This window comes from Carex rostrata, chromosome 4 (genome assembly GCF_964058835.1).
Source record: "Carex rostrata chromosome 4, lpCarRost1.2, whole genome shotgun sequence".
Classification (NCBI taxonomy): domain Eukaryota; kingdom Viridiplantae; phylum Streptophyta; class Magnoliopsida; order Poales; family Cyperaceae; genus Carex; species Carex rostrata.
The window spans coordinates 12,461,654-12,533,742 of NC_135921.1; the positions used below are offsets into that span (position 1 = coordinate 12,461,654).

The following is a 72,089-nucleotide window of genomic DNA, read 5'->3' on the forward strand; positions in this document are numbered from 1 at the left end:
GCCATGTTGCATGTTGTGCACTTCGTGTGAGGTGTTTGCATACTCCTGATAAGCATAAATTATATACACATTCGATCTAGTTTTTATCATAAAATAATATCAAATATCTTGTATTTTGAATATAAAGTGAATATAATACACCTAGGATGAAGTTACTGCGTTTGTTTGGTTTTAATTTGCAGAGAATGAAGAAAAATGCTCAGTGCGGACGCACGGTTTGTGTTATGGCCACACTAAGTACTTAGATGAATTTTTGAATGCGTGCCAATTTTAAAAAGGTATAATAAGCTATGCATCAAAATCCGTGCGGACACACTGTAGCTAGCAAGAACGCATAACTGGAGCCTGAACTTAAAATAGCCATAACTTTTGACTCGTAACTCCATTTTGGCATATGACCACTTTTCAGAAAGTTAGCAAGAAGATCTACAACATGAGAAACTAAAAAAAGAAATTTGGGATTAGTGCGGACGCACTGGACCCGAAGACAGCCAAAATTACACGTTTTCAACACGGTTTCTATTTTTAGCGCACCAAGGACATGTTTTGACAGTCAAATGTGGACAAGACAATCTGGGAAACAATTCAAATATAGTACCCACTAACTCCACTTCCTAGCCTCTTAATTGGGCATAGCCCTTGGCTATAAAAGATGAGGTTCATTCCCATTCAAACAGACAACTCTCATCTCTCTCTCACCCTTGGTGCATGTCCATTTCCATAAAATATAGCGATATATCTACAACAATTTTTGGAGTTCCAGAGGCATTTCAAGGAGGGAGAAGAAGAAGATCCGAGCAAGAAGTTGGCAAGATTGAGAGTTTTGATCCAAAAAAGGGTGTAATCATTTCTTTATTTTATTTCTTCTTATTTTTGTTAATTTTTGTAATGGATCTCTCCAAGAGAGAGTAGATATCTCTCTAGGGGTCTAGGTCAATGCATGAACTTGTTTAATTATATTTTATTTGGATATTTGTTTTTGTTATGATTGTTAATTTCTGTGATTTATCATTTGTGTTAATTACATAATTAGTGCTTGAATTGTAGTTATCCCGTTTTGGATTCGAAAGAACCAAAATTGACTAGGATCAATAGGATAGTACCAAATTATGAATACAAATACCCTAGGTTTGGATTAGGATCTAACCAATTTGTAATCTAAGCCGGAACTACAGAAATTAAGGTTAGGGACTTGGTGAAGGACCTAACCGTGAAGTCAAACCCTAATTAGGACACCTCAAATTGAATCAGATATTGGTATGATGGACTTTATCGTGAAATATCAATATTTGAGGAGAGGAGAGACTAACAAGAGCTTATGGTCTAGGTAGCTAGGGGGAAGGACCTAATCGTGAAGTCCGAATTACTTAGACACGTTATTAATTCACGAAAGTGACCCTTAATAACATATTAGGTTAGAAACCTCATCAAATCATACATGAACTTAAACAAACACCGAATAGATGGAATTATTAAGGGATTGTAGACCGAATACCCCTAGATCTCCTCAACTAGAAAGCAACCAACCTTTATTTTATTTGTTTTTATTGTTTTAAATTCCTTTCTTTGGGTATTGAACCCAACTTTAGGATTGATAGAACAAAACCCCCCAATTTACTTTATTTACTTTACTTTATTTTATTTTCTGAAATTAATTATTAAAGTTTAAGCTAAGTATTTACCATACTCTCTGTGGCTCGACACCCAAAGTACTACAATGATAGGTTGTGCGCTTGCAACTAGCCTTTCTTTGAGTATTTAGGTTTATAAATTTAAAAGTCTAAAGAGTATAAAAATAATCACAATTCCCTATCTCCAAAATACTCATCAACTCCATGTGTTGCCCTATTTTGATGCCTTCTTCAGAATTGGCTTAAATATGACATTTTTGTTTCATTTTCGGCCTAAATTTGCAACTTTTTTCAAAACCTGCCAAAATAGCCTAAAAACACGTTTGCGGTAAATAATTTGGAAAAATGGATACTTTGCATATGTTTTTTTTGCCATTTTTCGTACTAAAAAGTAGTGATTTTCGCTATATATTTTGGTGTTATCAACCCTTATTGTCTAAAAGTGTCTCCACAATTGTTGGAATTCATCAACACATTAACGACACTGCACGCACCAACAAAGATAAAGTGAAATTCTAGATAAAAATCACCCTCTCAACCTCCTCCGATGAAAAGTTCTACCAAATAAATGGCTGGAGGGTTGGAGGACACATAACGGGAAAGCGCTGTCACCAAAATCCACCGCTTTCACAATTTCACTGTTATTTTTTTTTCTTTTTGAGGATTAGTGGAATATTCCACTAAAAAATATATTGATAAAAAAAAGTATTTACAGTGGTACTATGTTAACTCAGTGGTTTTCGTAGTGCCGCCTATATAATTACAATAAAATCAAATACTAAATGCTAAAAAGCTTCGTCAAAAGAATATAAAAAGCCCCAAAAGCATCAAGGTCTCCTCTCTCAGACTGAGATTCACGCAAAAAGCGTCTAATTGTGTACATCGATTGCCGTTTCATTAATTATGATGTGCTCTGATTTTCTCTGCTTTGAGAAAGTTCTTCTATTTCTCTCTTTTCATATGGCCCATGAGGTTGCCGCCCACGCTAAGTCCCATCGTTTTTTAGTTTGGCCTTGCAGGCGGCCATCCACCAATTGTCCACGAGGTTGTTGAATTTCACTATTATTGCATATCACATTTATAAGTGTGTTATAAGTCACGGCATGTCTTGTACAAAATTCACGGCTTTCTCAATTTCACCATTCTTGCACAAATATAAGAGTGCTACGGTCACAACATCAGACTAATGCCCATAGAAATCATGTAAAATCCATTGCCTTCTTAATTTCAACTTTCTTGCACAGCCTGTTTATAAGAGTGTTATAGGTTATGACATTTTATCTTTTAATAAAGGGTAAAATAGCTAATTTATAAATTTAAAATGAGTTTCAATAAAAAAGTCAATAGATTAAGTAAATTTGTGAATTATTGAACTTTACAAGTGTAAATATGATATTATGAATTTTAGAGTGAGAAATACGTAATTTCAAGGTTTTTGAGGGGATACATCAAATTTCCCCTTAAAAATTACAGCATCTGCTCTTAAGTTTGTCTTTTCTGTTGGCTTGACTCTAATAATGGAGCCTGGTAGGCGGTCTATTAATATTTGACAAAGAAACGTGAGCATGCTCCCCAATTGTTTTATTATAAGAAATAGTTTTTGAGAAATATTTAAGGAAAATATGATAAAAGAATGATATTTGAAAAAGTGATGAAAAAGCTGTTATCCGAAATAGTGAATGGAAAAGAAAATAAAATTACCGAATTTATACTCTCTATGCTCTTTTCCACTTCTGATCTATATAATATTTAAATATTCTTTTAGAATATTATATAAGAAAGTGGATTTTTGATACTATTTCATATAGCAAATTATATCCAGCAGCAACTTTTGTCCAAAAAAAAAAAAAAAATTTCCTTTGCAGAATAGTGAAATAAAAGAAAATTAACAAATGGTTAGAGTGTAGGGTGAAAACGGTATAGATAATATCTGATCCATATTCGAAAACTTAGATGTGAATATTCGATATCTGAACATCTGTATAGATAAAAATACTTAGGGGCAGAACCAAGGCCTGGGCCTTGGCCCAGAAATTTTACAGATGATTCATTAATTTTTTTGTTAATTCTTCCTTGGCCCATTAATTTTACACCAAGGCCTGACCCTCCTTTGACTCAAAAGTTTTACAGAGATCTCTTAATAAAAAAAAAAAATGCTGGCCTGGCACCCTTCTCTTCACGCGAAAGGCGAAACCTTGGTTCCGCGGCTTCCGCCTCTGATCCTTGCTGTTCTTGGCCCCCCTATCAATCATTTCTGGTTACGCCACTAAGGATACTGAAATAGTTTTGCATTTTAATTATTTGTATTTAATAGTAGAGTTAGGCTGGGGTGCTATGGATAGCATAGTGACCTCTATGCTACGGCTCAATATTCGAGTTTTCAAAATCCAAACGGTCGATCCGAACTGTTCATCTTATTCTCCATATTAATATCTGCTTGGAGACCAAATTTTATAATTTTCTGAATTTTTTTACTATTTATTAAGCCACTTTGAAAATCGCTAATCCAACGGTTTTACTGTTTTGTGCAGCCACCGTTGGATCAACAATTTTGTAAAATACTTAATAAATAGTAAAAAAATTCAGAAAAATGTAAAATTTGGTCTCCAAGCAGATATTAATATGGAGAATAAGATGAACGGTTCGGATCGACCGTTTGGATTTTGAAAACTCGAATATTGAGCCGTAGCATAGAGGCCACTATGCTATCCATAGCACCCCAGCCTAACTCTTAATAGTAGATATATACCATATATATTAATATATATTATGAAAAATTTATGTTATTCATCTTTATAATTAGAGAAATATTATGAATTTCAATAATTTCTTAATATTTTTTATATTATTTTCATAAATATTCGATCCGATCTAGACTCGTATCTATATTCGTCTTATATCCGCTCTGTATAGGTATCCGGAAAAAAAAAGAGAGATGGATATGGTTTTACCACTATTCGCTCCGTATCCGCTCCGTTTTCACCCCTATTGGAGTGTCATAGGAATCAAATAGCATCGGATCAAAAGTGAACTTTGCAAGTGTTTTATTTATAGTAGTTAGATAAGCAAAATAGGTCAGAAGCCTTTGCCTATTAAATTTATAGGAGATTTGTTAGTCTGTGCATCATATTGCAAGAGGCGTTGCTCTGGCTGAAATTTTGCTGAGTTGCCTTCTCTGATCAAGAGATATGTTTACTGGTTGCTTTTAGTCATAATTTCCTCCATTTGTTTTTTTCCTTGCTGTAATAGTTTATTCATGCTGTTGTAGTAATGGGGTGAGATTTGTCAGGTCTGGTACAGAACAGACGATGTAATACTGCAAGTTTTTAAATTATATCACCTGTGACAGTCTCTGCCAGGGAATTAAAAAATATATATATAGGAGATTTGGCGGTCTGTGTATGTCCAACAGCTAATATCTCTTTTAAAATTTAAAGTATGTAACATGTGCAAAGCAAGATATATGTAATCTCTCTTTGCCTTTGCAAGTTGCAACCGATCCGTTCTCAGTTACCAAGGATCACACACAAAAGAATTCATGGGAAAAAGAGTGCTATTGTTTCCGCTGCCTTATCAAGGCCACATCAATCCCATGGTAGAAATTGCTGCAATTCTTCATTCTCGCGGCTTCTCCATCACCATCTTTCACACCAACTTCAACTCCATTGATTCCGCCAAATACCCTTCGTACCGCTTCATCTTGGTCGAAGATGGAGAAATTTCAAACCGGTTAATATCCGGGGATGACACTGCTAGCAAACAAAGATCAATCTCATAAATTTCCAACAATACTTAAAAACCTACTAGCAAACAAAGATCTCAAATACCTGTACCTAGCTAAACACATTTTGGTCAGAATAAGTTCTTGAAGTTCTTGAATTGGTGAACACTCAATAAAAATGTCACAATTCTAATTTTATTAAACTTTTGAAACCCAAAACATTGATTAGGAAATTAATTACCCATCAATTTCATAAATTAACCAAAACACTCCGGAAGCAAACTTAAACTTTAAATTTACAAAATTAATCATACATTAATTTCATAAATTATTATAGAAGAGATACTTAAGTCTATTAGGTTTTATTATTAGCCTATCTCTCTCTCTCTTTATATATATAGAGCAGTGTTTTAAAATGCGGCTGCATATGCGTATGCGGTCGGCAGCCGTGCACAGAATGCCCATGCGGTTTTTCCATGCGGCCGCATATGAGGTCCGAATATGCGGTCATGCGGATTAAAAATGCGGCCATGCGGTCTGAATATGCAGCCATGAGGACTGAAATATGCGGCCATGCAGTCTTTCCATGCGGTTTTGATAATTTGATTGTATTTTAAATAAAATTTATATTAAAAAAATCAAAAAATTATTGTTGGTTATGTTATTATGTAAAAATAAATTCAAATATATGAATATGAATATATATATATATATATAGGAATATGCTAGCATGCTATGCATAGCATAGAGCCCCTCCATGCAACGCCTTGGATTTCGACTTTTCAAAATTCTAACGGTCGATTCGAACCGTTCATCTTGTTGTCCATATTAATATGTATTTGGGGACCAAATTTTACATTTTTTGGAATTTGTTTACTATTTCTTTAGATTTATTGAAAATCGCTGTTTTTTTATGGTCCAGATTTGCTGAAAACAACGATTTTCAATAAATCTAAAGAAATAGTAAACAAATTCCAAAAAATGTAAAATTTGGTCCCCAAACACATATTAATATGGAGAACAAGATGAACGGTTCGGATCGACCGTTAGAATTTTGAAAAGTCGAAATTCAAGGCGTTGCATGGAGGGGCTCTATGTTATGCATAGCATGCTAGCATATTCCTATATATATATATACGTGAATTTTTATTTTAAAATCTACATATATAAATCCGCATATGCGTCCGTATACTGCATATGCGGTATGCAGTGGCCTTCCGCATGTATGAACAAAACCGCATTTTAAAACACTGATATATATATATAGAGAGAGAGAGAGAGAGAGATGGGCTATGGTGCATTGCAATGCATGGGCACCCTTGTGCATTGAACTATAAATCACTGATTCCAAGTCCAAATGACCGATCCAAACCGTTCATCTTGTTCTCCATATTAATATGTGCTTGGAGACCAAATTTTACATTTTTTGAAATTTTTTTTACTATTTATTAAGCCACTTTGAAAATCTGAAAATCTGGGTCAACAGTAAAAATTTCTGGACCACCGGATCGGCGATTTTCAGAGTGGCTTAATAAATAGTAAAAAAATTCCAAAAAATGTAAAATTTGGTCTCCAAGCACATATTAATATGAAGAACAAGATGAATGGTTTGGATCGGTCATTTGGACTTTGAATTGGTGATTTATAGTTCAATGCACAAGGATGGCCATACATTGCAATGCACCATAGCTCATCTCTCTCTCTCTCTCTCTCTCTCTCTATATATATATAGAGTACGGCTAACGCGCTTCCTCTATTATATCAACAATATGCTTCCGGTCTCTAAAATCTATCGAATTGGCTTCAAATAACAAATCTAAACCGTTCAAACCAATGTCCTTAACGAGAGCTTTGTTTCCATATAAAAAAAATTTCAGTTTCGAATTTATTTACTATCAATTCAAGCGGTCAAAAAAATGACCAAAATAGTGTATTAAAATGCGCATAAAATCCTTCATCTTTTGACCGCTTGACTTGATAGTAAATAAATTCGAAACTTAAATTTTTTTTATATGGAAACGAAGCTCTCGTTAAGGACATTGGTTTGAACGGTTTAGATTTGTCATTTGAAGCCGATTCGATAGATTTTAGAGACCAGAAGCATATTGTTGATATACTAGAGGAAGCGCGTTAGCCATACTCATATATATATATATATATAGATGGGCTATGGTGCATTGCAATGCATGAACCCCCTTATGCATTGCACTATAATCACGGATTTAAAGTCCAAACGACCGATCCGAACCATTAGATGTTTAATCCATATTTAAATGTGCTTGGAGACCAAATTTTACATTTTTTGGAATTTTTTTACTATTTATTAAGCATTTTTTAAAATTGCTGTTTTGCTGTGAACAGTAAAAACAGTAAAATTTTCTGGACCATCAGATCAGCGACTTTCAAAATTGCTTAATAAATAGTAAAAAAATTCCAAAAAATGTAAAATTTGACCCTCAAGCACATATTAATATGAAGAACAAGATGAACGGTTCGGATTGGTCGTTTGGACTTTAAATCCATGATTTATAGTGCAATGCATAAGAGAGTTCATGCATTGCAATGCACCATAGCCCATCTCTCTCTCTATATATATATATAAGGATTAATTAAGTTGTTGGGATCAGTTAATCAAGGGCAAATAGACAACTTTAAATTCTGTTTCTAATGCCCAGTGTTTACTTGGCATAGCTAAAATGAAGGGTTATTTTGTATATATTTCTAAATAGTTGGTATTGTTAATTGCAATAATCAAATAAATGGAAGTAAACTGAACTATTAAACTGAAAGATCTGAACCGTTTGATCCAAACTAATTTGATTGAGTTCAAAACCGACTGAACCGGATTCAATGAACACCCGTACCTCAGCCTGGACAAATTCTCAACTTCCATTTATATATTAGAATTAATGAAAATATTTTTAAGTTTACGCGAAAAGAACAATCATAGACTTAAATAAGACTGATAGAATCGAATACGTCATTCATGTTTGATAAAACCCGGCCCACCGGTCCGATCCATGTTCTCTCCTAATGTGACATGATAAGAAACAGCTGGAAGAAACAAGTTCTCTAATATAAGAAGTGATAATGTTATGAATGACATAAGTCACATAATGTCAGTTGTCAACCAACCACCATAGCTCAGAAAATAAATGAATCACCCTTTGACAATGAACCATGCATAATACTTTAATTTCTTCAAATCTTATGGCAACTCAGATTCTATGAGAATACGGAAAGGAGATTAACAAATGGAGACATAATAATTTCATAATTTCAGAGGAGGAAAGAAAGGAATTGAGGAGCTGCAGCAATATTCAAGTTCTGAACCAGATCAGACTACTTGACAGTTTAATTCCAGATGAAAACAACGCACAAAACTACTGTCAAGATGATGGAATGGGGACTGGTACACATTGGACCCGGTACAGGTACAGGTACAGCTCGGACCCGGTACATCACCAAGAAGACACAACATGATGAACTCGTAGTGGACTGGTATTGGAAGACCATGGCATGTGCTTGAGGCAAACTTGATCACTCCTGAAGTAATCTGCAGTTTTTCTTTTATTTGTTAACTGTTAGGGACTTTACTGCTTATTTTTCGTACCATTTTTCTTCCTCATTTTAGCTCAAATGTATTGGACACTTTTTGTCTTTACCTTAATTTAAACTTTAGTTAGAAATTCTGTAACTACAAATCATCAACCAAATGTGGACTATACGATACGAGTACTGTAACAAAAAAAAAATAAAATAAATAGATCTATATTTTTTCTAAAAAAAAAAAAATTAGAGCTCAGATGTTATGTAACAAAATCTATTTTTGAGAAAGCAAGTACGATACCAGCATATTTTTGTCTCATTTTTACCTCGATTACTTGTTGACTCTCTTCTCGTTGTGTCATTATTGGACGATCTACCTCAGTTGCTAATGTTCATCCATTTTGCCTCCGAAATCGCCTTTCTTTTCTGGTGAGTTTGAGTGAATATTTATAGGATTTGAAACATACAAAAAAAATACCTGACCGGCCAAAAGAGGAGGAGAGAGAAACAAAATATTTAGGGCCTGTTCGTTAGTGAGGGTTTAGGTGGGTTTAGGTGGGAAATGGCAAAATTTCTGTATATGTTCCTATATGTGTTCGACATCTCAGGATTGCATTGTATGGGTTCCTATATGGGTATTTGATGGGTTTGCTTTTTGCCTTCTAAGAACACTATTTTCATGGGAAAAAGCAAATTGAGTTGAAGCTCATTTTTTTTTTCCAATTGGCTTAACTGCTACTTAATGTGATTAAGTTATTTTATTATAATTATTAATAATATTAAACTAGATTTAACTAATAGATTCAAATTTTAGTGCTTCTTGATTTGTCCGTAGAGTGTAGTGTTATAAATATTAATTTAAAAATTATTAATATCTTAATTTTTATTTGTTTATAAATATTTTATAATTTATTTGTACTCGTCCTCTTATATTCTTATTTTATTTAATTATAAAAATATTTATATTTTATAAAATAATAAGTAATAAGTAGTGTTATGTTAATTTTTAATCTATATTATTTAATTACATTACTAATAATGCTATTAACAATAATAATTGTAAAATATCAAACATTTTAGAAATAACATAAGACTTCCCACAATTAATTCTATGGTACAACCGAACACCAATTTCAACACATTCCCACAATTATTCCTATGCGTTCCCGCACCCATGGATTCCCGCTTTTTCAAAAATGGATTCCCATCCCCATCAAATCCCATCCCGTATAATTTCTTGACATCCGAACAGGCCCTTATAGGATCTAAAACATTAAAAAAAAAAAAACTGACCGGCTAATTTTAGGCCGGTCCTAATTTAAATTCCAACCAGCCACTTTTTGGTTGATTTGGACATTTTTAAAAATATCCAGCAAACCTGAATGTATTTCATATTTTTTATTTAATATTGGATATTAATAAAAGAAAAAAACGGTCATAAAATTGATGTCGGCCCCACTAGTACTTCTGTGTTCTTCAATATATTCTTGGATATCTATTTATCAAAATCTCAAATCTAGTTCAAATATTAAATTCTTTTTCCTCAAATGAAAACTCGGTTGGTGTAATGGTATCCCATGTTATGTGTCTATTTACTAAATGGTGGAATAAAGAGTTTAGGTCTCGTTATTCCACCAAACGTGTCTTAAATGAGCCGGCCTAAGATGGCATAAGCCGATCTTTAGGCCGGCCTAAATTAAGGCACCTCACATGGTGGTTTAATTTTTATTCCATCTCGTGGCCTAACTTGAATTATTATAATAATAATTTATTTGTATATAATAAATATATTAAATAATTAATAGTGTATAATTATATATATATATATATATATATATATATATATATATATATATATATATAAAAAAAATAATTAATAATTATTATTTGTATATAATTATATAATTAATATCTTATATTATTAATATATTAAATAATTATTATAATAATATTATATAATTAATATCCTTTTATTAATAATTATTATTAATAAATAATTATATAATTATTATGTTATATTGTTAATATATTAAATAATAATTATAATAATATAATAATATTTTATAGTTATTATTAATATATTAATATTATATAATTAGTATCTTATTATTAATAATAATTATTAATATATAATTAAAAATAATTATTAATATATAATTAATACCGTATATTGTTAATATATTAAATAATTATTATAATAATATAATATTATATTAATATTATATAATTAATATTTTCTTATTCATAATTATTATTAATATGTAATTATATAATTAATATGTTATACTGTTAATATATTAAATAATTATTATAATAATATTACAATATATTATAGTTGTTATTAATATATTAATATCATATAAATATATAATTAGTATCTTATTATTAATAATTATTAATAATTAATAATTAATATTCTTAATATAGTAAATTATTATTATAATAATATTATAATATATTACAGTTGTTATTGATATATTAATATTATATAATTAGTATCTTATTATTAATATATAATTATATAATTAATATTTGATATTGTTAAAATATTAAATTATTATTTTAATAAGATTATATAATTAGTAATTATTATTAATTTATAATTATACAATTATTTTTTATTATTTATAATAATTATTAATATATAATTAATATTTATATTGTTAATATATTAAATAAATTTTATAATAATATATAATATATTACAATTATTATTAATATTATATAATTAGTATCTTATTATAAATAATTAATCAATTTAGGCTTTTAAAACTTTAGTCTTCCACCAATTCTAACCAAATAAGGAATAGTTTAAGCTATGATTTAACTTTAGGCCTCAACCAAACATGAATAATTTTGACTGGCCTAAGTTGAAATAACCAATTTAGACCTCCTTAACTTTAGGCCACAACCAAACATGAGTAAAAGTAGAAATTCATGGCAATGTATATTATAAAAAATGGAATTAACAAATGACGAAGTCTAGGCGCCTAGGCTGTCAGGCATGGGGCCCGGATCATAAAATAGATGTTGACCTAACTATATTAATTAATTAAAGAACACATCAGCAGATAAGAGATAAGGATTAAGAGGAGCCACCTAAGTGTACGTCTTATTCGTACTTATTTGTACTACAGATGTGTTTATGCATGGGGAAAAAATATTTATATCTTATCTTACTAAAATTTATATTTTGAAATTCTATATTATTTTTTTTAAAAGCCAGTGATAAATAATTGGTATACTATATATAAACAGTTTCAAATTTTAGATAAAATAACATCTATGTTAAATTAATATAATATTTTCGGAGTAAAGATAAAAGAAGCAAAACTTAGGATACAAAAATATTTTCTTTAGGATTATAAAAACTAACAATATTATTAATAATAGCTATAAATAATGCAATCAATCCACAATCAAGTACTCGTTTATAAATTAAAAACGCAATGCAATACAATACAATACAATATAGATGCATAGTTTCAATACAGATAGTAAAGAATATCAATTTTTCTTTTTACGGTGATGCAAGTTCCATTTGTATAAACTTGCGTAAAAAATAAAAATGAACAAAACTCATAATATTGTACTGAATCATAAAGAAACCAAACGGTGTATGCAGTAATTAATCAGGGAACCAAATCTCCTGTTCCCTAGAAGAAATTTCTGCCTCTAAAGTCATTGACATATGAGTCTAAAGTAGATTTTAAGACAAAATTATATTCAATATTTAATGTCAAAATATATTCCAAACTCACATACCAGTGACTTTAAAAACATAAATTTAAATTTTCAGAGAAAACAGGTGATCCAGTTTCATCAATCGGATCTGAATAAATTTTGTTGCTTTTGGAAATAGTCTCAATAGCGGTGGCCACAGCGCCAAATTTGTCATTTTCATTTTAGACGTCATGACGTGCAATCATAGCTAAGTTTCTTAAAATAATAAGAGATAATGTTATTAATGGCATAATGTCAACCAACTACCATATCTCATAATATATATTAGGGTAGGGCTTTTGTGCAAAGGGTTTTGGACAAGATAGTTAAAATATATTAAATTCTAATTTGTTTGCACGAATCTCAGCACAAATCAGACGGTTTATATTTGACTTTGAATAATTTCTATCCAAAGCCGTTTGGATAAAACCCAATTCCTAAGCATCCTTTGACAATTAACAACAATATTTTTCTTCTATGTCCTTAAATAAATAACTAATCCATCATTGCTACGCACTCAGTCTCCATTATTGTTCCCCCGCCAAATTCTCTTCCCCTTCCCAATACAAGAAGTGAAAAGCTCGCACATTTTCTAAATAGAAAAAAGGGGAAAACCATACAAAAATGGCAACAAGTTGTGATTGTTCTACAATTTTCTCTCTAAAAGTGCATAATGCAAAGAGATCGATTGTCTCCAAGGCATCGATGGCAAATAGAAGCCATGTGCAAGTAATGAGTTCATCTTCGGCTTCTATCGCAAAATCGATCATTGTCAGAAGAAAGGTCATTACTCTTTTTAAGAAATTTTTACTTCCCCACCAATTTGTTTACTTTTTTGGTCTCTGTTTTAGTAACCAAATGTTTACGAAAACAGAACATCAATTCTCGTATTTTCTCCGCATTATCCGGTGCTTATCTAAATAATTCTTCAGTGAATTCTAATAAATTCACTTCTTATTTTTTTCTGAATGTAACAAAGAAAGTAACTTCATACAAAACTTTTTGAATAATTAGGTATATGAAGATGAAATGAGGGGCATAGTGTGCTACCGTGATGAGAAAGGAGAGATGATTTGTGAAGGATATGATGAGGGGCCGCGTGATTGCGAAGAATCTTCTGAACTTACAAGGTTATATATACAATTTTCTGAAAATAACAAATATATTAACTACTTCAGTTGAAAAATTAATCAAAGATAGGAGGGAAGGAACAAAAAGAAAACAGAAAAACAAGAAAAGAAATTTGGGTCTCTTTGAGAGTCTAAAATTGGAGATAAACATATCTTCATTTCTCAAAGAAATGGAAGAACAAAAATTATGTAATCCATTCATTGACAAATAAAAATTTCTGAAAATTTCTCATAAAAATGATCAATTAACAAACCAATTATTCACTTGAATATTTCAAATGGTTTCAGGCAGCTAGAGCATCACCTCTGTGGTTTTCTTCAAACAGGAAGGGTTGCAGTTTCTACTGATATGGATCTGTTTCAGTTAGTACAAGAGAAAAACAAACTTCATTTTTGAGAGGAAGAGAAACAAAAATATGGAGTCAATAAATTTCTCGGCCAATTCATGTATGAAACTTTAAGGGATATAATTGAAATTGGATGTATTTGATTCTAGTTATACATTGCACTTTATGTAATTATAAAAATATACAGGATACTTACTGAATTGAACAAGAAGCTGAATTCCAAGTTGGTTGAATTTTTGGCCAAACCCACAAAAGTAAAAAAAGTAAATTGGCAATTATATCCCTTGGTGGGTCAGTGTGTGCTGTTCTTGGACTATAGTGTGAATCATCGACTGAGTTCAAAGAAAAAAGAGCATCTAGTGTTATGATTGTTTTTATGATATAATGGTTATATCGCACCAGAAAACTATACCTTGAAGTGCCTATAATAACAACCAAATTACTTACAACCTCTCACTTCTCTATCAACAGAGGTAAAATTAGCTACAAGCCTACAATCTCTTTCCTCTCTTTTTTTTTCGTCTAGTTCGAAACTAGAAAATTTAGATAGAGTTACTAAAATTTAAAATGCGAGTCCGTATCATACATAGTTCGGGTTCAAGTTCCTCTTGGACTATACATAGATCCATCCCTGCAAGTCCGTATTCCCTGTGTTATCTCGTATTTTGAGTTTTGAATCCGGATCTATTAATTAGAATTCGAACTAATCCGATCCAATATATATGATGTATGGAACCTATAATATTTGTGTAATATTAATCGAATGATCTGAATTCTTTTTTAGTTACTGTACATGATGTGATTCCCGTCTCATCTGACCGGGGTCAAATCATTTCCTTTGAGCGTGTTCGGCAGGACACGGAATAGGAGAAGAAAAGAGGAATATGGAATAAAGAATTGACCCTTCTTCTTATTAGTTTCAAACTTTCAATTGTGTTCGGTGAACTGAAATAGTGGAATTAAACTTTCTCTTTGAAGCGTGCACACTAAAAGAAATGGATGTAAAAAGGAATGCCACGTCAATCCAATAATAGTAAAATAGTCTCATCTAATTCCTTATTCCCCTCCAAAATCAAATTCCATGTCCCCATTGAAATTAAAAGTTTGAAAGAGTGCTCTATAATTCCAATTAATTCCAGATGCATTCGACGGGAATAGGCAGCTAATTCCAACCAATTTTCCTTATTCTCTCTCAGCTGAACAGGCTATTTGTGTCTAAATTGACACACCTAAAAAGGCAGGAGGTGAATATTTGGGATAATAGAACCCTGTTATTCCTTATCCAGCCGTTGAACTTCGTTAGGATTTGTGTATGATAAAGTATCATTGTTGAAATTTGCACATAAAAAAAATTGAATGGCTGGATAAAATAACATACTGGTCTTGAAATGGATTTACTATACAGTTCATTGGCTGATATTTTACCAATTTTGTTGTCTGATTAAAACTGGGCCTGACGGTGACCAAAGAATGGGCCAGAAGTTAAACAGGACCCAATACAGATCCCAAAATCATGTTTGCGATAAAGGAACCATACCCAAAAAAAAATGATACAAGTTTGTCCACAATAGAAATTAATTTTATTGACAAAGGGTCATCGAATTGTCCATACCAGCATTAATGCTTTGTAGATCAATGAACAAGACAAGACCTTACCAAAAGAGCAAAAATTAATTATGTCACATTAATTACTATTTTAATCCAGTTTTGCTTCAAACGATGTCTGAAACAAACCAAATAAGGTATAAAATCATAGCCCTGAGGTAAAACTCACACCCAAATTCGGCAGCCACTCATCACCAAAGATGAAATTTCCAACGGTAAATTTGGAAGCCTCCGACGTAGACATCGACGAATGGATCCCTGCCCATTGAACCCGACCCGATATCGAGGACCCGGGACCTGTATTACCATACTCACCATAGTAAAGAGTACTCAATGCAAAATTACCGCTCCATTTGTCCCAACCCTCCGGACGTACCGACCCGTCCAAATAAGTCATCATCACAACTGTGCGCGAGTACTTCTGCCACGGCCTGCCGAGGTAGACTGCTGTACTGCCCAAGTCCGAGGCACCGATTATCCTACATTTGTGGATTGAAATGCCGGTGTTCTGGTTCGGGTCGGTTCGGCCTTGTGCTGTGACAATGTTATGCTGATTGCTATTCGGCTTTCTAGGTTGGATATAACAGTTTTGGATGACGGCAACTGCATTTCCAAAGATGAAATCCACAGTACCATAGATGTCGGTTTCTGCGTAGAATTGCCGGTTAGAGTGCACATAGAGTGTGTCCTGATAGCCCTGAAGGGAGCATTGGTATATCGCCGACTTGTCGGAGCCCACACGCAGGGCCACTGCCTGGTGCTTGGAGGGGCCCGCATTGTTGATTATTGTCAGGCCTTTCGCCAAGAAGCCCGATCCCACAGCAGCTGAAAGAAATACAAATATTTAATAAAAATGTAACATTGGGGGTCAAGTTTAATATTTTCTTCAAGTAAATGAAACAGAGAGATGTTAGCATTTCTTGCTTGCAGTATCTGTGTCGTAATTGTACCAGCATATGGCTACCTAGACCCTAGTGCTGTTACATGGTGCCCTGTTGTGATCAGGAATACCAGTCGTACTGAAAAAACTTTACAACATCTTTTAATTTTTTTTATTTTTTTTATTTTGGAATCAGGCATAGAATTGCTTTTTCTTTTGCCAGAAAAAATGATATACGGAGGAAATATTGGGTAAATATTTTAATAGAGTACTCTTGGCTTCATGCAGGGCAAGAACCATATACAGAGCTGTTTTGAATTTTATTGTCTGTGCAGGGTGCGCTGCATGAAGTCAAAACTCAAAACTACTCTGCTACAATAAATACCCGAAATATTGATGTTTTCATCTTGTATTAATGCAAATGTGCGACCGACAGTGCTACCTTGCTAGTGGACATCATTCAACGTGATAACATCCAATTAAATTCTTAATCATTGTTTTGCACTTTGGTGGTCCTTACAGTTGGATAAGACCTCTTAACCATGCAAAACGCTAGGTATATTTTGAAACTTCTGACTTGTTATTATCTAAGAAAATGGAAAAGAAAAGAGAATCTAAATATGAGCACTGAGGTGTTAATTTCCGTTAAGGTATTATGTGGTCCGCCATAATTTGCCTACATAGGATGAATAGAAAACCAATATAAAAAGCAATTAATAGAGACTAGACTAGATATATATGAAAACCAATAGATAAAGCCATTAATAGAGACTAGACTAGATATACATGTAATATGTAAGAGATAGGGGTATCGTGCGTACCAACTGTGGCCGAATCATAGGTGCTGTAACCATCACCCGCACTGCGGTCACCAACAATGATGGATTTGCCCTTCCCGTCGCCCATCAGCTTGACATTGGTTTGCTTGTTTGTAATTCTCAGAATCTCTTTATACGTCCCAGACTTCACATAAATCACGTTCTTGCTACTGGTACCACCACCATCTGCGTCGGTAGCAGCCAGCCCACGGGAGGTAACAAAAGCAATTGCTTCGTTTATACTCTTGTGGGTCCCAGTTCCATCTAGTGCCACCACAGCATCGGCTTTGATATCTGCAGGAGAAGCTAATAGAAACCTCCGGTCATCAGCAGATAGCCAACTGGGAAGCTTGTCAGAAAGAAGGCGGCGGTTACCAGTTCGACTTGTTTCGTCGGTGTCAGTACGGGCGCTGTTGACTCGTACATGAAGCGCGAGAGCAGTGCTGATATACTTGACAAGACTTTGGACTTGAACATTCATAGCGTCACGACTGTTTGATGATTGTACTGTTTGAAGGCTCTCAGAGCAAGTGGCCTGTAATAATTAATTTGAAAAATATTTACTTGCATTTACAGGATTATATTTGTTGTTGACTTGTTGTGGTATGTAATTAATATTAGCACTATATTCCAATTAAGTTCTAAAACTTTTATTAAATATATACTTTAATTACTTGTATTCATTTAATTCCAATAGAACTTTCAACTTTTATGTCTGCCATCTTACCTAATTTTTTTTGGCAAATTACATTTAGTCAATGTCAATGATTACATACCGTTATTACTAGTAATTAAGAGGTACTGTGTAGTAATTAATGTATGTCGCGGTGGTATAAATAAATATAATTTAATTATACAGATAAAAGATCTAGCTACTATTTACTATTTTCTTCAGCTAAGAGAAAAGTTAATTCTCTGACAATAAAGTTAAAACATTCAGCTTCCACTTATTTATTATATGGAAACTTTTTTACTTTTTCTGGTCAACTTAATAATACCTAAATTTGTTTATTTAATATTAAACATATTTTATAAGCTTAATGAATTAGCTTATAAAAGAACTGCAATGTATACTTGTTTCAAAAACAAAATACAGTGTATACGCATCCGTGTATATATATATGTTTACCTGATTAGTAAGAGCCGCACTAAGCCATGTACTGATGTCTTCATGGTTTCCATTCTCTGTGTTTCTCACATCATTCAACTGATTCAAACTAATATCTAGAAGCTCAAGGCAGTCTTTCATGCCAGACTGTCGGCCAGAGCTCAGCTTTGGACCTGCATGCGACAAGTTATATGCCATGGCACGGGCTGACTCAACCCGTTTCATTGCAAATTGAACTGAGACATCAAAAAGGTCTCGGTTCGAGGCAGTTGGAGTTCCAGCCGCTGATGCTAGCACCGACTCGCACACATCCGGGTAAACCGTGGTTTTACAAATGTCGCCTATAGTGGTGGCAGCATCGGCAGCGGTGGCATTGGTGTCAGAGGCGGTGGTTGCTTTGGACACAAGTACTATAGTAAAGATGGCACAAGCCCATGTGATGAGAATTCTTTGTGGTTGCATTTCTTGTGTGCTCTAGTTATTTGATTCCCCAAAAAAGAAAAGAAAGAAAGGGAAAGGAAGGACTAAGTTGAAGAGAAAACGAATGCATAAAGTACTGTTATTATATAGCCACATTAATTATGCATGGGGGTGTAAAGATTGGATGCATGTCCAAATCATGTAATTCAGTGCTATAGTCGACTTCACGTACGGGACCGAGGCAGTGCGTACGTAGAGAAAAGAAAGCGATCGAACGTCTGTGTGTATATATATATATATATATATATATCAATAAAAAAATAGAAATTATTTTATTAAAAATTATTGTTTTTTTGTTCATAAGATATAGAATCATGCCAATGATATATACAGTTCCACCAAGGACATCTTTTATAGGATCACATTAATTATTAGTGCAATTATATGTAGTACTTTTTAGACGTTAATTAAGTTCTATCTGTTGATCGCATATTTATCCGAAAGCTGGTGGGATATATCGCATCATATATAAGTACAGCTAATTCATCAGCCTGTCCAAATTAACTATGAAAGTGTGGAACTACACTATTGATGTATTAGTTTCATTTTATATCCCTTTCTATTTTAGTGTTTACTTTTAGGTACGTTTAAAATTTAGTTTTTTTTAATAGATATAATGTTTAGTACTTAAATATTTAATTAGTTGTCAGTATACTTTTCACGCGTTAACAATTAATAATTAATGAAGAAAAATTAATAATAGAGTAACTGTGTGTTTTTTTAACATTAAATTAGTTCTTCTAATAAAAATATTTTTTTTTATAAATATTTAGTAACTTCCATTATATATAGAGAGAGGTTGGTTATTCTACTTCCATAAGCATATGAGAGCATATGCTTATAACTTGTTTTTGCATTTTCAATGTTCAAATGGTCGATCCGAAGCACTCAACATATTCTCCATATTAATATGTGCTTGGAGACCAAATTTTGTATTTTTTGGAATTATTTTACTATTTTTCAAAATAATCATAAAAATTATTAAAAAAAAAAAAAATGAAAAACCCTGATTTGAAAAATTCTGAAAAAATAGTAAAAAAATTCCCAAAAAATGTAAAATTTGATCTCCAAACACATTAATATGGAGAACATGTTGAGCGCTTCGGATCGACCATTTGGACATTGAAAACGCAAAAACTATTTATAAGCATATATATGTTCACATATGCTTATGGAAGTAGAATAGCCAACCTATATATATATATATATATATATAGGACTTGGCTACGGTGCTATGGGTAGCTAAGAGGCCTCCCGTGCTACGGCTCAATATTCGACTTTTCAAAATCCTAACGGTCGATCCGAACCGTTCATCTTATTCTCCATATTAATATGTGCTTGGAGACCAAATTTTACATTTTTTGGTAATTTTTTACTATTTTTTTAGATTTATTGAAAATTGCTGTTTTTCAGACAAATCTGGACCATAAAAAACAGCGATATTCAATAAATCTAAAAAAATAGTAAAAAATTTCCAAAAAATGTAAAATTTGGTCTCCAAACACATATTAATATGGAGAACAAGATGAACGGTTCGGATCGACCGTTAGGATTTTGAAAAGTCTAATATTGAGCCGTAGCACGGAAGGCCTCTTAGCTACCCATAGCATATTAGCCAAATCCTATATATATATATATATATAGGCTAATATACAATCGATTGCACCACGCCTCTCGTGCAACCAAGTCGTTTTCTGAATTTTAAAGTCCAAATGATCGATCCAAACCGTTAGATGTCATCTCCATATTAAAATGTGCTTGGAGACCAAATTTTACATTTTTTGGAATTTTTTTACTATTTTTTAACTCACTTTGAAAATCGCTGATCCAACGGTGGCTTACCAAACCGTTGGATCAGCGATTTTCAAAGTGGGATAAAAAATAGTAAAAAAATTCCAAAAAATGTAAAATTTGGTCTCCAAGCACATTTTAATATGGAGATGACATCTAACGGTTTGGATCGATCATTTGGACTTTAAAAATTGAAAAATGACTTGGTTGCACGGGAGACGTGGTGCAATCGATTGTATATTTGCCTATCTATATATATATATATAGAGAGAGAGAGAGATCAGAGAGGGGGTTGGCTAATATCAAAACGTTTGTTCCTAAACTGTGGAACAAACGTTTCAATTTTTATATTTTCAAAGTCCAAACAGTCGATCCAAACCGTTCAACATTCAATCTATAATCAAATGTACTTGGAGACCAAATTTTACATTTTTTGAAATTTTTTTACTATTTATTAAGGCAATTTTAAAATTGCTATTTTCAATGTTCAAAAATATTTCATTATTAAAATCAGTGATTTTAATATTGATTTAATAAATAGTAAAAAAATTCCAAAAAATATAAAATTTGGTCTCCAAACACATTTTAATATGGAGATCGCATCAAATAGTTCGGATCAACCATTTGAACTTTAAAAATAAAAAAACCAATTGGTTGCACCACGGCTCCGAAACAAACGTTTTGATATTAGCCAACCTATATATATATGAGGAGGGATCCAATTACACCATTTTATGGTGACACATCTTGATGACACCATATTTTTATAAGTCATTTTTGCAATTTTAAAATTCAAATAGTCGATCTGAACCATTCAACATGATGTCCATATTAAAATGTACTTGGAAACCAAATTTTACAATTTTTGGAAATTTATTGTTATTTATTTAGAATTTTTTTTAAATGGTTGTTTTTAAATGGTCCAAAATTGCCTGAAAACAATAATTTTGTACACATCTTAATAAATACTAAAAAAAAAATCTAAAAAATCTAAAATTTAGACCCAAGCATAGGGGTGGCAAGAAAGCTCGTAGCTCGTGGATCGATCGTGACTCGTATCTAACTCGCTCGCTAACAACTCGTTCGTTAGTGGACTGAGCTATTAACGAGCCAGATCATCTCTAGCTCGATTCAAAATTAACAAGTTTGAGCTGGGTCCTAGCTCGCTTGCGAGTTGGCGAGCCAACTCGGTCTAAGTATGAATTTGTGAATTTAGTATGCATAAATTTATTTTGTAAACTATGTTTGTATAAATTTGGAGATTTAGCATTTTAGTATGTATGAATTCAATTACAAACTTAATTTATGGTAATTGACTTTATATTACATTATCTAATACATTTGGGGTTTGGCCCACGAGCTGGCTCGGTTCACTCGTTGTCAAAACAAGCGAGTCACGAGCCACTTTTTCAACTCGGATCTGAATGTTGGTTCGCTCATTACTCGCTCGTTGCTAAAACGAGCGAGCCATGAGCTTGGTCTAGCTCAGACCGAGCTGGCTCGTTGCCAGTCCTACCTAAGCACATATTAATATGGAGATCATGTTAAACAGATCAGATCGTCTGTTTGAATTTTAAAATTACAAAAATGACTTATAAAAATATGGTGTCAAGATGTGTCACTGTCACCATAAAATGGCGTAATTGGGTGAGCTATGGAGTAAAACGTGTTTGTACTCCATGCCATATTTACATTTTGAAAATCCAAACAACCGATCCGAACTGCTCAATGTATTCTCTATATTGAAATGTGCTTAGAGACTAAATTTTATATTTTTTAGAATATTTTTTTACTATTTATTAAGCCACTTTGAAAATTGTTATTTTACTGTGAACAATAACAAACAGTAAAAATTTCTGGATCGTCGGATCAGTGATTTTCAAAGTGGCTTAATAAATAGTAAACAAATTCCAAAAAATATGTAAAATTTGGTCTCCAAGCACATTTCAATATGGAGATCGTGTTGAGCGGTTCGGATCGGTTGTTTGGATTTCCAAAATGAAAATATAGTACCATGGAGTAAAAACTTGTTTTACTCCATGGCTCATTTTAGCCCATCTCTCTCTCTCTCTCTCTCTATATATATATATATATGAGGGATCCACTTACACTCTTTTTTGGTGACACTGGATTACACTCTATATTTTCAAAATTTCCAAAGTTCAAACAGTCGATCCAAACCGTTCAACATGATGTATCTATTAAAATGTGCTTGTAGATTAAAAATCTATCTATTATTTCCTCAAAAAAAAAATATGTTTGAACTACAGTGGATTTAGGGTTTAGTTACAGTGGATTAAATTTTTGCTTGTAGAAAAAAAAATGTGCTTGTAGATTAAAAAATATGTGCTTGTAGATTAAATTTTAACTTTTACCCGTTAAGCTACAGTCGATCCACTGTAACTTAACGGGTAAAAGTTAAATTAGGCTAGAATATCTCTCTGTTGAAAAATAGAATGTTTGTTGAATATGTAAGTTTGATTATTTAATGAAGTAATGCAACGCCTAAGGGCTTTTCTCAAAAAAAAAAAAAAAAAAAAAATAGATTTTTCCTAATAAGTAAAGTTCGCAACTTTTTGTCAGTAATGGTGTCAGGTATGAGACAATATTTAGAGAAAAAGTGGATGTAAACTTTCTACAGGGTTTTGCTTGCTTTGCGATATCAGGCTGTGCAGAGTAGGGCTGTCAAAAAAGCTCGTGGCTCGTGGCTCGTCTCTAGCTCGCTTGCTAACAGCTCGCTCAGTAGTGGATCGAGCTATTAACGAGCCAGCTCGGTCCAGGTTCGGGCCAAAATAAACGAGCTGATCCAGGGATCAGCTCGGCTCGTTAAGCTACAGTGGATTTAGGGTTTAGTCCTATATAATTTTAAGTCCAGTTCCATTTTCAAAGGCGCAATTATGCAAAATTAATGTATTTTCAGTTTGAGAAGAAATGATATAGGCTTTAGTTGCTTGAAGATGTGCTTGCTGGACGATTTCTTAAATTTTTTGAATGAGCTTTCTTATTTATTTTATTTTTTTGAATTTGTATAATAGCAGTCCAATAAAGCCCAGCTAGCCAGCTCATCAGCTCGCGAGCTAGCTCGGGCTGGCTTGTCACAAGCTGAGCCAAGACTTTTGGCTCGGGACCCCTAGGTCCAGCTCGCTCGGTCCAGGCTCGGGCCAGAATTAACAAGCTGAGCCAAGGCCCAGCTCGTTTATAGCCCTAATCAGGCATCCATGAATGCATGATTGATTGGTTACAAGGGAAATTTTTTGTCCATAGAAACTATAAAATTTGAACGTTAGAAATAAAAAGAGTATTTCGTTTTTATCAAATATAATAAGATTATATTTATTAATTTTTTTTTAAGCTGCGCAAAGAGAAAAAAAAATATGATAAATAGTGATTTTGATACATAAAATGGTTGATTTTTTGCAGCACAAAATTCTTTGTAATCATTAATTTTCTACGGATACAAAAGGTTTTGTGCCGCAAAAAATCAATCACTTTATGGATCAGAATTACGATTCATGATCCATTCACCAACTAGTTGATTTTCTGTGGCACCAAATCCTCTGTATCTATTAGATACAAATTCTCTGCGCAGTTAAAAAAAAAATCAATGGATTGAACTCAATAAGTCTGATTTTATATTTGATAGAAACGAGGTACTCTTTCTATTTTTTTTCGTCCGAATATTTTAACTTTTATGGATAAAAAATTTCCGTTTATGAGCCCAGTCAATTGTCACTTTGTCAGTAATTAAATTTCGTTTATAATATTTAAACGAAAGGACGCGCGTACCTTACAAATGATTAAAATTTTCAAAAAGATGCACGCGTATTTGCACTGTCATTTACTACTTAATTCCATCGGTTATGTGATAATTAAAAATTCATTTTTCACTTATTAATTTAAGTAGTAATTTTTTGAAAAAAGATGAAAATTTTAGATTAAGTATATTTTTATATAAAAATCATATTGAACAGGTTGAATAGACTGTATAATCTTGGTTAATAGAGATATAGATCCATAGTATGGACAGATATACGCTATGCATAGCATATACGAGTCTTAAGTAATTACCTTAATTTCTTCTTGTGGTATTAATTTTATGGTCATCAATATTATTAATATAATACAATTTTTGCCTCTTTGATCAATAATATATCTATTACTATCTACAATGATAAAACTGTTCTTTTACTATCGATATGGTCGCGGATACTCTTGTTGATACTTTTAAAAATAACAATTTTTATCAGTTCACACTCGACAATAATCACTTTTTTACTATGTGGGTAATGACATAATAGTGAATCAAATTTAGATTCTCGTTATTTTCTAAACATGAGATAAAATTTATTCCTAGTTATATAAAAATCTAACAACTTACTTTACAATAAAAAAAATATAATATATTGTTTTATTATATTTTTATTTTTTGCTTTTTTTATCCTGTATTTTTCATTACAGATTTCAAACTAAAACGTGTATAGTTGCTTGAGTAATTAAGCTACGATAACAATACGTATTAGCTTTGTTTACACAATGCTTACACTGTTCAACCTGTTTTATCTGCTGTTTCATTTATATGAAATTATATCTATTTATCTACATATACATGCGCGTCCGGTTGAACTGAATAAAACAAGACGAAAGAAGACCAATTTCCGAAATTTTTATTTCTACCATTTTCTGAATTTTTTTTTTTAAATTCATGTTTCTAGAGAATTTAACTTCTACCACAGCCGCAGAACACTGATATGGACTTAAAGACTGAGGTCTGCGCTATTCTGATGCGGCCCCGGACAGAAGTTCGCACTGGTGTTCTACTAGGGGTGGAACTAGACAATCTTGATAGAGGGGTTAAAACTTAAAATGCACAAATTGTGATTGATAAAAATTGAACCTAAGTTCTCTATCAACACAAAATAAACTCCAACCACTAGAATACAAGTAGATATGTAATATTTATGAGGGGGGCTAGCTCTATATAAAATTCAAAGGTTTAAACAGCGTTTACCGTATCATAGCGGACTGGCTAAAATAGCAGCGCTATACTCAAATAGCGGCACTATAGCGCGGAATAGCGCGCTATAGCGCTGATAGCGCCATAGCTTTTATGATCCGAAAACACTATAGCGCACTATTTAGAACCTTGATAAAATATTCTAAAAAAATAAAATTCAATTAAATCTTAGTACACATAACTAAAATTTTAAAATAATAGAGTTACTTAGCCACCTTTTCAATTAGTGTTCTGCGGCCCCAATAATTTTTTTTGTTTTTTTTTTTAATAAATGCTAGAAATAAAAATTTCGGAACTAACTTCCTGTTTAGTTTATCTGTTAACTAATTAGATAAATAGATAGATAGATAGATAGATAGTACTTGAGTACTTGACAGAAGAAAGATTAATTGACACAACACCCAACAATAATTAATAACAAATTTGGTCAACTTGTAGCTTTTGGCGTGGCAATCTCTCAAATGACTTATCAGTTATCATGTACAAATTAATTATAACTACATATAATTTACTACAAGGGAATATTCCAGAAAAGGAAAAATATATAGAGTATACGCCTCAGCATTCTTGGTAGCCAGTCTCTTTACTCTTTAGTGAAGGGACCCGTGTTGAAAAGTATGTACACAACAGTACAACACAACACACCCCACATATAATTTCTATTTATCACTTGTTATATGATTAAACTTTTGATCAGAAATAGTAGCAGCACAGGCTTTGTTTCCTTCTGGTCTGAATCCAGATTCCCTACAGCCGCTACACGGCTACACCTGACACAACAATATATTACCAAAATCTGAAAGCAAAATCACATAATGGGGTCCTGAACTTCAACTTTTTTTGTTTAATTTTAGAAATGAAAAAAATTAATTTGTCTATAACAAGATTGAATTTTTTTTCTCGATAAATGGACACAAATTGTTTGATCTCACTAATTTTTATAATTTATCGCACCAATAGTTACGTATTGTGGATTATCAGTGCGATTGAAATATTGATTCGGTTCCATTAACATCTCTCCAATGTGGTCTGGGATGGAAGAGAAAAAGAAAGAGATGAGATGGTTCACAGATTTTATATTTCCTAATGGACAAATTAATTGTTCGGTCTCAATTATTTTTGGATTTTTGTTGCAGTAACAATTGATTCGATCTCAATTATTTTTGAATTTTCTGTAGCAAAAAGTCTGTGCAGCCTATGAAATCCAACTCACCTAACTTGTAGAAAAAACACCTTACATGTCAACATACAAGCAATCAAGATGCACGTACTGTAACTTACGAAAAATTAATAATGGGACCATTGATTCAGTCTCAGAAAATACCCTAACGTGACTAAATCATTGACCCAGTCTCATTTATGGGATTCAAAAAAAAAATCCATCTTCTTTTCGATAATTTGATTCTTTTTTAAATGTCTAAAATGCTTCGGTCAATTGAAAAAAAATCCATCCTATTTTTGATAATTTAATTTTTAATTTCTAACAAAAATTTAAATAGCATTTATCAGAACGATTAAAAAAAAGCGCTATATTCATATTGCGATGCTATAGTGCCGATAACACACAGCTTTTATGATCCGAAAAAGCAATAGCGCGTTATTTGGATCTTGATTTCTAACAATTAAAAAAACATGTCTGAACTCGTTACAGTGAAAATCACTTGATCTGAAAATTCTGGACCATCCAAAAACAGTGATTTTCAATAAATTTCAAAAAATAGTAAAAATTTTTCAAAAAATGTAAAATTTGGTCTCCAAACACATATTAATATGGAGAACAAGATAAACGGTTCGGATCAACCGTTAGGATTTGAAAACTCGAATATAGAGCCGTAGCACGGTGCCAAATCGTAATATGCATAGTACCATAGACTCACTCAAAAAAGAATGTAAGTGGATCCTTCCTCTATTATTACTGTTAATAATAATAATAATAATAATAATAATAATAATAATAATAATAATAATAACAACAACGATAATGAATATGATAATGATGATATTGGTTAATTGATCAATTATCCTGAATTATAAGTGCAACCCAATTTGATAGTTTGTTAAATTGCTTCTGTCAATGGGTCGGACTCGGACAGCAACTCTTAGTCATCCTAACCGAAGACAAGACAGCTTGGATCATATATAGTTGGATTTTCTTTATTGTTTTATTCCCCAAATAAGGCAAATAGTGATCACCTATCCGAGTCAAGCTATGCCTTACTGGTCAACGTTTGACTAGTAGCTAATAAATGAATGGCAAAATTTATAGTATACCCATAAAAATATCATAATATTTAATATGCCCACAAAAACTTATTAATGCTTTTTTCTATTCCCTTTTCATTATTTTTTTATTTAATTATATTAAAAATTAAATTGATTAATATGTCCTTTAATTTTTAATAGAAGTGGCAAGTATTTTAATATCCCCACAAAAACTTGTCAAATATTTCTCAAAAAAAAAAAAAAGCAAAAGGAGAAATCAAACAATAATTGGAATAACTTAACACAGAATATCGTCTTGTCCAGTAAAGCATTGTGCTGCATGTAAATGAAATCAAACATTCCCTCCCTTCTTTACTCTTCTAAATAGCACACTATAGTGGCGTTATAGTATTTTTAGACCTTTAACGCTAAATTATAAGATAAAAATGCGCTATTTCAGCTACGACCGCTATAGCAGTAATAACGGTTCGCTATTTACGCTACACGCTACGCGCTATAGTGCGTATATACTATGCTACATAGGCTTTTATTTAAAGGCCCAAACTAAAAATTTATTTGAAAGATAATTTTTTTTAATATCTAGATTAATTTTGTTTTTAAATAGAAAAAGATATATAGTTTATTCCATGATGCTTATGATTTTTTAATAGAAAATTTTTATAGTTAATGACATGATGCTTATGTTATTTTGATGAAAAAGATATATATAGATAGTTTATGATATTATTAGCTATATTTTGAATAGCAATTTAGACTTTAAAAGGGTTAAATATAAATATTTTAACTCCTTAATCAATTTGTGTTACTTATTGCTCTATGAAACTTTAGATGATGTTGATAATTAGTAAAAATATAAAATATAATTTTTCAAACAAAAAACGCTATGTATAATATCTTTCGCTATAGCTGCGCTATTCACGATAGTTTTTTTAGCCTTTCTGCTATGACACAATAATCGTTATTTATAACCTTGGTTTTACATGCATGCATAATCAATTGATTTTAGAACCATCAAATTTTGAGATAGTATATCTAATATGAATTGTTTGTCACTCTAATAATATGATACGCAACACAAAATTTTGAAAATCCAAAAACAAGGAAAACGTCCAAAAAGAGATACCATAGCATTGTTATATGAAGAGGGTCCACTTATATTGTTTTTTGTGACACTCAATTACACCTTATATTTTTTAAGTTTTTAAGTTTAAATAGTGTCACACCCCGCGGCCACGGGTAGTACAGTCCCCCGCCGTAAGCATACAACGTCGTGTATGCTTACAAGGCTAATCACAATTTAAACCAATCAACACGCAATTCAAAACAAGTTTCTAATATAAAATCAGAGTACACAGTCTGGACAGTAAATAATACACTATAAGTATCTCATCCGGATACCAACCACGAGGCCTACCCTAAATCTATACAACAAAACATATCTAGGGTCGTATACTGGTAAGCTACTAAGGCCTACTACTCTCGTGCCTCTCCGGAATCCGTCGCACCAATACCTGTAAATAACGGGGAAGGTGGGGGTGAGAATAAATTCTCAGTGCGAATTTGCCACATATGAATTATTGGACTTGCAATCAAACTCTATATTCAAAAATGAAACCCAAACAATAACAGTTCAACAGATATACATAATCATAAATAACAGAATGCCACTACTCGACAACAGTTAATCAACCTGAAACACAGCTTACGGAGTTTTCAATATGGATTTCAAAACACAACATATATTTTGGCTTAACTCGATTCCTAACTCAGTTCATTAGGACTGGTAGCAATTACAGATGTTCTTTCGAACTGAACCTTTATCAAACCCACATCTGTAGGGTTACAGACGCCTACAGATGGCCAACCGCTGGACCCTTTATCAGACACCCATCTGAAATTGCTGTTTGGCTTAACCATTTCCTAATGGTCCGGTTACAAGTCACCAATACAGGTCAACTTGACAAATGCAATCACATGGAATCAAAGTTACCTATACAGGTCAACTTTGCTAAATCACAAGCAAATATATATCAAAGCCACACATACAGGTCAGTCTCGCAAAATCATAACAGGTCAAACGCATAAGTCAGCAGCGTCACCCTATCCAGCCACCTAAACAGGTCGGTCTGGCAAATTCTACAGATCGACGCATAAGTCAGCAGCGTCACCTGAATCCAGCCACCTAAACAGGTCGGTCTGGCAAATTCTACAGATCGACGCATAAGTCAGCAGCGTCACCTGAATCCAGCCACCTAAACAGGTCGGTCTGGCAAATTCTACAGATCGACGCATAAGTCAGCAGCGTCACCTGAATCCAGCCACCTAAACAGGTCGGCCTGGCAAATTCGTAAACACAGGTCAACGGATAGGTCACCGTCACCTTATCCAGCCACCTAAACAGGTCGGCCTGGCAGATTCATTCACATCAAGAACAATTCACAGAACTAAACAATTAATAACCGTACCAACATGCAAATCAACCTTAACTAAAACAATTCAATCCTTCTCATTTATGCAAGAATCAATATGCAATATGAATTCCAAAATATGCAACAATTAATCATTCAACATGACAAACGAATAAACAGTTTAATTCCTGAAAATAAAGTATCAGACAAGTCCAAGAATCCTGCACCTGTTTGACGAGCGTACCGCTTAAGCTAAGGATTGGACGTCTCGTATGGTCTCGCAAGTTCTTGCTCGACCGAGCCTACACCTATATTATACGTATACTAGGTTTAACATTGGTTCAGGATCGAGGAGTTTAATCGAGTGGTGCTAGGGTTTATACCTTCCCTATTCAATTTCTATGTTTTTGGTATCAATTCGTTCGGTTCATTATTTCTTACCAACATCATCTAAAATCACACAAAATTCATCTAGGTCCTCGGGACCATACAACTCTCCATTTGGTGACCATCAATCACCGGTTCACTACTTTGGTTCTCGGTTCATTTCAATTTACCGTTTGGTTAACCCTAATTTGGTCAGAACCTCAAATCGGCCGTTAAATGTTCTAAAAATTTACGATCAGGAGGCAACCCTACCGATTACAAGTCTAATTGGTCGGGTTAAGCAAATCAAATCACGATTATGCCAACTTTTAAATTTTGGCACGAAACCCTAGAAATCAGATTTCATAAATCGGAAGAAATCGGGAAAAAGATTGACAAACAAACTAGTAAGAAGTGTAGAGGAACTAGTCCTCGAGCAATTCGAACACAAATCTCGGGTTTAAAACGAGAATCCGAGAAATCGAGAAAATTCGAGGTTTCGAAAGTAAAAAGGAGAGAAAGAAATACCAAATAGAAGGGTTCTGAGAGATCCTCGGCTGCTTTCTCGGTTCCAAACTCGATTTCTCGCAACAATCGGGAGTCTGAACGAAACGGAAACTCACGGGATCTTTTCCTTCTCTCTTGGACAAATTTCACTTAGAAATGGGGAATGGTGGAAGAGAGAGAGAGAGAAGGTTTAATTTGGGTTTTAGGGTTAAAATTACCCTGAATGCGGATTAGCCAATCCGCACTGCGGGTTACCTAATCCGCACTCGAGACTTAGTCGGTTGTCAGCCGAATCCAGGAAAAGTCCGAGCCTACTGCGGATGAACCTGATCCGCACTGCGGTTCACCCTCATCCGCACTCACTACTTAGCCGATTTCAGGAAAATTCAGTGCAATACAGAAATTCATGAGTGCGGCTAAACTCATCCGCACTGCGGATCCCTCACCCGCACTCACTACTTAGTCATTTTTTTGGCAAAATTCCAGAAAAAGTCTGAGCCACTGCGGATGACTTCCACCCGCACTGCGGTCAACCTAATCCGCACTGAGCCTATAAAGTTCCGAAATCTCGAAATTTCGACGCGGTTTCAATTCACAATTAACTTACTTATTTAGGGGAACCTTAATTAAGGTTTAAACTTCCATTTTATTAACATGATTTATCGATTCTTTCTTTTAAATCATTCGAATTTAATTGTAAAAATTTCATAACGTAACATTTCTCCCCCCCTTAAAATAGAGTTCAGTCCTCTGAACTAAATTGCGTGCCTTAGTCGTTGAATAGTTCTGGGTACTTCTCACGAATGGTTTCCTCATGTTTCCACGTTGCTTCCTTAGTCGAATGGCATCCCCATTTGACTAGAACAAGCTTAGTCGCCTTGCTCCGAAGTCGTTGTTCTTTTCGGTCCAATATCTGCATTGGCTTTTCTTGATAGGACAAGTCATCTTGGAATAAATCAAAGATCCTTGTAACTGATCAAACAAGTCGTCAATTCGGGGTAATGGGTATCTATTCTTCACAGTTACCTTGTTCAGTTCACGGTAGTCGATGCACAATCGTAGGGTACCATCTTTCTTCTTTACAAATAACACGGGAGTATCCCATGGAGATTTGCTCGGCCTAATTAACCCGCTTTCCAGCATCTCTTCTAATTGCGCCTTGAGTTCTTTCAATTCCGCATGAGCCATACGATACAGACTCTTTGAAATTGGTGTTGTACCTAGTACCACTTCTATGTCAACTCCACTTCTCGTTCCGGTGGTACTCTAACTATTTCCTCCGGAAATACGTCCACGAATTCTGACACCACCGGAATCGTATTCATCTCAGGAACTTCCGTAGTAGTGTACACTATCGCCGCCAAATATGCAGTGCACCATGAGTCGATCAGATGCTTAACTTTCACCGCTGAGATGCACGGTATTAGCCCTTCAACTTTTCTACAGTTCCACATGTACGACATACTACCTCTTGTGGTTACAAAACAAATCCTGCGGTGCGGACAGTCGATTGTCGCGGCGTGTCTTGTTAACCAATCCATCCCTAATAGCACGTCGTACCCAGAAATCTCCATAACCAACAGGTCTATCCCCAGATCTCTCCATCAACTCTGACTTTTGAATTTCGGCATATAGTTATTTTTCGGTCAGTCGAACCGAAAAGGGGTTTGGACCCTAAGGACTTGGTTACCGGTTTCGGTTGGCCAGTTATACTTTTCTACCCAAGCCTTCGATACGATGGAATGGCTACACCCGGTACCTATCAACAATACGCGCACTAGTCCGAGATAGAAAGTATACCTGTCATCACATCAGCTCCAGAATCAGACGGTTGCGAGCCTTCACCTTCCTCCAGAGCCCTCGTTGCGTCATATGCAACCTCTGCTATGCCGAGTGCGTGGGCAGCCACTCGACCTCCAATCCTGCCTCCGCTGGTCTGTGAAGCACCTCGACCACGGAATGGTGGTCTACCAGATCCACGTCCCATGGGCCCTCTGCCATCGCCGTTCCTCTGGAACCCTAGTGCCGCATTCGGGCACTCTCTTGCCCAATGCTCCATGCTGCCGCAGGTGTAACACGCTTGGTTGCGGCGTCTGCAATCGATCTCAGAGTGTGCCTGGTTGCATGAACGGCACCACACGGAAACGAAGCCCGGCCGGAGTACCGGTGCTGCTATCTGCCTCGGAGGGGGTCTAGGTGCCATGAACTGTCTCGGGGGTGATCTAGCTGTCGACGGTCCTCCCCTTGACCTAAATTGTCGGTTTTGGTCCTCCCTCTGCTTGACATTCCTCTCTGTCATCTCCGACCTCCTTCTCTTGCTGTGCAACTCCACTTGCTCAGCGTGATCCATCATGGCCTGCAACTCAGTAGCCATAGGGGTATCCACAATCATCGATATCCCCCCATCCAGTCCATCCAGGTACTGCCTATGGTATCTCACCACATCAGTCTGTACATCAATCGCGTACCTGGACAAGGCAAGGAACTCATTGTTATACTCCGCCACTGCTCGCCCACTCTGCTTTAAGTCTAGGAACTTCCTCCGCAGCGCCTCTCGCTGGATGTTGCTCAGAAACCGTCGAGTGAACTGCAGTTCAAACCACTCCCACGGAATCTTGGCCTCCTCCACGACATAGCTACGTCGGGCTCCATCCCACCAGAACCTAGCACCCTCTTCCAACTGTTGCTCTGCCAGCTCCACCATATCTTGTTCTGGTGCTCTACATAGAACTAGCTTCGCACTCACGCTCGCGAGCCACTCTTCAGCCACAGCATACTCGCCCGTGCCATTAAACCGAGGTGGATTAAGGCGCATGAAGGAGTCGTACAACCTCCTAAAATCTTCCGGACCTCCTCGGGGAGCCTCCGGTGCCACCTCACGTCTTTCTGCTTGGCGACCTCTCTCGTACGCCGCGATCAACCTATCGTCTAGATCTCGGTCCCGGTTCTGCGCACCTCCGGGTCCAAGATCAACTCTTTGGACCTCAGGCCCTGCAGATCCGGCCTCGCTCGCATGAATGATCGGTTCGTTCAGTGGGTTCCTGATCCTAGGTCGTCCCCTACCGCGACGTCCTTCCATAACTTACATGAGAAGAAAATATTCATTTAATTTGCATATACTTATCTCATAAAATTAACAAGTCGTTAGCCGTGACGACCCCAAGTATAACGTACCCCGCTCACGTATCCTATCAGTCTGGTTAGGGCTTTAAACCTATGCTCTGATACCACCAAAGAGAACTGTCACACCCCGCGGCCACGGGTAGTACAGTCCCCCGCCGTAAGCATACAACGCCGTGTATGCTTACAAGGCTAATCACAATTTAAACCAATCAACACGCAATTCAAAACAAGTTTATAATATAAAATCAGAGTACACAGTCTCGACAGTAAATAATACACTATAAGTATCTCATCCGAATACCAACCACGAGGCCTACCCTAAATCTATACAACAAAACATATCTAGGGTCGTATACTGGTAAGCTACTAAGGCCTACTACTCTCGTGCCTCTCCGGAATCCGTCGCACCAATACCTGTAAATAACGGGGAAGGTGGGGGTGAGAATAAATTCTCAGTGCGAATTTGCCACATATGAATTATTGGACTTGCAATCAAACTCTATATTCAAAAATGAAACCCAAACAATAACAGTTCAACAGATATACATAATCATAAATAACAGAATGCCACTACTCGACAACAGTTAATCAACCTGAAACACAGCTTACGGAGTTTTCAATATGGATTTCAAAACACAACATATATTTTGGCTTAACTCGATTCCTAACTCAGTTCATTAGGACTGGTAGCAATTACAGATGTTCTTTCGAACTGAACCTTTATCAAACCCACATCTGTAGGGTTACAGACGCCTACAGATGGCCAACCGCTGGACCCTTTATCAGACACCCATCTGAAATTGCTGTTTGGCTTAACCATTTCCTAATGGTCCGGTTACAAGTCACCAATACAGGTCAACTTGACAAATGCAATCACATGGAATCAAAGTTACCTATACAGGTCAACTTTGCTAAATCACAAGCAAATATATATCAAAGCCACACATACAGGTCAGTCTCGCAAAATCATAACAGGTCAAACGCATAAGTCAGCAGCGTCACCCTATCCAGCCACCTAAACAGGTCGGTCTGGCAAATTCTACAGATCGACGCATAAGTCAGCAGCGTCACCTGAATCCAGCCACCTAAACAGGTCGGTCTGGCAAATTCTACAGATCGACGCATAAGTCAGCAGCGTCACCTGAATCCAGCCACCTAAACAGGTCGGCCTGGCAAATTCGTAAACACAGGTCAACGGATAGGTCACCGTCACCTTATCCAGCCACCTAAACAGGTCGGCCTGGCAGATTCATTCACATCAAGAACAATTCACAGAACTAAACAATTAATAACCGTACCAACATGCAAATCAACCTTAACTAAAACAATTCAATCCTTCTCATTTATGCAAGAATCAATATGCAATATGAATTCCAAAATATGCAACAATTAATCATTCAACATGACAAACGAATAAACAGTTTAATTCCTGAAAATAAAGTATCAGACAAGTCCAAGAATCCCGCACTTGTTTGATGAGCGTACCGCTTAAGCTAAGGATTGGACGTCTCGTATGGTCTCGCAAGTTCTTGCTCGACCGAGCCTACACCTATATTATACGTATACTAGGTTTAACATTGGTTCAGGATCGAGGAGTTTAATCGAGTGGTGCTAGGGTTTATACCTTCCCTATTCAATTTCTATGTTTTTGGTATCAATTCGTTCGGTTCATTATTTCTTACCAACATCATCTAAAATCACACAAAATTCATCTAGGTCCTCGGGACCATACAACTCTCCATTTGGTGACCATCAATCACCGGTTCACTACTTTGGTTCTCGGTTCATTTCAATTTACCGTTTGGTTAACCCTAATTTGGTCAGAACCTCAAATCGGCCGTTAAATGTTCTAAAAATTTACGATCAGGAGGCAACCCTACCGATTACAAGTCTAATTGGTCGGGTTAAGCAAATCAAATCACGATTATGCCAACTTTTAAATTTTGGCACGAAACCCTAGAAATCAGATTTCATAAATCGGAAGAAATCGGGAAAAAGATTGACAAACAAACTAGTAAGAAGTGTAGAGGAACTAGTCCTCGAGCAATTCGAACACAAATCTCGGGTTTAAAACGAGAATCCGAGAAATCGAGAAAATTCAAGGTTTCGAAAGTAAAAAGGAGAGAAAGAAATACCAAATAGAAGGGTTCTGAGAGATCCTCGGCTGCTTTCTCGGTTCCAAACTCGATTTCTCGCAACAATCGGGAGTCTGAACGAAACGGAAACTCACGGGATCTTTTCCTTCTCTCTTGGACGAATTTCACTTAGAAATGGGGAATGGTGGAAGAGAGAGAGAGAGAGAAGGTTTAATTTGGGTTTTAGGGTTAAAATTACCCTGAATGCGGATTAGCCAATCCGCACTGCGGGTTACCTAATCCGCACTCGAGACTTAGTCGGTTGTCAGCCGAATCCAGGAAATGTCCGAGCCTACTGCGGATGAACCTGATCCGCACTGCGGTTCACCCTCATCCGCACTCACTACTTAGCCGATTTCAGGAAAATTCAGTGCAATACAGAAATTCATGAGTGCGGCTAAACTCATCCGCACTGCGGATCCCTCACCCGCACTCACTACTTAGTCATTTTTTTGGCAAAATTCCAGAAAAAGTCTGAGCCACTGCGGATGACTTCCACCCGCACTGCGGTCAACCTAATCCGCACTGAGCCTATAAAGTTCTGAAATCTCGAAATTTCGACGCGGTTTCAATTCACAATTAACTTACTTATTTAGGGGAACCTTAATTAAGGTTTAAACTTCCATTTTATTAACATGATTTATCGATTCTTTCTTTTAAATCATTCGAATTTAATTGTAAAAATTTCATAACGTAACAAATAGTCAATCCAAATCGTTCAACACGATGAATATATTAAAATATACTTGCAGATCAAATTTTATATTTTTTGAATTTTTTTTACTATTTATAAAGTAGTTTACAAAATCGTTGTTTTCAAATAATTAAATTTTTGTACTCATCTTAATAAATAGTAAAAAAAATTCAAAAAAAAAATATAAAATTTGATCTGTAAGTACATTTTAATATATCTATTATGTTAAACGGTTTGAATCGACTATTTAAACTTTAAAAATATAGAACGTAATCCGGTGTCAAAAAAAAAAGTGTAATATACTGGTTCCTGAAATTATTTGGATATATTATCAAGGGATAAGAAGCAAGTGCATTACCGTACGTACTAATCAATAAAAGAAGCGTGCAAAATTCGACAATCAATCAAATTAAATTTGGGAATAATTTTGTGGTCCTCCCTCCATAGAAAGTAGAAAGTTGCATTCTAACTTCTAATTAGCCAAATAAAAGGGCCAGCTATAAATGTGATTGATATGCCCATGCATATCCGTTCCAAGTTGGAAACTTTCTCATTGGATGATTGGATCCTGTTGAATAACAAGTAAACAGGTATGGGAATGGAAAGATATTTAATGTTTTTAGAAGAAAATAAAAACGGAAATTAGGTGTCCGCTGGATAATAAATGTATATTACATGCATATATATTGACATGTGCTATTAATTTATATCTTGATTTTCAAAAAATTCAAATAATTGATCCGAATCGTTTAATATGATCTCTCAGTAAAAAAATGTATTTTGAAATCAAATTTTAGAATTTAGAATTTTTTTTTACTATTTTTTAGATAAATAGAAAATCACTGTTTTTTTATAGTCTAGAATTTTAAATCATGTGATTCTTTACCTATTACAGTAAAGAAATTCTAAAAAAAAAGTTTCCAAATTTTAGTCTTCAAACATATTTTGATATTTAATTGTTCGAATTGACTGTTTAAACTTTAAAAGTAAAAATGTAATTTAATTGTTCGAATTGATTGTTTGAACCTGAATACTCTGAATAGTAAATTTCTTTTATGGTACTCTTACTTAACATTCCCACACAAATTTACTGACATAAATATATCGTGTCAGCATAAAAGTTTTGTACATCTTTGCAAAAAAAATCATAAATTATTATGCCACAAGCAAAATAACCATAACAAAAACAACTGTAATATTCAATTCAAAGTAGCTTTGAAAGCCACACCAGTCTCTGATATCCATTCACTGGCATTGAGAAATGAATCTACTGTGAACCTCTTTGCATCCTCTGTTGAAGCCTTTTTGTACCTGGGCCAGTTAACCCGACCCGCGACATTTGAACCCCAGCCAGTGTTCTTAAACTCGAGATAGGTTGCTGTATCGGGTGGAACCGACCCAACCGTGTATCCAGTCCACCCTTTTGGAACGACAACTGCACTTATATTCGACTGCATAACCATCACTGTAGAATAATTCTTCATTGGCCTGCCCAAGTATACCGCAACCGTAGTGTTGTCATTGTAGGATGAGATAGTGCAACCTTGAAAAGAGAATCCCGTGCTTTCATTCGGATCCTTCTTTCCCTGTGCGGTGATCGTGCTTTCTTGTCCTGGCAATGGTTGTCTGGGACGGATTGTGCAGTTTTGAAAAACAGCAGCTGCATCGCCAAAGATAAAATCGACCGTGCCAGTGATGTCGCAATCACGGTAAAACTGTCGAAGGGAGTGGGAGTACAATGTGTTATGAAAGCCTTGAAAGGAACACCGGTAGAAAATTGACTGGTCCGAACTGGAGCGTAGGGCCACCGCCTGATGGTTCTGCGGGCCCGCTGAATTCTGGAAGCCCATGTCCCTGGCCATGAACCTCTTTCCATCTATAGCTGCAATTTACAAGGCATTTAGATATGTTCATGTCAAAAAAAAATTATAATTGTATATACTTTTAGTATTAAACATTCTGAAATTTTGACAGATATATCAGCAACGATATATCCTAAATAAAATGAATCTTGTTCATTTGGAAACAGTTCATGTACCCACTTAGGATTGATTGTCAACCTGAGCTACTGATGTACATAAAAACAAATGTCAGTTTGTCAGTTGGTACAAGGTATCCATGTCAAAATAGTGAGACCTGAGACCCCATAAGTTGTTCTTTTTGACTAATTATAAGGTTTGTTAACCAAACACTTTCAAACAAATAAGTTAAAAACAGTTAAACGATACCTTACCAAAAGTTGATGTCGAGAAAGTCGGTGTTCCATCATCAAAATTCAATCTTCCATCAACAATTGTCTTGTTCATGCCATCTCCTATCAATACTACATTCCATTTGTTCCTTCCAATTATCACATTTTCATGATAGACCCCGGTTTTTGCGTGAATCACGAAAGGAACATCGCTCCTCTGTGGTGCCAAATGGATGGCCTCTGATATTGTCCTCACTAAACCGGAACCATCTTTTGCAACTGTAACATTTGGTGCCAGTCGGGTTGGATCACGTAAAAGATAAAGTCTCCTCCGAAATTCAACTTCTCTTACTGCCAACAATTTCCTCCCATGCATCCTAAAATTTAGTTTCTGCAAAATACCCAAAATGCCAGTGGCAATTGCAAGACTGTTAATGGTAAGCTTTGTTGATTTTTCCATGGCATCTTGCAGTTTATCCTTGACACTTGAACTCGTGCCATCAAAGCTGTCCAAACAGCTCTCTTGATCGGTTACTACTGCACTTAACCATGCTCTAAGATCACTTACAGTAAAATCAATTAACGGTTTCGAATTCAACAATGAGATAGAATTGTTAACCCAGTAAATTGCGCTATCAAGGAGCTCACTGCAATCTTTGATTGCTAACCCGAGCCTCTGATCATTTAATGGAAAATTTAATGTGCTGATTACATAAGAAATGTTAGCAATTTCATCCATGGTGGCACGAAGCGACATTTTGAAGATCTCAATTGGGTTATTTGGTATGTCAGATCCATTAACCGGAGAGATGGTAGAATGACACAAGTCAGGGTAACTTGTGACGCTGCATAGCGCTTTGATCATATCAGAAAGTGAAGGCGCAAAATCTGGCGGTTGGTTTGGGTACGAGTTGTACGTGTCGTCTTCTTTGGCTGAAAAGGCAGCGATTGTGAGACCAATTGTAACTGTCAGGAGAACAATCACTGAAACAGAAGTGAACAAGAGACGCTGTTTGGTGTCACGGCGGATTGCTCGATCTTCATCAGAGTTTACCTTTCCATAGCCTCTCAACTGTCTAATGGCCTCCATTGCAGCAACCCTTTAATTTCTTTTCACTTGTGATTTGTGACTATGTGGGATTGTTGTTGATTAGTGTTATGAAAGGACAACCATTTGGTAAAAAATAATCAGGATTAGTTAGTCAAGTTCAGTTAAATAACAAGTCAGTATGAGAATATATAGTCTATTATAAATAAACAATGTCTTGGCCATGAGATGCAGAATCTTTGTTCATTTTTTTCATACCTGCTCTGCTCTGTGTTGTTTTCTTTCTTTCCTTTTTTTCCTACATCTGCTCTGCATTGTTAAATAATTTATAACCAAGGCCAATTACCCGGCCCATCCATACCATCTAGAAACAGTACAAGCCCGGCCCAGCCCAAATAAAAACTCTCCTCTCCTCTCTCTCTCACCGCGATTGCCTGCTTGGAATCGTATGGACAAATGAATTATTTGGGTTCGGTTCGGCGAGACAAAAATTCGTGATTCGGATATAATTCGGATATAATTTGGAAATGATTCGGAATTATCTGGATCAGAAATCTCAGTCCTGTAAGGGAGCAAAAAAAAAAAAAACCAAAAAAATAATTGTTCTTGGAAAAATTCAGGATAAATTCGTGAATAATTCATAAAATTCGGAAAAAGTTCGTAAAATTTGGGAATTATTCGGGTTTAATTCGGTCAAAGTTCGGTCAACCGAATAATTCGGTGTTCGGTTCGGCATCACCCCAAAAAAGAAATAAACGGGTATAATTCGGGTATCTTGTCACTATGCTTGGAATATAAAGGTTTCGCTTTAAGATTCGTGCATACTAAAACATACGACTTAGATCTCATTCTACACGGTCAGGTATTGTACTGGATCTTAATTCTCTCACTGCACGGTGCACGCCAAGTCGTCGCCATCGCAAAACCCTTGCCTAAACTTCTAAACCCTCTTCGCCGTGTCAGCGTGTCACCAGTCTCTCTCCCGTCTCCACCTAGGGTATCCACCATGCTCCACCTCCTCCGTCGAAAACCCCAATTCATCTTCTACCTCCGTCCCCTCTTTTCTCTCACCTACTCCACCACCACTTCTTCACAATTGACCCCATCGAAATTCCCAGAGTACGAGATGCCGACCGTTACCTGGGGCGCCATCCAAGGCAAGAAGGAGCGCCTCGTATCGCGCGTGATCATCACCGACTACCTTAAGCAACTTGGTATCGATGTCCCCGACGAGCTGGCGGCCGTCGAGCTTCCCTCCTCAGTCGACGTCATGCGCGAGCGTGTTGAGTTCCTCCAGCGCCTCGGCCTCACCATTGACGACCTTAACTCCTACCCTCTACTCCTAGCCTGCTCTGTCCGCAAGAACATCATCCCTGTCCTTTCTTACCTGGAGAAGTTAGGCATTCCAAGATCAAGCCTAGGCGATTTTATACGCAGGTATTCAATTGATTGAATAGTATTTTAATGTTTGAATAGCTTTAGTCCTATAATGGGTGTAGATAGACAGTCTAGGCTGACAGTTTCATGTATACCCATGCTGAATGTGAGAATGTATTTAAATACAAGAAGTTCGATGAATTCTCTGTACTGCTACTAAATGCTGGTATTAACCTGTCCTTCTGGACAGCATCAGAAAAAAAATCATATTATCCCCCTCTTTGCAGAATTGTCAATTGACTTCAGAAACATGTAGAACTTACAGCTTATTTTACATTAGCGAGGTAGGACAGAGGGATACTAAATAAATTGCAAAAATAAGGGGTATGGCTGCAAATTTTCATCTCAACTCCACTTTTCTACTTTCCACAATTACATTCAATTCCAATTGTGTGAGACCTATTCAAACACAATTCCCCCACAATTCGTCTATTGTTTTCAACCAATCAGGCCCATGGGGAATAGTGATGCTTTCCATGTTTAGAGGGGTATTATCAACCTTCAAGTGTTAAGCATAGTTTTTAATCTTTTATAGGAACAAATATATATATATTTTTCTTAGTTTAATGACCTCACAGCTTCCTCATTACAGGTATCCCCATTGTTTGCATGCTAGTGTGGTTGTTGAGTTGGTGCCTGTTGTAAGATTCCTTCGTGGGTTGGATGTAGAAAGGAGCGACATACCCTATGTATTACAAAAGTATCCTGAATTGTTGGGTTTTAAGCCTGAGGGTACTATGAGTACATCAGTGGGATATTTGGTTAGTATTGGGGTTGGCCCACGCGATATCGGGCCCATGGTGACCCAATTCCCGCAATTATTGGGCATGCGTGTGGGGACCATTATCAAGCCATTTGTTGATTATTTCATCTCTCTTGGGTTGCCGAAGGGAATACTCACAAGGATGCTTGAGAAGAGACCATACCTTCTTGCATTTGATTTGGAGGAGGTCATCAAGCCGAATGTGGAGATACTTGCGAGTTTTGGCATTAGGAAAGAGCTAATTCCCTCAGTTATTGCTCAATTCCCGCTAATTATTGGGTTGCCTTTGAAAGCGAAGTTATCAACTCAGCAGTACTTTTTCAGTTTGAAGATGAAAATGGACCCAGATGGGTTTGCGCGTGTTGTGGAGAAATTGCCACAAATCATTAGTCTTAAACAAAATTTGATTTTGAAGCCAGTAGAATTTTTGCGGGCTCGTGGTATACAAGATGATGACGTGGCAAAAATGGTTGTTAAGTGTCCCCAATTGTTGCTCACGAGAATTGAGCTAATGAAAAATAGCTTTTATTTCTTCAAGAGTGAGATAAAAAAACCAATACAGGAGCTGTATGATTTTCCAGAGTACTTTACGTATAGTCTTGAGTCTAGGATAAAACCGCGGTACGCGAGAGTGACGGAAAAGGGGCTCAATTGTAGCTTGGATTGGTTGTTGAATTGTAGTGATCAAAGATTTGAGGAAAGGTTGAGAGGGGTATACATTGAAGAGGAGGTAGCTGGACCATTTTTTGTAATGGGGGGCAAGTTGGAGATGCCTAACAACCAGTTCGTCTCAGATGGAGAGGAAGAAGATAGTGATGACGAGGTTTTGTATAGGCGAACTGTCTCACTCTGGTGAGTTTTCAGATTTTGGTAATTTTGTGTGCGCACCCTAAAATGTTTACATATCATGATAACCACAAAAAACGCTATCCTTGCCTCTTTTATTTTCGAAGTTATTCAAATTAACGCTGATGTCTGATTTCATTGTTCATGACTGAGGAAAACCTGACAGTTTGGGTAACATTTGGAATCTTAGAAGAGCAAGTCAGTTTTTTCTCATTCATTAAAGTGTATATAATGTTTAACATGTCTTATGTGCACAAAATAAATTTCTTTCTATTTCAGATACTTTTAAACTTTATGTAGAGATTGTATGCTAAGATTAAGAATTACTCTGCTTCCAGACTAGCAAAAGAGGAATTGAGCTGAAGCATGGTGTGTTTCTTCTCAATGTCAAGATGAGATGAGGTGAGCTAGTAATGTTACTTTGCATTTTCCTTATGTCAAACATCTATTTTTCAGGCAAGTGGTATTTGTTTTGTTTTTATTTGTTACATGCTAGAATTTTGATACTGTGAACAGGGCAAAATTTTGATCTTATTGTTAAATATCACAATTCACATTAAATATGCTTCTTGTTTACTCCTTGGAAGACATTAGCTATGCTTGAAACTTGAAAAAGTACTAATAAGCTACTGTAAATCTGTGATGGACCACTTCTAAAATCTGAACTGTAGTAGTTATTAGTAGTGATCAGTAGTGATATGAGACCATGTAACAGTTGAGTCCTTTTACCAGGATTTTATTTTTTCTGCGTGAAAGATATTCTGACCTGATACAAGTAAATGGACAGATTAGTGAAACACAGTTTATCATCAGTAAATATGTACATTTTTGTTGCTCTTGTGTGCAGGTAGCAAGTTGCTGAGAAAGAAGGTAAATTGTTCACCGGGGAATAATTAAAAACATGCCAATATTATTTTGCGGCTCCATGTTACTTGGATTGACTAACATATGTAGTATGGGACGAGGATGATTGGCAAGTGTTATACGACTGGGAAAGAAAATAAAAAATATATTGTATAAAATGGAGAATATTTTAATTACTATCTACCTTGGTTTTGTGACTCTGGTTGGGTTTCATTTATAGCCTACTTCAACTTGTTTGGGACTAAAGGCTGTATTGTTGTTGGTGTCCTTGATAAAAAAAGGAATGATTAACAACTGAACTGAAGAGGGAAGAGGATGGCATGGTGTATTTGGCTTTTGTGGAAAAAGGCGATTAATTAATCAATTTGTGTACAGTGCTGAATAACATTGAATTTTTTTCAACTATGTAAAAACTAAATATATGTTACTAGTGTAATTTTCCCTTTTGCTTTACCTAGGGGCAGATTTACATATATGGTATAGGGTAATAAGCCACCTTATGATTTTAAAATTATTAGTTGAACTTTTGAGTTTTTTAAACTTTTATATAGTCTATTTCCCTCATAAAATAACAAAAGTGTGTTGGTAGTTTAGTGGTTTTAGTTCTAGTTGGTACGTGGAAGGTAAAGAATTAAATTATCTGAAATTATACTATGAAATGAAGCATAGCATTTGTTTTTTTATTCCTCAATTTCAAATGGAAGTGGGAAATTTACGGTCCTATTCCATTACTGTATATAGAACCTACTACAACTGCATTACCAGAATTTCTTGCGGCATTCAAATCTGTTCATCGTATGGAATAGAGGTTGGACCTAACCAGTCATCACCATATATGAAGTATGAAGCTGAGAAATGGGTTGCATCATCATAGTCCATGATATGGTATCCTGGCCAGGTCACTCGTGCATCGGTATTTGACCCTGGTCCAGTATTCATATACTCTCCATAGTACAAAGTATCCAATCCCTGTGTGCCGCTCCATTCGGCCCACCCAGCAGGGTGCACCAACCCGTCAAGGAACGACTCAATGTAAACTGTTGTAGAATAAGTTCTCCAAGGCCTTCCAAGGTACGTTTCTGTACCGGCAAGAGCTAGATCTTCTGATGCCACAATTGAGCAGTTTTGTATAGAGATACCAGTTGCCTCATCCGGGTCATCACGGGATTGAGCAGTGATGACATTATATTGGCCGGCCAGGGGTGCTTTGGCAATGATGTTGCAGCCCTGGAATACAACAGCAGCATTTCCACATATGAAATCAATGGTGCCTAATATGTTGCACTCGCGGTAAAATTGCCGAAACGAATGGACATAGAGTGTGTCTTGGTATCCATCAATTGTGCAACGGTACAATGCTACCAGGTCAGCATTCACTCGAAGGGCCACTGCTTGAGCCTTGGCAGGTCCGGCAGTGTTCTTGATGGTGAGGTCACGTGCCAAGAAGCCTTCGCCGGATACAGCTGCAAATGTATAAATTTAGAATATGGTTAAAAAATTCACCAAGCATCGACTGCTATAGATGAAAGATGCATCATTTTTCCTAACATATTGTTGTAAATGCACTCAGTGAGAGATGCCATATTACCAGACCATTAATGCTTAAGCAGCTGACTAAACCAATATTGCTTTCTCACTAATATATGTACAGAGAACCATGATTTATTTAAAAAAATATATATCTATTTACATTTACTTTTTATAAAAATTATAGAATAAATTAGAATTCTAATAATAACTTGTAGCACCGTATAAAATACAAGCACTCTAATTGTGTATTTCTCCTGACAAAACTTAATCACCATGAATAATTGCTATTCACAATGCATCCGATGGAAAATACAAAAGCATAGTTATTAGTTAATTATAACAAAAATAAAACAAATTGCATACTATTGAGTTTCATATCCAGTCCACAATCAAAATGCAAGTAAATTGCTAAATGGTTAATTTAACAGTCTAAACAGCTTGTTTTATGTTTATAGTCCGCAAAAATTGCTTTTTACATATAGTAATATAGTGTGCGTCCAGGATCCAAATGTGTTACTTTTCTTGAGAAAATTAATGAGCACCCTCATTTTCTTCAAGTACGTAGATGGATGAACCAAATGCTTCAATGATGTCAGTGGACCTCACTTTTTTAGCATAATGGATCTCATGCTCTGTTGTTTTTGAAAAGAGAAAGAGATAAAGGGAAGAGGAAGGTCCTTCTATTCCCAGGAATAGAAGCAGATTTGGATTTGGATCCAGCAGTCCGACATCACAAAAGTGTGTTGTACGAAACTTTTTTTGTTTTTGTAGGAAGGTGTGATGTAGTCATGTAGATATTAATTCATAATGATTGCAATGGCTTGTACATACGGCCTACGGGTAAGATGTTCATTTCATGTAATAGTAATAGCAACTGGATTTTGTACATATATGGACTGCTTCTTGGATCTAATGTTAAACGGTCCCAATAAAAGCTCAGAAAGTTTAATATTGACCTTATACCTAACATTTGTGCTATTTGACAATAATAATTAATCTAATTGTACATCTAGCAGAACTAATAATTAAACAACCTCACATTGTGCAATATTTTGTACATATATCATATCCATATTATACTTAATAATAAATTAGCTGTTCAATTTTTTATATAATATGTAAATAATTAAATATTGGTGATTAAACATACAAATAGATTTATAAATTAGGAATTCGCAATTTATCATTGAATATTTGTATATATAAATTATTCTGAAATTTAGCATACATTAAATAATTCTAGCATTAATTATCCGGGACAATTTCATTTTTTTTCTCTGTTTTTTGCACGGAAGTGCCAGATGGAACAGTTGTTTTAAATTTTCAATTAATGTGCATGATATGTGCATTCCCTGCAGCAAGTATAAATGACTTGGAAAATTAATGCAGTTTCTTCAACAATTACAAATTCTTGTAAAAATGCAAACTTACCAACGGTGGCGGTTCTGAAAGTGGTCCAGCCATCACCGGCACTCCTAGACCCGGTGATCACCGTCACATCACTGCCGTCCCCAATCAGCATAATGTTGGTTTTGTAACTGTCTATCACTACATTCTCCTCGTAAACGCCGGCTCGGACAGAAATTATTACTCGATCGTTGCTGTTATTAGGAGCAAATGCAATTGCATCACTGATTGTGGCGAAGTTCCCAGTCCCGTCTTTCGCCACTGTTATGGTTGACGATTGATCGTACCTATATGTTGAGAAAGAGATTAATTTGGAGCCATAATAGTAGTTAAAACATAACATTGATTATACATAATATATATGTAGTTATTATGAATGGGTATAAGCAGATATTGTTCTTGTTTATTAAATGAGCAACATATACATATATAATTTGTAAGTTTCATATATGATTATATATTTGGAAAGTGTAAATTTATGACTAGAACTCTCTTTAGACAAATTTCGAGTTTGATCAAATTTGTAGGGTATTTTTTAAAGAGTTCTAGTCAGATAATCTAATTTATATTATCTATTTTTTATTTAGGGTATCTAAATTAGATTATCTGACTAGAACTATTAAACATAGTCACATGCCAGCCACGTGCCTTCAAGTTAGCTAGATTCTGGTTCTGACTTGATTAGTACAATCTATATGATAACGGGAAAGGTACAAACTTAATTACTTATTAATTAGCATTAATTACAGACAAACCTATGATAGGTGCAATAAACACTAAACCAAGGACGGGCATAGTATAATTATGGAGCTGCTAGTAACATTGTATAGCTTATAAGATATAGCAGGCTAATGATTAATAGTGCTTATAACATTAATTATCCCGTGACCATATTGCATTAATTAACTACGTACCCGTTTGTATATTCAGATGGTGTGATTTTTGTTCAAAGGATTTAATTTGTATTAGTGTTGTAAATAATGGTATACGGTTATCAGACGGACATGGTACTGTCATGTAATTAATCGAAAATAATCGGTCATAATTGGAAATAATTAGCCAATTAATATGATGGTTTGATTACCGCCAACGACTAATCGATCGATTAATTGGCCTAAACGGACGTTTTTTACAACACTGATTTGTACAATGCCCTTATCTAAAGTCGGCCCTAAACGGTCCGATTTGTGTCAAAATTTATCCGAACGATTTAGATTTACGGAATCATTTAAATTTATTAAATTCTAATAAATTTGCACGAACCTTGATGCATATTAAACGGTTTAGGTCCGAGTATGAATCAAATTTGTCTTATTCAGAACAGAAAAAAAAAAAAAAAAAAAAACATCAATACCCATTGTCACCATCACCATTGTCGTCATTACCAGTACCACCATTGTCGTCATCACCATTATCGCTGCCATCATCATTACTTTGAAGTAGCCGACGGTCTTTTAGTGGGACCCACGCCGGAAAGTCTGATAGCCTCCGTCCCTGTTTCTCTGGTCTACCAGCTGAACCTACATAATTATATTACAAGATCCATGAATCGTTTTCAAAAGGCTAGCTGCTAATTGAATTGTTTTGGATGCATATTTAAATGTAAAATTTAAGCTGTGATTCGTATTTTTTTTTTCCAAATTTCTGTTTTAGTTGATGGCACAATTATATTCCAGCCATTCATGCAAGGATATATATACCCTCTGCTTTATTATGTGGTGGCCCGTTTGTCAGTCTCAGTCCGACCAAAATAGCCTCCAACGATTAATCTCCTCCGCTTTTTTTTTATGTATTTTTTTTTGATGTTATATTTTTTTATTCATCATAAAAAAGAAATTAGTTCAAACCTTTAGGCATTAGAGACAATGCATTGCTAATTGGCTGATAAGCAGACAAGAGAGATGAGAGTAGAGAATTTTTCATGGGTCCGGTGGCTCCAGCAAGTCCTTCAAGACATGTCACCTTGTTTGTCAGCGCTGCTGACAGGTGGGTCCTTATGGCAGGCAAAAACTTGTCCGGCGAGCTCGATTTTATGAAATCGGAAGTACGAAAGAGAGACGAGATCGTGGCAGCATGGAGGTCCAGGCAATCTTGAACCGCACCGCGCTGTGTCTCGACAAGATACGGCGAGTGCGAGACAGCGGCAAGGAGATGAGAGAGAGAAGAGGTGGTGGACATGGCAGAGAGAAGCGATTTGAAAACTAATGATAGAAAGTTGGCATCTATATTGAGAGGAATGGAGAGCTCCATTGAGGAGAGGCATGCGGAGGGGTACGGTGTAGATTGGCATTGGGATTTGTTTGTTGATGATGTGTGTAATGTGGTTGTTTGTTTTTTAATTGAAACAATGGGGGTGTATAAGAGGGAGAGGAAGAAGAAGAGAAGAGAGAGCTTGAGAAGAGGGGAGAGAGATGCCATGAGATAGTTTCTAAAGAGGCAATAAGGAGGCAAGGAAGTTGGGTGTTGATTTAATGCATATTAATGGAATAGAGATTGATTAGAAACAGAAGTTTATTGTTATTAACTGTTTGTTCGTCCGTGACTTTCATCTTTTGGAAGTTGTTCGTATTCAGTGCAACGCTGCACGGGCGCACTTAAGTTCGTGTAAATTGTTACCATTAAAAAAACATGTTTTTTAGAAATTTAAAGAAATCAAATTATCACAAACTAGATGAATATATATATTTTTTTAATCTCATAGATGACAGGTATCTATGTGACCAAATCAATTGATTTGATCTTAGTAGTTTTCGTACATTTAATCTCAATTTACTGCCCCACATGGTGCGATTAGACCGCTTCTTATCCTCAGATGAATGAAACCAGATCTTCCCCAATGCAACACAAATGGCACTGCTAAACACTTCATCTGACCCAGTGGCGGAACATAATAGAGTTTGGGGGTGCTAAGCCTCCCTGTCATTTCAATTATTTTTTGTCAAAGTATATAGAAGTTTGAGTAAAATATATTTTTTGTACATAGTAGCCCCCTCTATGTAATATGACAAATGTATAGGGTCTTAAGATAAAATTTGAAAAATAATTATGCAATATGTTTGCTTCTGTGAATTTTGCTTTCATATGTACTCTTGACTTTTGCACCATCAATATTAAAAAAAATGAAGAAATTTTTTAATTTGAAAAGTTATCAACATGCAAAGAATTGAAATAAAAACATTAAATGTCATTGAAAGAAATAAATCTTCTTAATTAAATATGAAATCTCATGTAGCATCGATCTCCGGTTCATTAAAAAAAAAACAAATCAATCATCTTTTCAGAAGAGTTGTGATGTGCAAAAATTATAGAAAGCAAAGTTAATCAGAAGTGTAGCGAAAATTCAATTTTAATTAAGGTTTGTGTTTGTTTATAGTTTTTAAAATTATTATTCATTATAACTTTGAGATAAAATGATAATTTATTTTTTTTATATATAATTTGTATAGATAAAATTATATCTAAGAGAAAGACATTAGACTTTTATTTCAAGGCGAAGGAAAACAACTCAAACTCTGACATGAATTTCAAGTATTGATAATTAGATTTCTGAATTGATCAAAAGCAACCTTCACATAGTTCTTTAAGATCATTTTAATATGAAAGAAATTTAGAGAAACGCCTCCAACTATCAGATTTCATGTTTTTAGTTTAGTTTTGATAGACATGGTATTTTATTGGTGTTATTTATCTATTGTATTTTTTTATGAAATCAAATAGTGAAAGATTTTGTACTATAAATTTGTTTAATTAATTTTTTTTAAATGATGTTTAGCACCCCCTATATTCAAATTCTAGTTCCGCCTCTGATCTGACCACTATCCCATTGTATACACAGCAAAGACAAGGTACAAAAAAACAAGATTTTTTAGATTCGAAAATTGTTGGCTTAGGTTCCCTCAGTTTCAAGAAATGGTAACACAAAATTGGCAAGCAGTAGGCATAGCAACAACACCGACACAACTACACACCAAATTGATGACCATCCAAAACAGCACCAAAGAATGGGCCAGAAATAGAATCACCGCAATCAAGAGACAGATAGACACATGTAGAGATTACTTAGGTTGGCTTGATTTAGTCAAAGAACGAAGGCAAACAATACCACTGGAATGATTCATAGCAGCAAAAATAAAAAAGAGGTTCACAGAGCTATTTGGAGGCAAGGAGCACGCACTAAATGAGAACTACAAGGCGACAGAGGCACAAGGTTCTTCCATACCATGGCATCAGTAGCAAAGAAAGCTAATACCATTGTACAAATTGAACACCAAGGAATAACTTGTAGTGACCAACGGACAAAAGCACAAGCCTTCTTTCAGTTCTACATGAACCTCATAGGTCAGCAATCATCCGAAGTACCACACATACACTGGGAAAATTTATACGGCAACCAACGCGACCACCGAGACTATCAAGCAGTGGCCTAAGAACAAGAGTCCGGGTCCGAATGGCTTCTCAGGAGAATTCTACATACAATTCGTAGAGATGCTTGCCCTAGATCTTTGTAGGGTCTTTCAACACGTTACAACACATGGCATATCTCTTGAGCCCCTAAACTCCTCATACATAGTGTTACTACCGAAGAAAGAAGCCTCAGCAACAGTGTAAGACTACAGACCCATTAGCTTGCTACATGGAGTGCAAAAAATCTTATCAGAGATACTCGCAAACAGGCTGCAACAAAAACTCCCTAACCTACTTCATATAGCACAAACGGGTTTCATGAAGAATAGACATATATGCGAGAGCTTCATCTATGCGCAACATGTCTTACACGCAGCCAGAAAAGAAAGGTTACCAATAGCCATGTTCAAAGCGGACTTCACAAAAGCTTTTGATACATTGAATTGGGACTTCATCATGAGGGTAATGAAGGCGCAAGGCTTCCCATCAAAATGGCTTTCCTGGATTCAACATTGCATCTTAACTGGAACTTCACAGATCATGATAAATGGGCTGCTAAGAAGGAAAATCATACTAAAGCGAGGTGTCAGACAGGGAGACTCGCTATCCCCACTCATATTCATAATGGCAATTGACTTCCTTGCTAGATATGTGCAAAAATTAGTAAACACGGGTGCCCTCGGGATACCCTTTAGAGAAATGACTCCATGTCTACTCTATGCTGATGACGCAATGTTTTTCGTGAAACCAGAAATCCAACAAATTCAAGTGCTACAAATCATCCTTACGGTGTTCAAGCAGGTCTTGGGCCTTTCGGTAAACCTAACCAAATCAGAGCTATTGGTTACCATGGGTACATAAGCATCACACCAACAGTTAGAAAGAGTCTTAGGATGCAAATTGGCAACTTTACCCTTCATCTATTTAGGTCTACCCTTATCCAACAAAAAATTACCAAAATGCGTCTATCTCCCTTTAATTCAAAGAATGAACAAAAGACTGAGCGAATGGGCGGCCAAACACTTATCCATTGCGGGCAGGATAGTCTTGATCAACTCGGTGTTATCATCATTACCAACATATTTCATGTCATGTCTTAAATTACCTGAATGGGTGATTAAAGACATTGACAAAATAAGAAGATCATTTCTTTGGCATGGAGCAGCACCTATACCACACAAGAAAATGAATCCGGCAAGCTGAACCTTAGCATGTACTCCAAAGGATTTTGGTGGCCTAGGTATCATGGATCTATCGACCTTCAACCAAGCACTTTTACTTAAATAGTATTGGTAATGGGAGAAGCCACACATCACACTATGCAGACCACTGCTGCAACAAAACATCGGACACAACGGCTTACCGGACTCACCAATTTTCAATAATGCAATGAGCAAATTGATAAAATTCTGCAAATTCGCCTTTAGACATCACCCAGGAAATGGAGAAAAGATCATATTTTGGGATAAGTGGAGAGGGGTCACCCTTGACGCACAATTCCCAAACTTATACACATTCACTTTCGACACAACCATAACCCTGAAACAAGCGCTAAACACTACTTCTATAGACACACTCTTTAGAAGCAACCTCTCTGAAATCACACAGGAAGAATTATTAAATCTAAAGCTGCTACTAATGGGTGTCACCCTAGACCCGTTATCCAAAGATGACATATCATGGCCATGGAACGACTCAGGTATGTATACTGTCAGAGAAGGTTACCGTGCAATGAAAAATACCCCATGTACCACCTAGGATAAAAGTCTTTGGGTGGTTGATGCTACTAAATAAACTCTTCACAATAGACAATTTGCACAAAAGGGATTGGCCAATAGTCAATAGATGTGTCTTGTGCAAGGCACAAGGTGAATTGATCAAACACATGTTAGATGACTGCATCTTTTCCAAGGCAGTATACTCTGAACTGCGTAGACATCTACCCGATAGGCTGCCATCAATAGATAATGTCACACCAATTGAGACTAACAGATAGCAGGACGATGAAGAGACAAAAAACAATAATTTTGATAGCACAATTCTGCATATGGAGGGAACGATGCAATAGAACATTCACAGAAGAAAGCAAAGAGGCTAAAGATATCAAAGAGGCACTACAACAGAAAATACTTTCTGCAACCGGTTTTCCGGTCACTGATAATATTCCCGGTCTCAGAAAGCCGATTCCGGTCACTGAAAGCATTGTCGCAGATACTCAACCGATGACGTCACCGGTCATTGAATGACGTCACCCGATCGCTGATATTTTTTCTGCGACTAATTTTTTTTAGGCGTTGTTGTTTTTTTACTGACGTCACGAAGTGGTATTTGCGAGCACAATTAACGGTCGCAGAAAGTCAAACCCGGTCGCTAATACTATTCTGTCAGTTTTTTATTTTATTTTGTTATTTGCATTTCTCCATGATATTTGATAGGAAACATACAACATTACATCAAATAATATAAATAAGACAACAAATAACATATTAATTCCACATTAATTCATATCACATTTACATAATTATAATTCAAATTTTACTAAAGAACACATTATCTTAATGCAAATAAATGAAAAGAAAACTTTCAAACTGTCACAGCAACTGTTCCTCTTCTTTCTATACTTGCTTTGTCGATTTCATACTTTATGTTGCTGCCTCTTGGAACTTCAACAACCTGCATTCATCCATTACTTTATTTATTCATATTATTTGTTTTATATATTTTAATTCATTCCTTGTTCTTTTTATATTTGTCAGAACTAGTATCAGTGACTTACACGGTTGAAAACGCTTGGAGCTCCAGGACCTGCATTAGAATTTGGAAACAACAAAAATCTAATGAAAATCATTCAAAATTATAATCAAGCATTCAAAATTTTGGTATGGAACCAATTTTGGTATGAAAACAACAAATCAGAACCGCAAAGTGCAAAACAGTGGAATGGGTAAAACATGAAAAGCATCAAATTCTATTCAATTCCTTTTAACATTGAGATATGCATTCCTTCAAATGAGAAACAAAGAGTATGGATACAGAACCATGCAAACTTAACTTTTTTGCTGTTTTTCCCATTTCAAAGGCTGAACTTCAAAAATTCATTAAAAATAACAAAAAAATCTAAATTGATCAAAATTTGAGCCTAAACTGCATGAAATTAAATCCTCTATCTCTCTGTCCTATTTATTTTACCAGAATTAGAGTTTATGTTCTCTGATTCGCCAGTTTTTAACATAAGGGTATTTATGACTAAAGGCTATTAAAGTGTATTAGGTGGATTGGTAAAAAAGCAAACCTTAGAAAGAAATTTGGAAAAGAGGCTTAGTTCTAAGAGAGAAGACAGCAGCTCACCACCAAATGATTCACAGATTGGCTCTTTGAATTCCAAGTTATCCAACTAAAAAAAGAATGACTATTACAAATATGAATAAAACAAATGTAGGCCTATGTTATTGTGTGCATCAAATTGAGTATATACAAATAGTACCTGAGTTGGTATTTTGCATGTGTTGATACAAATACCAATACACTTGCTTTCCTCTAGGTATTTACATTTCTCTACAAACACCTACAAAGTTCAATAGCAAGATTTTATTTTTTTTATGCCAGATCAAGATTACAAATGCACTTCAATTTGCACAACTACCTTATGGAGTAGTAAAAATGTATGCAATTTGCTTTTAGATCTCTTAGTTTTTAGTAATAGGTCCACTTTGGCATTGTAAGAGACCTATTTTGTGTTATTTCCATCATTTTCCCTTGTGTGAGGAGGAGGAGAGATGTACCCACTTAGAGCAGGAGTTGCCATCGGGAAGAACAATTGAATTCACCGAACAGCCACTTGCATGAAAATAATGCGGTTGCTCTAGCTGAACAGCAGAGGATTCAATCTCAGACACAACAATTAATGCACAAACACAACAATACAACTGATTCACCACAAATCAGAAAATCAGAAAATTAGGTTTAAGAATTACATGTAGGCAGTAGGCGGCTAGGCGTCTTCTCCTCTGCGAGCACAGATGCACAAGCAAGGCGAGGCGAACAGCAGGTGGCGATGGCGATTCCTTTTCTCCTTCACGCACAGGTGGCAACGGCGATCGAAGAGATGGGTGGCGCGGGAAGAGAGCGCGGGAGGAGAGGGGTGGCGCGTGGGAGGAGAGGGGTAGCGTGGGTTTTGATTTTGGGAAGGGTTCCAATTTTGATTTTGATTTTGATTTTGGGGAAGGGTTTCGATTTTGGTTTTCATTTTGGCGGAGGGTACTGGCGCGCATTTTATTTTTCTGAAGCCGCGTTCTTTTCAGTGATATTATTCAAAAAAAAAAAAAAAATTTGTGCCGGTCGCTGATACCCGTCGCTGATATTATTGGTTGCCTGATTTCAATCAGAAATAATTTTTTTTTGAGAAAAAATTATTATCAGTGACCGGCGTCTGCACCGGTCACTGATACCGGTCTCGGAAAGTTCATTTTGCTGTAGTGAGGAAGTGCTATGACAGTTGCAATTTATCTCACAAAGAAGAAGAACAAGGAACAGGGAGTGATTGCCCAAGCCGCAAAATCAACAGCTTCTTTTTTCACAATTTTTACTTTTTTTTACCCTTCTAGTTCTTATTTCCTGCTTTCTTATTTCCTATTTGTTTTGTACTTGACTACTCAATCTGTTTTGAGTAGATTTTATTTTTTCTTTTATGCAGTTACATATCCAATGTAATAGAACAATCTTATTTCAATCAAATACGGGCTAGACCCCTATTTTTCATCAAAAAAAAATCTCAATTTACTGCGCATAGGGTGTTCAAATGGATTGGTTTATTTGGTTTTCAACAGAGCTAAAAAATTTCGATTTAAATGACTTGGTTCGGTTGAATTTTTTAATCATTTTAGTTTATATGGATCGGTTCGGTCTAGACTTTTGAAAACCGACTAAATCGAACCAACCGAATTATAATATGATTCAAGTATGTTTTATATTTTATGTGGTTCAATAATTACTCTCTTTCTTTTCTCTTAATTTGAATATTTTAAAAAATCTGCATATTTTGTATGAAATTGAATTACCGTGTAAAATGCATATTTTTCAAAGGTTTAAAAAAACATTTATTGCATCATAGCGGACTGTCTAAAAAAACAGCACTATGCTCAAATAGCGTCGCTATAGCGCCATAGCTTTTATGGTCCAGAAACACTATAGCGCCGCTATAGCACGCTATTTAGAACCTTGATATTTTTTGCAAATAATGTTATCAATAGATATACTTTGACTTGAATCAAACGAATCGAAATTTATTCATTTTTTTGGTTTCGGTTCTCTTTTATTTTTATATATAGAAAGGTAGATGTCTAGCCTAATAGCTACCATTTAATTGTTCATAAATGATCTCCCACCTCAAAAAAAAAGAATTCAGATTTCAAACTCATGACTTCTCACATAAATGATAAACTTAGGTCGGCTCTATTTTTTAAAACAAAGAAAAAGTTTAGTTTAATAATTTTACTTCGAATTTCAATCGAACGGACCGTTTAAACACTTCTAACTGGGCAGGTATCTACTGGAAGTCTACGACCTGACAAGGAAACCTATTGGAACTGAACCAGTACGTAATTCGGTCCCATATAAGAATCGTCAAATCTTAATGTCAAAAAAAAAAATAATCGTCAAATCCGCATGCCCTATCCTCTTATTCATTTTTAAATTTGAGAAATTTAGATATATACCCATCATAACTTCTTTAATTAGATATTTACCCATCAAAACTTCAATATTAGTTATTTCTCCATCTAAATGTTACTGTATTATAAATATACCCATTTTTAATTAAATCAATTAAAATCATTGGTTAATAGATATATAACATTAAAAAGACACTTATGCCCTTATTTACTTCTTCTCCCTTCCTGCTGTTCAATCTTCCAATGAGCTGGCAGTGCAAAAGACTAAAAAAAAAAATTGAAGGTTGGGCATAGCCTAACAATTTGTACTAATTCATACTAGCGCTCCAGACCTAATTACAATGGTTGTAGGCTTGTAGCGGCTTTATAATTACACAAATAAACAATAAGCCTACAAAATCTGAAAAACTAAAACTTTCTTTTGCTCCGCCTCTAAACCGCCATCCAGTAATGGATCTCTTCAGCCACGTCATTTATGCAACAAACTCAAAATTTGAGTTATTTGAGGGGATCTGAACCCACAAACTATACTATTCTCGCTCATTACCTTTCTTCCCCTCTTCTCCGGTTTCTGCATCAGCTCCTGGTTGCTACATGGAAAGGCGTTAAAAATTCACAAGTTATCAAGCACTAGCCGCTAGATCACAATCTCCATTTGGTTACTTTTTGTTCTTCCGTGGGGAAAGGATCCCAAGCTCAAAACAATCATGACCTTGCACAGTTGTTCTATTGCTGTGCAACTGAACCTATGGTTCCAAGTTATCCCCGTTATTTCAATTTTAAACAGGAGACAAGGAAACAAACAACAACAATTGATCTTTCTCTCCATTTCAATTACCTTGGAAGATTGAAAAGCGGGAAGGGAAGAAGTGAATAAGGGCATGTTTGTCCTTTTAATTTTTCATTACTACTAATAAGCGTTTTTAGTTTATTTAATTATAAAATGGGTATATTTATAATATAGTTATATTTAGATGGGGAAATAACTAATTTTGAAGTTTTGATGGGGAAATATCTAATTAAAGAAGTTGTGATGGGTATATATCCAAATTTCTCTTTAAATTTTGCCATGTGTAAATTAAGCTGCAGCGTGCCCCCATGGAGTCCGGATCCTCTACAGTACTTCCTCATCATTTGAGTTTAAATCTGAACTTTCCGATTAAAATTCTTGCTTATATACAACAAATGTCAGATTTAAATTCAAATGGCGAGATGCCTTCTTATGTGATATGATTTCTGCTCACATGTTGGCAGGGGCGGACCCAGGATTTTCGCCAGGGAGGGGCAAAAAAATATCTTATCGGATTTAAACCCATTAACTAATTGAGTACTCGATAAAAAAATAATATTTTGACTTATTTTTTTCAACACCGTAACTTATAATTAATATTACCAATCATAATTCAAGAAATTTATTTTGATTTTAACACTAAATTTAATCCGAATTACAACTCAAACACCCAATGAGGGGCAGAGTTGATCGGTACCAATAAATCACCACTAAAACTCAAAATTCAGGGGAGGCGACTGACCCCTGTGCTATAGTAGATCTGCCCCTGCATGTTGGTGAACTCACTACGAACCTCATATAAACATAGAAATGTTTAGAGGCTATTTCATTGTTACAAGCATAGCTAGCTCCTATATATGGAACAGTCAGGTTCTCTGTGTTAAGCTGGCCAATTATTTGTTCCATTTGTATCCAAATATCTTTGCAACTTTTCTTTTAATTCATTTTGACTCACAAGTAGGGGTGTAAACGGATTGGATACGGATAGATAATGATCAAATTGTATTTTTATTCGTTAGAATTTTTCAAATACAGATACGGATATAATACGAATACGAATTGAATATTGAAAGAATACGAATACCAATATGATATAATTTGGATAATTAAACATAAATTACTATATACGTTCTGAGAATGAAATAACATCTAAATATATTTTTTTTAATTCATATGTTAGACCATATATTTTTCATAGAGTAAGATTACGGTGAGTTGCGAAGTAAAACACGTTTTTACTTTACACAATATCTTCATTTTCAAAGTTCAAATAGCTGATCTAAACCGTTAGATGTTTAATCTATATTAAAATATGCTTGGAAACTAAATTTTATATTTTTTGGAATTTTTTTACTATTTATTAAGTCACTTTGAAAATCTGAAAATCCGGGTGAACAGTAAAAATTTCTGGACTGCTGGATCGGCGATTTTCAAAGTGGCTTAATAAATAGTAAAAAAATTCAAAAAAATGTAAAATTTGGTCTCCAAGCACATTTCAATATGGAGATCATGTTGAGCGGTTCGGATCAACATTTTGAACTTTAAAATCGCAAAATATGAGCGTGAAGTAAAATAGTCGTTTTACTTCGCAACTCACCGTAGCCCAACTCTTTTTCATAATAAGTTTATTGGTTGTAAAACAAATATCATATTATCAAAACAATAATCATTAATCAAGTCATAGTATGTTAATCAAACTATACAAACTCAAACTTGATTTTTTTTTTCTTTCTAAGCATATAGGATGAAAAAAACTAAAAGAGCATTAAACCAGCTGCATAAACAATCATGCGATTTCAACTTCTTTTCGAATATCTCAATACTATGCGACTAAAAATATAAGTAATAATTGATTGATATAACAAAAAGAAAATTAAAGTTATAAATTCTTGATAAGTATATGTATGTTAATAAGTCAGTTCAAGAACAAAAAAAGGTACCTTTGTTTGTGGCAACCACAAGGATTGACTTCCTTTTTCAAAAAAAAAAAAAAAAAAATGTAATGTGTTATGATTTATGAAAGGTCCCAAATTTTTAAGTCTCGACAAATTGTTCCTTAAATTTATAATTTGACAATCACCCCCCGAATTACTTAATCAGTGACAAACATTCTCTGGTCTCCCACATTTATTTTATTACTAAATCTTTAATTTTAAGCGTAAAAATGGTCCTAGTACCCTTGAGAAATTAATAGTTGTTTAAATACTTTTACCAATATAATACTTTATAATTTCAACATTAATTTTTAATTAATAATAATTTCTTATTTCATAACATTTGCTATTTTCATGTATAAATAAAATTATTTATCAATAGTAATTTATTATGAAACCAGATTTCTTTTGTAAAAATGAAACAAGGCAATATGCAAAATAAAATTGAAAAATGAAATAGCAAATATCTCATGTATTATGAATATTTAATTAAGTGCTTGTATTATACAAAAATACTGACAGTCTACAAATTAAAAATCCATACATAATACTCTTAAATATTATAATATAAACAACCTTGGGTATAGTGGTAATTTTGTATTTAAAATTGAGCATTAACGTTAAAAGAGGTACAATAAATACTCTTAAATATTATAATACTAACAGTTACTATTTTTATATATATACAAATTTATTGTTTTTGGATTTAAAAAAACAGTGATTTTGAACCTATCTAAAAATATAGTTAAAAAAATTTCAAAAAAATGTAAAATTTGGTCTCCAAACAGATTTTGATATGTCATGTTGAGCAGTCCAGATGGGTTGTTTGAACTTTAATTGAAAATAAGATAAAAATGTGAGGCACAAATGGATCAGATAATGGTAAAATCATATTGTATATGCTTTTATTTTTCTGATACAGGTACGGATCGAATATATGTAGATATATACATAATTATTTTTCATAATATATATTAAACTATATGATATGAATAATACAAATTTTTCTGCACAGATATTTCAATATCAGATATCTCGAATATCAGAGATCTATATCTAATTTTCAGATACAAATCTGAATATAGATGATAATATCCTGATCTATTTGCACTCCTTGCGAATGAGACATGAAATACACTAGACATTTGAATTCTACACAAATTGAGATCAAAGCAGCTCATATACTAGCTCGGTGTACTCTTGCACGCGAGATAAACTAACAAATTAAATTTATTACAATATTAATTGCAATGAGGACTTCCAATTAGTTTAAGATCTGAGCACAGAAATTTAAGGATAATTAAGAATAATCAAATTAGAATTCACAAAATTCAGTGTCCTCGGTGTACGTACTTCAAAGACTACTCTTTGTTTTCCCAAAATCGCTTGTGATTGCAATGAGCTTGGTTTTATCTTTTTTTTTTTTTTTTTTAAAAGCTATCAAGTATAATTTTCATTAAATAAAATATAAAATTACAACCATCATCCATCGTTTCACATCTATAATATCATCAATATTAAATAACTTCAACAATCTAAAACTCATAATATCAACATGTAACAACAACATCTAACAATGTAAAAATATAAAATAGCATAGAGACGATCGGAGAAAGTAATGACATGAGATGACAAATGAGAGAGATGCGGAGGGGCTATGCCTCTTTTCCTTAACCATCTCTTTCGCTATTTTTACAAACTGAGCTCTAGCAGAAGTAACGGCTAAAGAAAATATATGCGAGAGACGACCGGAAAAAATAATGGCTGGAGACAGCAAATGAGAGAGAGGCGGAGGGGTTACGCCTCTTTTCCTTAACCATCCCTTTCGCTATTTTCACGAACCGAGCTCTAACAGAAGTCGTTGAAAATTCAAAGTTGAACCGGAGAAAACGTCAGAGCTGACGGCTCACGATTCTCACCAAAGAGAAAAAAAAAGACGAAGAGAACGGAGAGCTAGCTAGCGAAATGGATTGAGACGGACTTGAAATGGGAGGAGAGGAAGAGAAGGGGGACGGGTTGTTGGCGGCTAGATTTCCCCTCCCTCAAAATCGTTTTTTTTTTCTTTGTCCGCAGCTTAGTTTTCATCTCATTGATTGGGAAATGATGAAGAATTAAATGAACCCTTATCATGAGTATTGTATTGTCAATTGTGGACATGTCAAGAAGGGCAACTGAACGCTGATTTTTTTTATTAATAGCATTAAAAAAATAAAATTTAAATGTAGAGTATCAGTTCTCAATGATATCTAACTTTAATATAATTATTTATAATTTAAAAAACTGACCGGAATAGTTCATTCTTTCTGTGCTATTTTTGCACATTTTTCCGTAACCAGTGTCATACATTTAAATTTTATTTTCTTAATGCTATTAATTTAAAAAAATCGGTGAATGTTATACTCTTTTCTAATAAGAACATAATTTTTAGAATTTATTATATTATTGTACTTAATGCTATTAATTTTTCCTTTTATTTTCATTTTAGCTTTTGATGTGGTACTATCTCTCCTTGTATGCTTTTATGTTTGTTGATGGTGACTTGATGTAAGACTTTTCATATTTGATTTTGGTATCTATTTTATGTACCATATCAAGTATGCTTGATTTCTATGAAATCGGTGGTAATACCACTATTTTTCAAAAAAAAAGATATTGCATGAACATATCATATATTAAAATTCAAATTTAATAATTGAGAATTGATAAGCTAGAACTCATCTTTCTATCTAAAGAGAATAAATTCTGATCAATTCTTGGTGTGATCGACGGTCTGGATTTAAACTCACAATTTATGTTATCTCAGGTGATTTGAATTCTACCAGAAGGGACAAACCGCAAAATCTAGTGTGCTTTTATTAGCTGTTTAGTGCTGACTAGCTACTAAACAGAAATGCATGTCGCTATGTTTGGATAATAACACGTGGTTACTTTCTTTTTTTTTTAGAATATTCACCGAAATTCACGAGTCGGAACTCAGGAGATTTCGCAATTTTCTGATCCCCTCGACAGATTTCGTAATTGTAAGTTCGTCGTTTAGCTTTCTGTATCTTCTGATAATTCGCGAGTCTGGGAGAGATACAAATGCATTTGTTCAACACGATGTAAACCTGACAGTGGATGAAATAATCGTCAATTTTTATCTTACCAGTGCATGAGATGAGGATAGAATATCAGTGCAGTCTGTTACACTTGCATTTGATCTGATTCTTTTGATACGCATCTCAATGCTACACTGTCAACAGTTGACAGCTGATTCTCTGATAGAGCCAATTTGGCGACACAGAGACACCGAGGGGTGTTCACCTTGATCTGAAGCAACGAGAAAGGAAACAAAAAATACCATATATGCGTGAAACTGCGAATACACAGTTCACACATTGGGCACCTTGGGTGCATAAAAAGCTCATAGCTCGTGATTCGATTGAGTTCGATTTGAAAAAAAATTTGGTTCAAAATGAATCAAACCAGTTCGATTATGAAACGAATCAAATCCCGTTCGGTTCGAATCGAACTCGAATTAAGTATGGCTCAGTTCGTAACTCTTCTTTTTAGTTCTAAATCCTGCTTCAATTTTGAACTAGTTCGGTTTGAAACTGGTTCGAATCACACCAAATCAAACTCGAACTCTTATTTTCAGTTCAGAACCCTGCTTCAATTTCGAACCAATTCGGTTCTAAATTATTTTGAATTCGAATTCGACCTAGGTTATGTTTGATTCGTTTGCAGCCCGGCTTAGACCCATATTAATTTATCTTTGTAAATGATAAGGTTAATTTTTAAATAATATCAAAATTGACATACAATTCACAAATATAAATATATATTTGCAATTTCACTAATAACATATTAATCAATTATCACTTTAACAAGGACAGATCTAAGGCTCAGTCAAAGATGACTAAGTCACTCTTGTAATTTCAAAATTTTAAGTCAAAGGGGACTAAGCCACTCCTGTGATTTCAAAATTTTAATTATACTATAGGAATTTAATTGAATTTTTTTTTTTTAACTTTCTATATAGTCTAGCCACCCTTAATAAATGATAAATATTTTATTGTAGCATAGTGGTTAAAGTTCTATTTTATAATTGAGAAGTTTTGAATTAAAATTTCACTCACTACAATTGTACATTTTAATTTTCTGCTACCTCCATCAAAAATTTCTAATTTCACGCCTAACTATTAAATAAATTTATTATCAGTATAACATGAAATATAGCCCTACAGTAAATACCAGCAAACAGACGATGATTCCATGAGCTGGAAAGCTGAGGCAATCCATGTGATCTGAACCAGTAAGTAGATTGGACATCCATCCAAAAAGATATGTTGGAATTTTTGGATAATGGATACCAGACACATATTATCAGTGGGCTGAGACCAAAACCACTGTACCATATACTGATAGAATCCACTAGCCAGATTCTCTTCAATCCAGTTACTTTGTTGCATACTCCTCTGTACAGATTGTGTTTCGAGTCACTCACGTTTTGAATCAACTTACTTTGTTGCATCCATCTACCACCATTGTAACAATATATGCGAATAATTCGCGTTTTATTCGGTTTTTTTTTTATGTTTCTGAACCTAAATCCAAATAAAACGCAAAAAAAACGTATAAAACACGAGTCATGAATTTTTTGCGAGAAAAACGTATAAAACAAGAGTCAAGAATTATTTTTTTTTTTGGGGATTTTTTTTGCTACCTTGTTGTACCGAATCATTCCCGAATTATATCTGAATCACAAACTTTTGACTCCGCCAAACCGAATCCAATCTATTCGTTTGTCACTATGTCTAACACAACTTATTAAATAATTATGTATTATATATTGTCAAATTGATGCTTAATTAAAAATAATTGTAGTAATTTATAATATATTGAACATTAATGTGTTATATATAATGTCGACATTAATGTGCAGAAAATAAGATGTAATTTTCAATAATTATGATAGATGAAATTAAAAGTTACAAATGACTAGGTAGTTCAATGAGTGATTTAGTCATATATTGTAGTTTAGTTATTTTTAGAATATAAGATATTCTGAATTTATTTATGTTATTCTGTTAGACAAGAGCATGAGAGATTTTATAGAATGCAAAACTTAAAGGATCTTGTCATTCTGAAAAAAAAAAAAATCAAATTGGCATCTCTCTCATGCTTAAGAGAAACACGGATTAAAGTACAATTCCACATTTCAGTTTTATCAATAAAAATGGATTTCGTAGATCCAACAAGCCATGTTTTATTTAGTGACTATTATTAGAAACATTACAAAAAAATTTTACAATTCTTTGTGATTTCTTTTTTAACCAGGTGATTACTCATTTTTTTTGTATAGTAAAAATTGATTGTCAATATATATCGAAATTTTTTTAAATACCATAGTAAAAAAAAAAAAAACTAAATCGAGAGAGAATTCGAAAAATATCCGGACCACAGATTCAATCTACGAATCCAATTACAAAGGATCTCATAGACAATCTGCGGTCCCAACACATTTTTTTTTTCCTCTCCATTCGTACAAGCAAAGAGGATGAAACAAAAATTGTCATGCACTGAACCATTCCTAAGTAACAAATGGGAGAAAATACCAAGGGAGGGGGGCAGCCAGCAAAGTGACAAAAGGAAGGGGGCAAAGAGCTTTAATCAATTAAGAAATTAAGATTTGAGAAATTCTTGAAGGGTGCAAAATTATACCTGATGGGTGATGGTTTGGGTTGCAAAAAAAGTTCGTAGTTCGTGATTCGATTTGAGTTTGATTCGAAAAAAATTTGTAATTTATTCGATTCAAAATTAGTTCGTTATGAAACAAATCAAATCAGTTCGGCTCGAATCTTATTCAAATCAAACTCAAATTAGATATAATTCGTTCGAAATTGATTCGTAAATTATTTAGGTTCAAATCTCAAATAATGTAACTAATGAATTTCAACCATCGATCTTTAATAATGCAGGAACCAAACTTATATCAGAGCTCAAAATTGTTAATATAATGGTAACTTGTAATAGAAAAATGTTTCAGCAGCATAACAAATTAACAATAGAATAAGTTCCATTTAACTAGTTACATACTGTGATTTTAATCAATCTAGTATTGTAAAAGATAAGGAAATCTTGAGCTGACTCATAATCCATTAATATGAATTCGTGAAAGATAAAAAGAAACCGTGTGAATTTTGTTCCGCACCAAGAAATTGATGTATAAACTACTGGTATAATTAGGACTGCCAAAAAAATTTGTAGTTCGTAATTCGATTGATTTCGATTCGAAAAATTTGTAGTTCACAATTCATTTATTTCAAAATTAGTTTGTTCTGAAATAAATCAAACCAATTCGGTTCGAATCTTATTTAAACTCAAACTCAAAGGTGAAATAAGTCAGATTCGATTGGATTCGTTTGCAGCACTGTGCTTGTATTTTTATGTTCTAAGTTCGAAGTTCTAACACAAGATTTTTTTTTGTTGTTGTTTAATCGTGGGATAATCCGTCTGGCAACATGCCGTGTTGTCCGGCCACACACTACGGAAATAGTACAAATCTGACACATCGCTTACTTTTAATCTTAATTGTTGGAAATGAAAAAAAATTGGTGGCGCATTAACGCATATGATAATATAACCGATTTTTTTAAAAATAATCACTAAAAAAAATATTTTATTAAAAATAACTAGGTTTCAGCAAAATTTTTAAAAATATCCAAACAGTGGATTTTTTCCGCGCTCCGGAATTTTTATTCCGGACCGCGGAAAAAATTCGCGCCCCGAAAAAAAAAAATAATAAATAAATAATTTTTTTTTCCGAGCGCGGATATTTTCCGCGGCCCAGGATTTTTTTTTTTTTTTAGAGTTAAGAGTTAGGAAAATAATGTTTTTTTGGGAATTTTTTGTCCAACTTTGCACCCCTGATTAACATATCAAAACACCTTCAAAAAACATGAAAATTTACCGACATGCATTTTTGACTTCATAGAATAAGACTGTGAAGTTTCATACAAAATCTCAAAACAGATCGTGAGATATCGGCTCTCAAAAATTGTCCGAACTGCTGAAGGAGTGCTTCTGAGCCCAACTTTGCACCTCTGGTTAACATATCAAAGCACCTTCAAAATATATGAAAATTTACCGACTTGCATTTTTGACTTCATAGAACAAGACTGTGAAGTTTCATATAAAATATCAAAATAGATCGTGAGATATCGGCTCTCAAAAATTGTCCGAACTGCTAAAGGAGTGCTTCTTAGCCCAAGTTTGCACCTCTGGTTAACATATCAAAGCACCTTCAAAAATCATGAAAATTTACCGACATGTATTCTTGATTTCATAGAACAAGACTGTGAAGTTTCATACAATATCTCAAAATAGACCATGAGATAATGAAACATAACAAAACTGAAAACTGAAACATAATAAAACATATACTAAGAAGATAATAAAACTGAACATAACAAATCAAAACTCAAACATAACAAAACTGAACTCTCTCTGAAGGAGTGCTTCTGAACCCAAATTTGCATCTCTGATTAACATATCAAAACACCTTCAATCATGAAGCACTCCTTCAGCAATTCGGGCAATTTTTGAGAGCCGATATCTCACGGTCTGTTTTGAGATTTTGTATGAAACTTCACAATATTGTTCTATGAAATCAAGAATACATGTCGGTAAATTTTCATATATTTTGAAGGTGCTTTGATATGTTAACCAGAGGTGCAAAGTTGGGCTCAGAAGCACTCCTTCAGCAGTTCGGGCAATTTTTGAGAGCCGATATCTCACGATCTGTTTTGAGATTTTGTATGAAACTTCACAGTCTTATTCTATGAAGTCAATAATGCATGTCGGTAAATTTCCATCCTTTTTGAAGGTGTTTTGATATGTTAATCAGGGGTGCAAAGTTGGACAAAAAATTCCCAAAAAAACATTATTTTCCTAACTCCAAACTCCAAAAAAAAAAAAATCCAGGCCGCGAAAAATATCCGCACTCGGAAAAAAAATTAATTTTTTTTTTCGGGGCGCGAATTCTTTTCGCGGCCCGGAATAAAAATTCCGAAGCGCGGAAAAAATCCGCGGTTTGGGTATTTTTAAAAATTTTGCTGAAACTTGGTTATTTTTAATAAAATATTTTTTTAGTGGGTATTTTTAAAAAAATCGGATAATATAATTAGGCCTTCTGAAAATTTAAAACAACGAGACAAATTATCTAGAAAAAAAAAATAGTTGGATTCAATCTGCAGATTCGAGTCTAGGACCGTAGATTGTCTGTGCAGTTTTCTGTAATTGAATCCCCATATTGAATCTGCCGCTCTGGTATTTTTCGAATTCCTCCAAAACAGAAGTGATTTGGTTTTCTTTTTATATTATGGTATTTAAAAAATTCGGCAATCCATATTCTGTAGAATAATCTAAGAATCCTTTCTTTAGCTAAAATAAAAAGATAATTACAGGAAAAAAAATTCACAAAGAATCAATTTTTAATTCCGAATAAAATTTTAGAATCTTTACAACTTTTCATGATTCAAATAGAATTCAAAATAAGCCGCTATGCTAACAAGTGACTTACGACAGCAATGTTGCAGGAAATTTGTATCAGAAAATCCCGACCAGTACATAACCTTACAATTCGGTGCAGGTAATTTGACAGAAGGACATTTCCACGATTAGGTGGAATTATTGGCGCTTTTATAGTTGAATTTTGATTAAATATATTTTTCAGATAAGGAAAGGATTAACGCCAACCTGATCTTGAATTTTGATTAAATATATTTTCAGATAAGGAAAGGATCAACGCCAAGCTGATCACGAGGGTATGAGATTAGAGTAGGATTCACGGGTTATACGATTAAATAGAGAGACAAATAATAAATAGTAATAAAAAAATGACTGCTTTAATTCCACCACTTTATTTTATTCATGAGTGCATATATATTTTTTTAAGGATTATTTGCAGCACAAAAATGAAAAATATATACTAAATTCGAAGAGGAATAAAAGTAAATATTTATTTATTTATTTTCATTCAACACAAACGATGAAGTTATTGTACATATCGGCAAATTAGATCTGAAGTTATTGTACAAACTGATAAATTGAATCATTAAGCTACATTATTATCTAATTGCACTAAAATTTATCTCAGATGCTAAGAGGATGTTGCTTGGCAAAAAAAAAAATATATGTAGAAGTGCAGTTGTAATGGAAGATAAAAATCTGGTACAACTTAAAAGCAAAAATTTAGAATGTTGAAAATTATTAAGACTGCAAATAATTTAATTTTCAATACTTGTCATATAAAAATTGTGACTCTTAAATTAAACTGTGACATTTCTTTAAAAATCAAGTACAACTTAAATGTAGCATTAATGTAATGAAATTGTCTAGCTAGAATTCTCAATTTCATGGCATGTAAACAATCAAAGGATTATGAATTCTTGATAAGTATCATGGCATATAGGAAATATTCCTTATTCGTGAGATTATATGATTGAAGGGAGGATCAGGAAATCAAAGAAAAAATTGAAGGAGGACAAAAAAAAAGTAAGATATCCAATAGTTTTTTCATTGTAGCACCACTAATTTAAGTCTATTTAATTTTAGTTCTAACTATATTGTGTGCACAATATGTGTAGCGAGTACGTGCCTAAATAAATTTAGACTTCTATATGTAAAAAACATCAAAATAATGTATTGAATCTAAAGCAGATTATTTAATTGGAGAGCTGATATTAAATTTGAAATTTTATTTTTTAATCAGAACCGTTGGCGGATCAGAATAACTACATGCTTAATATAAGAATGGAGATAATCAAATGTCAATAAAAGCGTCAAATATAAACAATATATAAAATCAAAAGAAAATAAAATTACGAATGTACATAGAGAAGGGTTCAAATGCCTCCATTTTTTGTGCCTCTATCATGCCTCCATTTTTTAAAACTTTAATAACTAAAAAATTTAAACTTAAAAGTTAAAATAAAACTGTTATATGATCTATATCATTTTATCTATGAACATATAAAAAATTATGACATTTCAAATTTATTTTGGTTGTCATTAAGAGCTTGTAAAAATATATTAATGTAGATAATTTTTAGACGTTGATTTTTCAACTTATTGATTCACATAAAAACAAAACCGAAATGTGATAATATTTTATGAGCGCAATAAGAAAATAACATAAATCACATCTAATGGTTTTATTTTAACGTTTATAATTTAAATTTTGAATTATTAAAGTTCTAAAAAATAGAGATATGGTGGAGGCACAAAATATGAAGACATTTGAACCCTCATATACATATTATTACAACAATTTCAATCTCAATTATTATAAATTTCAATCAAATTCGGATTCAAGAACTCGTGTCTTTCCAAGAAGGAATCTGTTAATAATATCTTATGGGCCTTGCTCTAAAAAGGTCTTATGGGCTTCAATGAGCTTGTATAGATCCTGCTAGGACCTTTTTAATGGGCTTGAGCAGTATTTTGGATTCTTCAACTCGGCATTACAAAATCGCTAAAATTCGTAACTCTCTCGCTAACTGCTCGCTTTAACTCGTTCATTTACAACTCACATTAGTTCCACTCGAGCTGGCTGACTAATTTAGTAAATGAATTGAGCTTGAGCATACCACATTTCGCTCATTGACAACTCGAGTTACACAAAATTTGTCACAGTAAATCCCATGTCCTTCTAAATGACTTATAAGTTGTTGTTTGGAATGTTTATTTTGTTAGTTATATTGTTAATTATCTTTGAATTGTTTGTATTTAGATAAACTATTACTTGTATATAATTATAACTAAAGAAATTGAACCAACTCGAGTTGGTAATGGACTGAATTCGAGTTAGCTTTACAGCTCGTTATTGCCATTCCAACTCAAGTTAACCCGCTCATTAATTAAATAAGCTGAACACAAATTGAGAGTAACTCAATCAAACTCGGCTCATTTACGGCTCTATTCATGGCTGATCTACTAGTTTGACTTAACTTAAAATATTTCTTTCTAGATATTTACCGGTTTAGAACGGTTTGTTATCTACAAATGATTCTTCATCTGAATTTAGAATCTGTATTTCTGGACGGAGTAAACGAAACAAACTGAAAAATTTGATAGAAGGCCACAAAATCACTATCAACATCTTGCAGCAGCAGCACACAGTTGCAAATTTTAAAGAGTATGGCTAATATAACATCAGTGACATTTCAGTCTATATAACACCAACTCCAAAATCTATCAAATTGAGTTCAAATGGTGAATCCAAACCGTTCAAACCAATTTACTTTATGAGTAATGCGTTTACATGCAAACTTTTTATATTTTCAAGTTATTTTAGTATCAAATCAAGTGATAAAAAAATTGAAAAATGAATGGATTAAAATTAACTTAAAAAGTCAAACATTTGACCGCTTGACTTGATATCAAATAAACTCAAAAACTTATAAATTTTACATGTAAACGCACAACGAATGAAGTAGATCGGTTTGAACGGTTTGGATTCACCATTTGAATTCGATTTGATAGATTTTGAAGTTGATGTTATATAAACTGAAATGACACTGATGTTATATTAGCCGTACTCAATTTTAAAATGTGGTCTTTCTTTGAAATACGAAAATCTTGTTATTGAAAATTGGATTCTTCACGTGTTTTGTCCGAGATCTTGTACAGTTGTACTGTACAACTGCAACCACACGTTTATTGCGCGTCTTAAATGCGGGAACTGTTTCATCAGGCTCATCAATTTTGCATGTTTCTATTAGAGAATAAGTTAATATTATTTATGTCTATGTTTTAGATATTATCATTCAATGCAAACTGTATTAATAGTTTTGTTCAATTTGGACCGTTCATCCTAAATTAACTCTCCATATGGACCATTCAAACCTGGAATTAAAAACAATAATCTGCAATAGCAATTAGCACAAAGTTCTCACCTGTAGCCTGTAGG

At 34.4% G+C, this 72,089-nt stretch overlaps 5 protein-coding genes across 6 annotated transcripts; 2 read left to right on the forward strand and 3 right to left on the reverse strand.

Moving 5' to 3' along the window:
* The first annotated feature begins 13,121 nt into the window (after positions 1 to 13,121).
* LOC144552598 (uncharacterized) lies at positions 13,122 to 14,249 on the forward strand. The gene is made up of 3 exons (XM_078300585.1): positions 13,122 to 13,407; positions 13,639 to 13,754; positions 14,043 to 14,249. Exons 1-3 carry the CDS (start codon positions 13,249 to 13,251, stop codon positions 14,149 to 14,151), a joined length of 384 nt encoding a protein of 127 aa, XP_078156711.1. The 5' UTR covers positions 13,122 to 13,248; the 3' UTR covers positions 14,152 to 14,249.
* Positions 14,250 to 15,658: 1,409 nt separating this feature from the next.
* LOC144553415 (pectinesterase-like) lies at positions 15,659 to 19,049 on the reverse strand. Its single transcript, XM_078301561.1, has 3 exons — positions 18,534 to 19,049; positions 17,408 to 17,939; positions 15,659 to 16,531 (listed from the first exon to the last, which is right to left on the reverse strand). Exons 1-3 carry the CDS (start codon positions 18,972 to 18,974, stop codon positions 15,852 to 15,854), a joined length of 1,653 nt encoding a protein of 550 aa, XP_078157687.1. The 5' UTR covers positions 18,975 to 19,049; the 3' UTR covers positions 15,659 to 15,851.
* A 19,347-nt stretch (positions 19,050 to 38,396) lies between these two features.
* Positions 38,397 to 40,665, reverse strand: PME1 (pectin methylesterase 1). Its single transcript, XM_078300826.1, has 2 exons — positions 39,487 to 40,665; positions 38,397 to 39,135 (listed from the first exon to the last, which is right to left on the reverse strand). Exons 1-2 carry the CDS (start codon positions 40,532 to 40,534, stop codon positions 38,453 to 38,455), a joined length of 1,731 nt encoding a protein of 576 aa, XP_078156952.1. The 5' UTR covers positions 40,535 to 40,665; the 3' UTR covers positions 38,397 to 38,452.
* Positions 40,666 to 41,357: 692 nt separating this feature from the next.
* Positions 41,358 to 44,858, forward strand: LOC144553422 (Mitochondrial transcription termination factor family protein). 2 transcript variants are annotated; one of them, XM_078301575.1, is made up of 4 exons: positions 41,358 to 41,929; positions 42,522 to 43,544; positions 43,877 to 43,998; positions 44,390 to 44,858. In XM_078301575.1, coding segments are annotated over exons 1-3 (1,455 nt in total). In that variant the 5' UTR covers positions 41,358 to 41,498; the 3' UTR covers positions 43,878 to 43,998; positions 44,390 to 44,858. The 2 variants fall into 2 exon arrangements, with proteins under 2 accessions (XP_078157701.1, XP_078157700.1); XM_078301574.1 differs by having other exon boundaries at positions 43,877 to 43,940; positions 44,386 to 44,858.
* Positions 44,859 to 45,033: 175 nt separating this feature from the next.
* Positions 45,034 to 49,774, reverse strand: LOC144553421 (Plant invertase/pectin methylesterase inhibitor superfamily). Its single transcript, XM_078301573.1, has 4 exons — positions 49,187 to 49,774; positions 48,694 to 48,859; positions 47,364 to 47,626; positions 45,034 to 45,865 (listed from the first exon to the last, which is right to left on the reverse strand). Exons 1-4 carry the CDS (start codon positions 49,755 to 49,757, stop codon positions 45,183 to 45,185), a joined length of 1,683 nt encoding a protein of 560 aa, XP_078157699.1. The 5' UTR covers positions 49,758 to 49,774; the 3' UTR covers positions 45,034 to 45,182.
* Between the last annotated feature and the right edge of the window lie 22,315 nt (positions 49,775 to 72,089).

Bases quoted from the DNA above. Each gene is read 5' to 3' on its own strand.
- LOC144553421 (XM_078301573.1), bottom strand. From the start codon at position 49,757: ATGGCATCTCTCTCCCCTCTTCTCAAGCTCTCTCTTCTCTTCTTCTTC. The intron at 47,627-48,693 runs GTATTGATGTTT...CTCAACATATAG, and splicing joins AATGGTGATGGTGACAATGG to GTACGATCAATCGTCAACCA. The intron at 45,866-47,363 runs GTAAGTTTGCAT...ATACATTTGCAG, and splicing joins TTTCAGAACCGCCACCGTTG to CTGTATCCGGCGAAGGCTTC.
- LOC144553415 (XM_078301561.1), bottom strand. From the start codon at position 18,974: ATGCAACCACAAAGAATTCTCATCACATGGGCTTGTGCCATCTTTACT. The intron at 17,940-18,533 runs GTAAACATATAT...TAATTATTACAG, and splicing joins GTGCGGCTCTTACTAATCAG to GCCACTTGCTCTGAGAGCCT. The intron at 16,532-17,407 runs GTACGCACGATA...TATTTCTTTCAG, and splicing joins CTATGATTCGGCCACAGTTG to CTGCTGTGGGATCGGGCTTC.
- LOC144552598 (XM_078300585.1), top strand. From the start codon at position 13,249: ATGGCAACAAGTTGTGATTGTTCTACAATTTTCTCTCTAAAAGTGCAT. The intron at 13,408-13,638 runs GTCATTACTCTT...TTGAATAATTAG, and splicing joins CGATCATTGTCAGAAGAAAG to GTATATGAAGATGAAATGAG. The intron at 13,755-14,042 runs GTTATATATACA...AAATGGTTTCAG, and splicing joins GAATCTTCTGAACTTACAAG to GCAGCTAGAGCATCACCTCT.
- PME1 (XM_078300826.1), bottom strand. From the start codon at position 40,534: ATGGAGGCCATTAGACAGTTGAGAGGCTATGGAAAGGTAAACTCTGAT. The intron at 39,136-39,486 runs GTAAGGTATCGT...TGTAAATTGCAG, and splicing joins TTTCTCGACATCAACTTTTG to CTATAGATGGAAAGAGGTTC.
- LOC144553422 (XM_078301575.1), top strand. From the start codon at position 41,499: ATGCTCCACCTCCTCCGTCGAAAACCCCAATTCATCTTCTACCTCCGT. The intron at 41,930-42,521 runs GTATTCAATTGA...TCCTCATTACAG, and splicing joins CTAGGCGATTTTATACGCAG to GTATCCCCATTGTTTGCATG.